Source organism: Aegilops tauschii, chromosome 2 (assembly GCF_002575655.3).
Source record: "Aegilops tauschii subsp. strangulata cultivar AL8/78 chromosome 2, Aet v6.0, whole genome shotgun sequence".
In the NCBI taxonomy this organism is placed as follows: domain Eukaryota; kingdom Viridiplantae; phylum Streptophyta; class Magnoliopsida; order Poales; family Poaceae; genus Aegilops; species Aegilops tauschii.
In genome coordinates this window covers 395,085,570-395,157,658 of record NC_053036.3, presented here as the reverse complement: position 1 = coordinate 395,157,658, position 72,089 = coordinate 395,085,570, and the positions used below count along the sequence as shown (strand labels likewise).

General features: G+C 46.1%; 3 protein-coding genes across 3 annotated transcripts; 2 read left to right on the top strand and 1 right to left on the bottom strand.

The window, feature by feature from the left end:
- Positions 1-40,252: 40,252 nt before the first annotated feature.
- Positions 40,253-41,435, top strand: LOC109750742 (septin and tuftelin-interacting protein 1 homolog 1-like). The gene has a single exon (XM_020309691.3). The coding sequence runs from the start codon at positions 40,323-40,325 to the stop codon at positions 41,433-41,435; it is 1,113 nt and encodes a 370-aa protein (XP_020165280.3). The 5' UTR covers positions 40,253-40,322.
- Positions 41,436-42,516: 1,081 nt separating this feature from the next.
- Positions 42,517-44,385, bottom strand: LOC109750744 (probable pectinesterase/pectinesterase inhibitor 51). The gene is made up of 2 exons (XM_020309693.4): positions 42,744-44,385; positions 42,517-42,647 (listed from the first exon to the last, which is right to left on the bottom strand). The coding sequence occupies exon 1, from the start codon at positions 44,330-44,332 to the stop codon at positions 42,947-42,949; it is 1,386 nt and encodes a 461-aa protein (XP_020165282.1). The 5' UTR covers positions 44,333-44,385; the 3' UTR covers positions 42,517-42,647; positions 42,744-42,946.
- Positions 44,386-44,516: 131 nt separating this feature from the next.
- On the top strand, positions 44,517-48,267 carry LOC109750729 (uncharacterized). Its single transcript, XM_020309679.4, has 5 exons — positions 44,517-44,926; positions 46,631-46,716; positions 46,795-46,970; positions 47,420-47,528; positions 47,666-48,267. The coding sequence occupies exons 1-5, from the start codon at positions 44,611-44,613 to the stop codon at positions 47,972-47,974; spliced, it is 996 nt and encodes a 331-aa protein (XP_020165268.1). The 5' UTR covers positions 44,517-44,610; the 3' UTR covers positions 47,975-48,267.
- The last annotated feature ends 23,822 nt before the right edge of the window (positions 48,268-72,089 follow it).

The window sequence follows — 72,089 nt, the reverse complement described above, 5'->3', positions numbered from 1 at the left end:
CTTCTATACGACTCATGCTCGACCTTTCGGTCTTCCGTGTTCCGAGGCCATGTCTGTACATGCTAGGCTCGTCAAGTCAACCTAAGTGTATTGCGTGTGTAAATCTGGCTTACACCCGTTGTATTCGAACGTTAGAATCTATCACACCCAATCATCACGTGGTGCTTCGAAACAACGAACCTTCGCAACGGTGCACAGTTAGGGGGAACAATTTCTTGAAATTATTGCGAGGGATCATCTTATTTAAGCTACCGTCGTTCTAAGCAAATAAGATGTAAAACATGATAAACATCACATGCAATCAAATAGTGACATGATATGGCCAATATCATTTTGCTCCTTTGATCTCCATCTCCGGGGCGCCATGATCATCTTCGTCACCGGCATGACACCATGATCTCCATCATCATGATCTCCATCATCGTGTCTTCATGAAGTTGTCACGCCAACGATTACTTCTACTTCTATGGCTAACGTGTTTAGCAATAAAGTAAAGTAATTTACATGGCGTTATTCAATGACACGCAGGTCATACAAAAAATAAAGACAACTCCTATGGCTCCTGCCGGTTGTCATACTCATCGACATGCAAGTCATGATTCCTATTACAAGAACATGATCAATCTCATACATCACATATATTTCATTCATCACATCCTTTTGGCCATTTCACATCACAAGGCATATGCTGCAAAAACAAGTTAGACGTCCTCTAATTGTTGTTGCATGTTTTTACGTGGCTTCTATAGGTTTCTAGCAAGAACGTTTCTTACCTACGTAAAACCACAACGTGATATGCCAATTTCTATTTACCCTTCATAAGGACCCTTTTCAGCGTATTCGTTCCGACTAAAGTGGGACAGACAGACACCCGCTAGCCACCTTATGCAACTAGTGCATGTCAGTCGGTGGAACCTGTCTCACGTAAGCGTACGTGTAAGGTCGGTCCGGGCCGCTTCATCCCACAATGCCGCCGAAACAAGATAAGACTAGTAGTGGCAAGAAAAATTGACAACATCTACGCCCACAACAAGTTTGTGTTCTACTCGTGCATAGAAACTACGCATAGGCCTGGCTCATGATGCCACTGTTGGGGATCGTAGCAGAAATTTAAAATTTTCTACGCATCACCAAGATCAATCTATGGAGTCATCTAGCAACGAGGGAGAGGAGTGCATCTACATACCCTTGTAGATCGCGAGCGGAAGCGTTCAAGTGAACGGGGTTGATGGAGTCGTACTCGTCGTGATCCAAATCACCGATGACCGAGCGCCGAACGGACGGCACCTCCGCGTTCAACACACGTACGGAGTAGCAACGTCTCCTCCTTCTTGATCCAGCAAGGGGAAAGGAGAGGTTGATGGAGATCCAGCAGCACGACGGCGTGGTGGTGGAAGTAGCGGGATTCCGACAGGGCTTCGCCAAGCGCTACGGGAGGAGGGAGATGTGTCACGGGAGGGAGAGGGAGGCGCCAGGGGCTATGGTGCGGCTGCCCTCCCTCCCCCCCCACTATATATAGGGCCCCTGGGGGGGCGCCGGCCTTGGGAGATGCAATCTCCAAGGGGGGCGGCGGCCAAGGGGGGTGGCTCCCCCCCAAGCCAAGTGGGACGCCCCCACCCCTAGGGTTTCCAACCCTAGGCGCAGGGGGAGGCCCAAGGGGGGTGCACCAGCCCACTAGGGGCTGGTTCCCCTCCCACTTCAGCCCATGGGGCCCTCCGGGATAGGTGGCCCCACTCGGTGGACCCCCGGGACCCTTCCGGTGGTCCCGGTACAATACCGGTGGCCCCCGAAACTTTCCCGGTGGCCGAAACTGGACTTCCTATATACAATTCTTTACCTCCGGAACTCCTCGTGACGTCCGGGATCTCATCCGGGACTCCGAACAACTTTCGGGTTACCGCATACTAATATCTCTACAACCCTAGCGTGACCGAACCTTAAGTGTGTAGACCCTACGGGTTCGGGAGACATGCAGAGATGACTGAGACGACTCTCCGGTCAATAACCAACAGCGGGATCTGGATACCCATGTTGGCTCCCACACGTTCCACGATGATCTCATCGGATGAACCACGATGTCGAGGATTCAATCAATCCCGTATACAATTCCCTTTGTCAATCGATACGTTACTTGCCCGAGATTCGATCGTCGGTATCCCAATACCTTGTTCAATCTCGTTACCGGCAAGTCACTTTACTCGTACCGTAATGCATGATCCCGTGACCAAACACTTGGTCACATTGAGCTCATTATGATGATGCATTACCGAGTGGGCCCAGAGATACCTCTCCGTCATACAGAGTGACAAATCCCAGTCTCGATCCGTGTCAACCCAACAGACACTTTCAGAAATACCTGTAGTGTACCTTTATAGTCACCCAGTTACGTTGTGACGTTTGGTACACCCAAAGCACTCCTACGGCATCCGGGAGTTACACGATCTCATGGTCTAAGGAAATGATACTTGACATTGGAAAAGCTCTAGCAAACGAACTACACGATCTTTGTGCTATGCTTAGGATTGGGTCTTGCCCATCACATCATTATCCTAATGATGTGATCCCGTTATCAATGACATCCAATGTCCATAGTCAGGAAACTATGACCATCTGTTGATCAACGAGCTAGTCAACTAGAGGCTCACTGGGGACATGTTATGGTCTATGTATTCACACATGTATTATGATTTCCGGATAACACAATTATAGCATGAACAATAGACAATTATCATGGACAATGAAATATAATAATAACCATTTTATTATTGCTTCTAGGGCGTATTTCCAACAACATGATGAACATGTTAGGTAGCATTCCACATCAAAACTTCTGTTTTTATAATTGACCTACACGAGGATGAGAAGGAGTTAAGCTTGGGGATGCTTGATACATCTCCAACGTATCTATCATTTTTTATTGTTCCATACTATTATAGTATCAATCTTGGATTCTATATGCAACTATATGCTATTTTATATCATTTTATGAGACTAACCTATTAACCCTGTGCCAAATGACAGTTGCTGTTTTTTTTACCTGTTTTTGGTTTTCCAGGAAGTCAGTACCAAACGGAGTCCAAACACTACGAAACTTTTCGATGATTTTTTTCTAGACATAAGAGATCCTAGAAGCTTCAGGAGGAGACCAAAAGGAAAACAAGGAGACGGCAAGCCAACAGGGCGCCCTGATTCCTTGTGGGCCCCTCGTGGCTCCATCTGACCTAATTCCACTTCTGTAAATTCTCAAATATTGGGAAACCAACCAGGAGCCACCCGGAACACTTTTTCCACCAGTGCAAGTCTCTGTTCTTTTGTAATCCCTTCTGGAGGCATTTTTCGGTACTCTGCCGGGGGCAAAATAGATCACGGAGAGCTTCTACATCAACCTTACTGCCCTTCCAATGATGCGTGAGTAGTTCGCGACGGACCTGTGGGTCCATAGATAGTAGTTAGATGGTTTCTTCTCTCTCTTTGATCTTCAATACCATATTCTCCTCGATCTTCTTGGAGTTCTATCCGATGTAATTCTCTTTTGCGGTGTGTTTGTTGGAATTTGATGAATTATGGGTTTATGATCTGAATATTTATGAATATTAATGGAGTCTTTTCTAGAATTTATTATGCATGATTATTATAGATTTTATTTCTCTCTGATCTATCCGTTTGGTTTGGACAACTAGATTGATTTGTCTTGCAATGGGAGAGATCCTTTGCAATAGGTTCAATCTTGCGGTGCTCAATATCCCAGTGACAGAAAGGGACAAGACATGTATGTATATTGTTGCCATTAAGGGTAGAATGACGGGGTTTATTCGTATTGATTGGATTTACTTTGTCTACATCATGTCATCTCGCTTAAGGCATTACTCTGTTTTTTTAACTTAATACCCTAGATGCATGCTTGATACGTCTCCAACGTATCTATAATTTATGAAGTATTCATGCTATTATATTATCCATCTTAGATGTTTTATATGCATTTATATGATATTTTATATGTTTTTTGGGACTAACCTATTAACCTAGAGCCCAGTGCCAGTTTATGTTTTTTCATTGTTTTTGAGTATCGTGGAAAAGGAATACCAAACGGAGTCCAATTGACGTGCCAATTTTTGATGATTTTTTATGGACCAAAAGAAGCCCCCGGAGTAAAAAGAGTTGGGCCAGAAGAGTCCCGAGCTGTCCACGAGGGTAGGGGCGCGCCCACCCCCCTGGGCGTGGGCCCCTATCTCGTGGACGACTTGGAGACCCCCCTGACGTGAAACCGATGCCAAAAAATCCTATAAAGACAGAAACCCCCAGAAAATAACCTAGACCGGAAGTTCCGCCGCCGCAAGCCTCTGTAGCCACGAGAAATCAATCTAGGCCCTCTCTGGCACCCTGCCGGAGGGGGCCATCATCACCGGAGGCCATGCAGGAGGATCCCGGAGGGGCCATCATCGCCATGAAGGCCAAGGACCAGAGGGAGAACCTCTCCCCATCTAGGGGGGAGGCCATGGAGGAGGAAGCACAAGGGGGAGAACCTCTCCTCCTCTCTCTCGGTGGCGCCGGAGTGCCATCGGGAGGGGAATCATCGCCGCGGTGATCGTCTTCATCAACATCACCATCATCATCACCATCCTCATCTCTTTTACGCGGTCCACTCTCCCGCACCCCGCTGTAATCCCTACTTGAACATGGTGCTTTATGCCACATATTATGATCCAATGATGTGTTGCCATCCTATGATGTTTTGAGTAGATATCCTTTGTCTTTGGGTTGATTGATGATCTAGAGTGGTACGAGTTGTATGTTTTATTTTGGTGTTATCCTATTGTGCCCTCCATGTCGCGCAAGTGTGAGGGATTCCCGCTGTAGGGTGTTGCAATACGTTCATGATTCGCTTATAGTGGGTTGCTTGAGTGACAGAAGCATAAACCCGAGTAAGGGGGTTGTGGCGTTTGGGATAAAGGGGACTTGATGCTTTAATGCTATGGTTGGGTTTTACCTTAATGATCTTTAGTAGTTGCGGATGCTTGCTAGAGTTCCAATCATAAGTGCATATGATCCAAGAAGAGAAAGTATGTTAGCTTATGCCTCTCCCTCATATGAAATTGCAATGACGACCACCGGTCTTATTAACAATTGCCTAGGACAATTCCGCATACCGATCCATCATTATTCCACACTCGCTATTTATAATATTTAGTAATATATTCTAACTTTATGATAACATCATCTACTTTTATATTTTAGCTCTCCGGTATCATGCAAAGTTATCCTCTTCATGCCCACAACGTAGTTTTTTTCTCGTTTCTAGTTGGAAGCAAACGTTCAGTGTACGTAGAGTCGTATCAGTGGCAGATAGGACTTGAGAGAATATTGATCTTACCTTTAGCTCCTTGTGGGTTCGATACTCCATACTTATCACTTCCACCTTTGGGAATTGCTACGATGATTCCCTGCACTTGGGGATTATCAATGCTGGATAGCGGCCGATGGGTGGAGTAATTGTTGGAAATATGCCCTAGAGGCAATAATAAAGTGGTTATTATTATATTTCCTTGTTCATGATAATTGTCTATTGTTCATGCTATAATTGTATTAACCGGAAACCGTAATACATGTGTGAATACATAGATCGTAATATGTCCCTAGTAATCCTCTAGTTGACTAGCTCGTTGATCAATAGATGGTCATGGTTTCCTGACCATGGACATTGGATGTCGTTGATAACGGGATCACATCATTAGGAGAATGTTGTGATGGACAAGAACCAATCCTAAGCATAGCACAAGATCGTGTAGTTCGTTTGCTAGAACTTTTCTAATGTCAAGTATCATTTCCTTAAAATGAGATTGTGCAACTCCCGGATACCGTAGGAGTACTTTGGATGCATCAAACGTCACAACATAATTGGGTGACTATAAAGGTGCACTACAGGTATCTCTGAAAGTGTCTGTTGGGTTGGCATGAATCGAGACTTGAATTTGTCACTCTGTATGACAGAGAGGTATCTCTGGGCCCACTCGGTAATGCATCATCATAATGAGCTCAATGTGACTAAGGAGTTAGCCACAGGATCATGCATTGCGGAACAAGTAAAGAGACTTGCCGGTAACGAGATTGAACGAGGTATGGGGATACCGACGATCGAATCTCGAGCAAGTAACATACCGATGGACAAAGAGAATTGTATACGGGATTGATTGAATCCCCGACATCGTGGTTCATCCGATGAGATCATCGTGGAACATGCAGGAGCCAACATGGGTATCCAGATCCTGCTGTTGGTTATTGGCTGCAGAGATGTCTCGGTCATGTCTGCATGGTTCCCGAACCAATAGGGTCTACACACTTAAGGTTCGGTGACGCTAGAGTTGTTATGGGAAATAGTATGTGGTTACCAAAGGTTGTTCAGAGTCCCGGATGAGATCGCGGATGTTACGAGGAGTTCCGGAATGGTCCGGGGGTGAAGATTTATATATGGGAAGTCTAGTTTCAGTCGTCGGAATGGTTTCAGGGGTTATCAATATTGTACCGGGACCACCAAAAGTTGTCCGGGGGTCCACCGGGTGGGGCCACCTGCCCCGGTGGGCCAAGTGGGCTGAACAAGGGTGGAAACCAGCCCCCTAGTGGGCTGGTGCGCCCCCCAAGGGCCCAAGGCTCCTAGGGTTGAAAACCCTAGGGGGTGGGGACGCCTCCCACCAAACTTGGGGGGCAAGTTCCCCCCTTGGCCGCCGCCCCCCTCTAGATGCATCTAGGGGGGCACCCCCCTCTCCCTTCACCCTATAAATAGAGGGGTGGTGGGAGGGCAGCCGTACCCCTTCCCTGGCGCAGCCCTCCCCCTCTCCAACGCCTCTCCCTCCTCCGTAGTGCATGGCGAAGCCCTGCCGGAGAACCACGAGCTCCACCACCACCACGTTGTCGTGCTGGCGGAGTTCTCCCTCAACTTCTCCTCTCCCCTTGCTGGATCAAGAAGGAGGAGACGTCCCCGGGCTGTACGTGTGTTGAACGCAGAGGCGTCGTCCGTTCAACGCTTGATCGGATCTTTCGCGATTTGAATCGCCGCGAGTATGACTCCATCAACCGCGTTCTTGTAACGCTTTCGCTTAGTGATCTTCAAGGGTATGAAGATGCACTCCCTCTCTCTCTCGTTGCTAGCATCTCCTAGATTGATCTTGGTGACACGTAGGAAAATTTTGAATTATTACTACGTTCCCCAACAGTGGCATCATGAGCTAGGTCTATGTGTAGATTCTATGCACGAGTAGAACACAAAGTAGTTGTGGGCGATGATTTGTTAAATTTGCTTACCTTTACTAGTCTTATCTTGATTCAGCGGCATTTTGGGATGAAGCGGCCTGGACGGACCTTACACGTACGCTTACGTGAGACTGGTTCCACCGACTAACATGCACTTGATGCATAAGGTGGCTAGCGGGTGTCTGTCTCTCCCACTTTAGTCGGATCGGATTCGATGAAAAGGGTCCTTATGAAGGGTAAATAGCAATTGGCATATCACCGTTGTGGCTTTTGCATAGGCAAGAAACGTTCTTGCTAGAAACCCATAGCAGCCACGTAAAACATGCAACAACAATTAGAGGACGTCTAACTTGTTTTTGCAGGGTATGCTATGTGATGTGATATGGCCAAAAGGATGTGATGTGACATGGCCAAAAGGATGTGATGTATGAGATTGATCATGTTCTTGTACTAGGAATCACGACTTGCATGTCGATGAGTATGACCACCGGTAGGAGCCATAGGAGTTGTCTTAATTTATTGTATGACCTGCGTGTCAATGAAAACGCCATGTAATTACTTTACTTTATTGCTAACCGTTAGCCATAGTAGTAGAAGTAATAGTTGGCGAGACAACTTCATGAAGACACGATGATGGAGATCATGGTGTCATGCCGGTGACGATGGTTATCATGCCGCGCCGCAAAGATGGAGATCAAAGGCGCAAGATGATATTGGCCATATCATGTCACTTTATGATTTGCATGTGATGTTTGTCATGTTTACATCTTATTTGCTTAGAATGACGGTAGCATAAATAAGATGATCACTCACTAAAATTTCAAGAAAAGTGTTCCCCCTAATTGTGCACCATTGCGAAGGTTCGTTGTTTCGAAGCACCACGTGATGATCGGGTGTGATAGATTCTAACGTTCACATACAATGGGTGTAAGCCAGATTTACACATGTGAAACACCTAGGTTGACTTGACGATCCTAGCATGTACAGACATGGCCTCGGAACATGAGAGACCGAAAGGTCGAACATGAGTCATATAGTAGATGCGATCAACATGGAGATGTTCACCGTTGATGACTAGTCTGTCTCACGTGATGATCGGACACGGCCTAGTCGATTTGGATCATGTATCACTTAGATGATTAGAGGGATGTCTATCTGAGTGGGAGTTCATTAAATAATTTGATTAGATGAACTTAATTATCATGAACTTAGTCTAAAATATATTTACAATATGTCTTGTAGATCAAATGGCCCACGCTAATGTTGCCCTCAACTTTAACGCATTCCTAGAGAAAACCAAGCTGAAAGATGATGGTAGCAACTATAAGGACTGGGTCCGAAACTTGAGGATCATCCTCATAGCTGCCAAGAAAGCATATGTCCTTGAAGCACCGCTAGGTGACGCACCCATTTTCCCAGCAACTCAAGACGTTATGAACGCCTGGCAGTCGCGTAGTGATGATTACTCCCTGGTTCAGTGCGGCATGCTTTACAGCTTAGAACCGGGGCTCCAAAAGCGTTTTGAGCAGCACAGAGCATATGAGATGTTCTAGGAGCTAAAAATGGTTTTCCAAGCTCATGCCCGGGTCGAGAGATATGAAGTCTCTAACAAGTTCTACAGTTGTAAGATGGAGGAAAACAGTTCTGTCAGCGAGCATATACTCAAAATGTCTGGGTTGCACAACCGTTTGTCTCAGCTGGGAGTTAATCTTCCAGATGACTCGGTCATTGACAGGATCCTCCAGTCGCTCCCACCTAGCTACAAGAGCTTTGTGATGAACTACAATATGCAAGGGATGGAGAAGTCCATTCCTGAGTATATTCAATGTTGAAATCAACGGAGGTGGAAATCAAAAAGGAACATCAAGTGTTGATGGTGAATAAGACCACTAGTTTCAAGAAAGGCAAGGGTAAAAAGAACTTCAAGAAGGACGGCAAGGGAGTTGCCGCGCCCGGTAAATCAGTTGCCGGGAAGAAGCCAAAGAATGGACCCAAGCCTGAGACTCGGTGCTTTTATTGCAAGGGAAATGGTCACTGGAAGCGGAACTGCCCCAAGTACTTAGCGGATAAGAAGGACGACAATGCCAAAGGTATATGTGATATAGATGTTATTGATGTGTACCTTACCAGCGCTCGTAGTAGCTCCTGGGTATTTGATACCGGTGCGGTTGCTCATATTTGTAACTCAAAACAGGAGCTGCGGAATAAGTGAAGACTGGCGAAGGACGAGGTGACGATGCGCGTCGGGAATGGTTCCAAGGTCGATGTGATCGCCGTCGGCACGCTACCTCTACATTTGCCTACGGGATTAGTTTTAAACCTCAATAATTGTTATTTAGTGCCAGCTTTGAGCATGAACATTGTATCTGGATCTCGTTTAATGCGAGATGGCTACTCATTTAAATCCAAGAATAATGGTTGTTCTATTTACATGAGAGATATGTTTTATGGTCATGCCCCGCTGGTCAATGGTTTATTTTTATTGAATCTCAAACATGATGTTACACATATTCATAGTGTGAATGCCAAAAGATGTAAGGTTGATAATGATAGTCCCACATACTTGTGGCACTGCCGTCTTGGTCACATTGGTGTCAAACGCATGAAGAAGCTCCATGCAGATGGACCTTTGGAGTCTTTTGATTATGAATCATTTGACACATGCGAACCATGCCTCATGGGAAAAATGACCAAGACTCTGTTCTTCCGAACAATGGAGCGAGCAACCAACTTATTGGAAATCATACATACTAATGTGTGCGGTCCAATGAGCATTGAGGATCGCGGTGGCTATCGTTATGTTCTCACCCTCACTGATGACTTAAGTAGATATGGATATGTCTACTTAATGAAACACAAGTCTGAGACCTTTGAAAAGTTCAAGGAATTTCAGAGTGAGGTTGAGAATCAACATGACAGGAAAATAAAGTTCTTACGATCAGATCGTGGAGGGGAATATTTGAGTCACGAGTTTGGCACGCACTTAAGGAAATGTGGAATTGTTTCACAGCTCACGCCGCCTGGAACACCACAGCGTAATGGTGTGTCCGAACGTCGTAATCGCACTCTATTGGATATGGTGCGATCTATGATGTCTCTTACCAATCTACTGCTATCATTTTGGGGTTATGCTTTAGAGACTGCCGCATTCACTTTAAATAGGGCTCCGTCGAAATCCGTTGAGACGACACCATATGAATTATGGTTTGGGAAGAAACCTAAGCTGTCGTTTCTAAAAGTTTGGGGATGTGATGCTAATGTCAAGAAACTTCAACCTGAAAAGCTCGAACCCAAGTCAGAAAAATGCGTCTTCATAGGATACCCTAAGGAAACTATTGGGTATACCTTCTACCTCAGATCCGAAGGCAAGATGTTTGTTTCCAAGAATGGATCCTTTCTAGAGAAAGAGTTTCTCTCGAAAGAAGTAAGTGGGAGGAAATATCTTTTGCAATCAGCCCCAAATCCTTGATTTGGCCAGGAAACCATCCTGATTGAATGTTTGAGTACTCGGAGTCTCTCGTAAGTATGGAAAGAAAGTTTCTGATTCTAGGGAAAGCTAGGATTTCACTTTTCTCTCAGCCATCGAGTTGGTGATCTACGTTTCACACGGCGCACGATTCCATGGATAGTTCCATCTGAGATCGTAACTTCTAATAAACGTGATTGACCCAATTCTGGATCATCTTCTGGAATCGTCTTTCTACGGATATGAAGGATAGAAATATGCTATTTGCTGCTATTCCATCTATTTGTGCATCAAGTCCGAAGAAGATCCGAAGGATCTCAATCGATGCTCGCCATCAAAAGATATGGGTCTAGCTGCTGCCCTAGCCGGAAAGAATGGGAGAGTGAGCCTTCAAACTTAGCAAACTGAAACATCTGAGTAGCTAAAGGAAGGAAAATCAACCGAGACCCCGTTAGTAGTGGCGAGCGAGAGCGGGACAGTTCGACTTTCAACGATTAGGGAGGGGAATGAAACACTTGTCTTTCACAATCAATTCTTAGAACTTGACAAGGTACTGCCTCTCGAACCGGAGAGTAGCGCTGCTCAGGAAGATGTTTCTGTGGTGCCTGCACCGACTAGAGAAGAAGTTAATGATGATGATCATGAAACTTCGGATCAAGTTACTACTGAACTTCATAGGTCCACAAGGACACGTTCCGCACCAGAGGGTACGGCAACCCTGTCCTGGAAATCATGTTGTTAGACAACGGTGAACCTTCAAACTATGAAGAAGTGATGGCGGGCCCGAATTCCAACAAATGGCTGGAAGCCATGAAATCCGAGATAGGATCATGCATGAAAACAAAGTATGGACTTTGACAGACTTGCCCGATGATCGGCAAGCCATAGAGAATAAATGGATCTTTAAGAAGAAGACTGAGTGGATGGTAATGTGACCATCTATAAGGCTCGGCTCGCTAAGGGTTATCGACAAGTTCAAGGGGTTGACTATGATACGTCTCCATCGTATCTACTTTTCCAAACACTTTTGCCCTTGTTTTGGACTCTAACTTGCATGATTTGAATGGAACTAACCCGAACTGACGCTGTTTTCAGCAGAATTGCCAAGGTGTTATTTTTGTGCAGAAATAAAAGTTCTCGGGATGACCTAAAACTTCACGGAGAATATTTTGGAATAAATAAAAAATACTAGCGAAAGAATCAAGACCAGGGGGCCCACACCCTGTCCACAAGGGTGGGGGCGCGCCTACCCCCCTGAGCGCGCCCCTGTCTCGTGGGCCCCCTGAGCCTCCACCGACCTCAACTCCAACTCCATATATTCATGTTCGGGGAGAAAAAAATCAGAGAGAAGGATTCATCGCGTTTTACAATACGGAGCCGCCGCCAAGACCTAAACTCTCTCGGGAGGGCTGATCTGGAGTCCGTTCGGGGCTCCGAAGAGGGGAATCCGTCGATGTCGTCATCATCAACCTTCCTCCATCACCAATTTCATGATGCTCACCGCCGTGCGTGAGTAATTCCATCGTAGGCTTGCTGGACGGTGATGGGTTGGATGAGATTTATCATGTAATCGAGTTAGTTTTGTTAGGGTTTGATCCCTAGTATCCACTATGTTCTGAGATTGATGTTGCTATGACTTTGCTATGCTTAATGCTTGTCACTAGGGCCCGAGTGCCATGAATTCAGATCTGAACCTATTATGTTTTCATGAATATATGTGAGTTCTTGATCCTATCTTGCAAGTCATTAGTCACCTACTATGTGTTATGATCCGGTAACCCCGAAGTGACAATAATCGGGACCACTCCCGGTGATGACCGTAGTTTGAGGAGTTCGTGTATTCACTAAGTGTTAATGCTTTGGTCCGGTACTCTTTTAAAAGGAGGCCTTAATATCCCTTAGTTTCCAATAGGACCCCGCTGCCACGGGAGGGTAGGACAAAAGATGTTATGCAAGTTCTTTTCCATAAGCACATATGAATATATTCGGAATACATGCCTACGTTACATTGATGAACTGGAGCTAGTTCTGTGTCATGCTATGTTATAATTGTTGCATGAGGAATCGCATCCGACATAATTATCCATCACTGATCCAATGCCTACGAGCTTTTCACATATTGATCTTTGCTTAGTTACTTTTCCGTTGCCACTATTACAATTACCACAAAACTGCTACTGTTAATTTTGCCACTGTTACCGCTACTTCCATACTACTTTGCTACTAAATACTTTGCTGTAGATATTAAGTTATCCAGGTGTGGTTGAATTGACAACTCAGCTACTAATACTTGAGAATATTCTTTGGCTCCCCTTGTGTCGAATCAATAAATTTGGGTTGAATACTCTACCCTCGAAAACTGTTGCGATCCCCTATACTTGTGGGTTATCAAGACTATTTTCTGGTGCTGTTGCCGGGGAGCATAGCTCTATTCTTTGAGTCACTTGTGATTTATATCTGCTGATCAGTATGAGGAACTTGAAAGACGATAAAACCAAAATTTATCCCTCAACTACGAGGGGAGGTAAGGAACTGCCATCTAGCTCTGCACTTGATTCTCCTTCTGTTTTGAGTAAACTTGCGACACCTAAACCTGCTTCTTCTATTAATTCTGATTTGTCGCATGTTATTGATGATGCCACTTCTGCTATGCATGATACTTATGATGAAACTACTTCTATGCTTGATAATACTGTGCCACTAGGTGAATTTCTTGATGAACAACTTGCTAGGGCTAGAGGGAATGAAATTATTGAAACTGATAATATTGATGAAAGTGATGATGAAGATTCTCCCCCTAGATATGAATTGCCTGTTGTGCCTGAGGGTTATGTTATGGATGAAGAAACTGCTAGAGATTTTCTTGCTTGCAATGATAGATATGATCTTAAGAAACTGTTAGCTAAGCTGAAAGAAAAGTCTTTGAATGCTAGAATGAAATATGACCCTGCTTTTGCTACTTCACCTATCTGTATTTCCGATAAGGATTATGATTTCTCTGTAGATCCTAAGATAATTACTTTGGTTGAATCTGATCCTTTTCATGGTTATGAATCTGAAACTGTTGTGGCACATCTTACTAAATTAAATGATATAGCCACCCTATTCACTCAAGAGGAAAAAATTCGTTACTACTATATCCTTAAATTATTTCCGTTCTCATTAAAGGGTGATGCTAAAACATGGTTTAATTCTCTTGATCCTGGTTGTGTGCGTAGTCCCCAGGATATGATTTATTACTTCTCTGCTAAATATTTCCCCGCTCATAAGAAAGAGGCTGCTTTAAGGGAAATATATAATTTTGTGCAAATTGAAGAAGAGAGTCTCCCACAAGCTTGGGGGAGGCTTCTCCAATTACTTAATGCTTTGCCTTGATCATCCTCTCAAGAAAAATGAAATACTTGATATCTTTTATAATGGACTAACCGATGCTTCCAAACACCACCTGGATAGTTGTGATGGTTGTGTTTTCAGGGAAAGAACTGTTGATCAAGCTGAATTGCTATTGAATAATATGTTGAGTAATGAAAATGATTGGACACTTCCTGAACCAACTCCTAAGCCAACTCCAAAGAAAAGGGGTATTCTATTTCTCAGTCCTGAAGATATGCAAGAGGTAAAGAAATCTATGAAAGAAAAGGGTATTAAAGCTGAAGATGTTAAGAATTTACCACCTATTGAAGAAATACATGGTCTTGGTAACCCGACACAGGTAGTAAAGGTAAATTCTCTCTATAGATATGATAAAGCTGAACTCCCATCTACTAAGTTTGCTAGCCAATGCTTGGATGAGTTTGATGACTTTATGGTTAAACAAGAAAACTTCAATGCTTATGTTGGTAGACAATTGAAATGTAATGCTTATATGATTGAACACTTGAGTGATTATATGTCTAGAGTTAAAGGTGACTTAAACTCATTAGTAAACATGCTTCTATGGTTACCACTCAAGTAGAACAAGTGCTTAAAGCTCAAAATAATTTGCTCAATGAATTAAATAACAAGAAAAATGATAATGCTGTTAGAGTTATGACTAGAGGGGGTAAAATGACTCAGGAACCTTTGTATCCTGAGGGCCACCCTAAGAGAATTGAGCAAGATTCTCAGAGAACTAATCTTGATGCACCTAGTCCTTCTAAGAGGAAGAACAAGAAAAATGATAGGACTTTGCATGCTTCTAGTGAACCTGTTGTTGACACACCTGAAAATCCCAATGATATTTCTATTTCTATGCTGAAACACAATCTGGTAATGAACATGAACCTCGTGATAATATTAATGATGATGCTCGGCCTAGCAATAACAATGATGTAGAAATTGAACCTGCTGTTGATCTTGATAACCCGCAATCAAAGAATCAACGTTATGATAAGAGAGACTTCATTGCTAGGAAGCACGGTAAAGAAAGAGAACCATGGGTTCAGAAACCCATGCCACTTCCTCCTAAACCATCCAAGAAAAAGGATGATGAGGATTTTGAGCACTTTGCTGAAATGATTAGACCTATCTTTTTGCGTATGCGTTTGACTGATATGCTTAAAATGAATCCTTATGCTAAGTATACGAAAGATATTGTTACTAATAAAAGAAAGATACCGGAAGCTGAAATTTCCACCATGCTTGCTAATTATACTTTTAAAGGTGGAATACCTAAGAAACTTGGAGATCCAGGAGTACCAACTATACCATGCTCCATTAAAAGAAACTATGTTAAAACTGCTTTATGTGATCTTGGAGCCGGTGTTAGTGTTATGCCTCTCTCTTTATATCGTAGACTTGATTTGAATAAGTTGACACCTACTGAAATATCTTTGCAAATGGCCGATAAATCAACCGCTATACCTGTCGGTATTTGTGAGGATGTGCCTGTTGTGGTTGCAAACGTTACTATCTTAACGGACTTTGTTATTCTTGATATTCCCGAGGACGATAGTATGTCGATTATCCTTGGTAGACCCTTTTTGAATACTGCAGGGGCTGTTATTGATTGCAACAAAGGCAATGTCACTTTTCATGTTAATGGCAATGAGCTCACGGTACACTTTCCGAGGAAACAACCTCAAGTCCACAGTATCAATTCTATTGGAAAAATCCCAACGATTACTATTGGAGGTTTTGAATTTCCTCTTCCTACTGTCAAAAAGAAATATGATATTCTTATTGTTGGGGACATGCATATCCCCATTGAGGTAACCTAGTGCTATTCGAAAATTCTCCGGTTTCATGCAATTCGGAATGAGTTTGTTAACAACACTTGATCAACCTTGTGAGTGGATTCCTTTTGATGAGCATGAGATGGATGAAGTTAGAAAGCACAACTCTCTGTACTCTCCGTTTACTTTCTGTTATTTAGATTAAATAAAGCAAAAATAGTATTTTCTATCTATTTTCTGAATTATCCTGGCAAAAAAGTACCCCGAAAATAAAAGTTCTCCAAATGCCCTAAAATTGAAATATGATTTTTTGTAGAGTATTTAAGAATATCTGGCACTAAGAACACATCAGGGGGAGCCACCACCTGGCCACGAGGGTCCAGGGCGCGCCCCCTGCCTCGTGGGCCCCACGTGGCCCCCCTCCATGTATTCCTGCACCCACATACTTCGTCTTCCTCCAGAAAAAATCACCACACAGCTCAAACTCGTGTTCTAGCTCGTTTTGCTGCGATTTTCGATCTCCTTGCTCAAAGCTCCACTCACAAAACTGCTTTGGGGGATTGTTCTTCGGTATGTGACTCCTCCAATGGTCCAATTAGTTTTTGTTCTAGTGTTTTATTCATTGCAAATTTTTACTGCTTAGGTGACCCTGTTCTTGAGCTTGCATGTCAAATTTATTTGGTCCCAAGTAGTTATAATGCATGATATAGTCTCTAGGCACTTGTGGGAGTAGTTGTTATCAATTTTCTTGAGTTTGGTTCACTTTTATTTTGAGTTACTAAAAGTTTCAGAATTTTTTTGGAAAAGAAAATGATGAAGAAAAATTGTTGAGAGGCTCTTCGAGCCGAAGCTCGAAGGATAAGCAAAGTGAGGAGGATAAGAAGCCCAAATATAATCTCCCTCGCACTGCGGAGGTTCGGCCGTGTGAATGGCCTTGTGATGAGTTCTTGAAGGCAGCCGGGATTCATGATGATTTTTATTATTTGGCTGAGAATGCAGGCCTCGCCGACTTCCTCTGCGACCAGCGTGAACAGTATCTCCTACTCACTAATATTTTTGTGCAAAATTTTCATTTCCATGCTAGGAGATCACCACCTTCAGTGGAGTTTCATTTATATGATGAATTTAAGGAGATGACCTTGTATGATTTTTGTCGGGTATGCAAGATACCCTTTGAGGGCAGCATAGAGGAACCACACCGTAATGATGTGGAAGGGTTTATTGATATGATTGATGTAGGGGAAACGAGGAAAGTTCCCGATGCAAGAATCACTAGCATACATTTTCCTGTTCTACGTTACTTTTCAATATTTGCTAGTAGATGCTTAATTGGTCGTGGAAACAGTGGAAACCATAGTGCCCCTGATATTGTTATTTTGCGCCATGCCTTGTTTCGTGATACTACCTTCAGTTTAGGCGCTATTGTTGCTAAACGGTTAAATCTGAACCGTACAAAGGGTCCCATCTTTGGAGGCATCTTTTCTTCGAGCCTTGCTGCACGCTTTAACATACCTATTAGGCATTATGAGAAAGAGGAAAAGTTGCTGCCTCCTATTTTTCTAGATTATAAGAGTATGGTAGCACATTATTTTATTGTTAAAGATAAGAAGAAGATGCTTAAGTATAAATTGATATTTGATAAAAATTATTGTGAGATTATTACCTTGCCTGCGCCCTCTTTGTTTAACATATTTTCAGGCACGTACCTCACCTTGCCGGAGGCCATTTATGCATATTGGAGCCTGACACAAGTTCCAGAGCCCGAGCCGGAGCCACCACTTGATCCTTACCGTCAGTCTATTTATCAGTGGGACCGGAAGAGCTCACCAACCAGTGGCACCCCGAGGATCCTCCTCAGTACACTGGAGAGGACCCCTTTGATCCATGGGCATAGACCAACTTAGGCCAAAAGCCTAAGCTTGGGGGAGTATGTATTTCCCACCGACATTACATTCATGTTCACACACTCATTCTAGTTGTCGGTGCTCATACTTTTTCATTGTACTATCCATGTTAGTTTATTTTATTTTCTAAGTTTCTTCTTGTGTGTTTGAATAACCTTGAGAAAAACCAAAAAAATTAGTTGTAGCTTTTAGCTAGTTTACTTTCCATGCTTGTAGTAGTAATAATTAAAAGAAAACCCAAAAAGATTTCTTGTTCTTCTTGTACTTGTTGGGAGCTTTCCCGTGTAAATAGTTTTATTTCCTTTCTTTTCTTTGGGGGTCGAGAGGACAAGACCATAATGAAAATGTTGAAGTGGCTCTTATATTCATTATTGTTGATTTAACCAGGAACCCACATTACCTTGTCTTCTCCCTTGAATTAAATGCTTGCAGGTTCCAGCTTAGTCCAATGCACGTGCACCATTATTATTATCCACACCGTTCGGTCGTGCAAGTGAAAGGCAATAATGACGATATATGATGGACTGATTGAGATGAGAGAAGCTGGTATGAACTCGACCTCTCTTGTTTTTGTAAATATGATTAGTTCATTGTTCCCGATTCAGCCTATTGTGAATGAAACATGTTTGCAATGACAATTAGAGATTATAGTTGCTTATGCCATGCTTAATTAGCTAAGAGTTTATAATGGTTTACCTTGCGTGCCAACATGCTATTAAAATGGTTGTGATGTGGTATGATAGGGTGGTATCCTCCTTTGAACGATTTGAGTGGCTTGACTTGGCACATGTTGACACATGTAGTTGAAACAAAATCAACATAGCCTCCACGATATTTATGTTCATGGTGAATTATATCCTACTCATGCTTGCACTCAGTGTTGATTAATTTTAATGCATGTTCATGACTGTTGTCGCTCTCTAGTTGGTCGCTTCCCAGTCTTTTTCTAGCCTTCACTTGTACTAAGCGGGAATACTGCTTGGGCATCCACTTCCATAAACCCCAAAGTTATTCCACATGAGTCCACCATACCTTCCTATATGCGGTATCTACCTGCCGTTCCAAGTAAATTTGTATGTGCCAAACTCTAAACCTTCAAATGAGATTCCATTTTGTATGCTCAAATAGCTCATGTATCAACTAGGGCTGTCTATATCTTCCATGCTAGGCGGGTTATTCTCAAGAGGAGTGGACTCCGCTCCTCACTCATGAGAAAATGGCTGGTCACCGGGATGCCCAGTCCCATGCTCAAACCAAATCAAAATAATTGCAAACAAAACTCCCCCAGGACTGTTGTTAGTTGGAGGCACCCGTTGTTTTGGGCAAGCCATGGATTGATGCTTGTTGGTGGTGGGGGAGTATAAACTTTACCATTCTGCTTGGGAACCGCCTATAATGTGTGTAGCATGGAAGATATCGAGATCTCTCGGTTGTTATGTTGACAATGAAAGTATGCTACTCAAAATATTATTTATCTCTATTTCAAAACCGAGCTCTGGCACCTCTACAAATCCTTGCTTCCCTTTGCGAAGGGCCTATCTATTTACTTTTATGTTGAGTCATCCTCCTCCTATTAAAAAGCACCAGTTGGAGAGCACCGCTGTCATTTGCATCCATTACTATTAATTTACATCGAGTATGACTATGACTGGATCTCTTTTACCATGAATTACAATGTTTAGTCAGTCCTTGATCTTCAGAGGTGCTCTGCATTTATGTTTTGCGGTCTTAGAAAGGGCTAGCGAGATACCATCTTGTTATATCATATTATGATTGTTTTGAGAAAGTGTTGTCATCTGAGATTTATTATTATTGCTCGCTAGTTGATTATGCCATTGATATGAGTAAACATGAGACCTAAGTGTTATTCTGAATATGGTTAGTTCATAATCTTTGCTGAAAACTTGAATGCTGCTTTACATATTTACAACAACAAGAGCAAACAGAGTTTGTAAAAGTTTTCCTTTATCATTTCAGTTTATCAACTGAATTGCTTGAGGACAAGCAAAGGTTTAAGCTTGGGGGAGTTGATACGTCTCCATCGTATCTACTTTTCCAAAAACTTTTGCCCTTGTTTTGGACTCTAACTTGCATGATTTGAATGGAACTAAGCCGGACTGACGCTGTTTTCAGGAGAATTGCCATGGTGTTATTTTTGTGCAGAAATAAAAGTTCTCGGAATGACCTGAAACTTCACGGAGAATATTTTTGGAATAAATAAAAAATACCGGCGAAAGAATCAAGACCAGGGGGCCCACACCCTGTCCACGAGGGTGGGGGCGCGCCTACCCCCCTGGGCACGCCCCTTGTCTCATGGGCCCCCTGAGCCTCCACCGACCTCAACTCCAACTCCATATATTCACGTTCGGGGAGAAAAAAAAATCAAAGAGAAGGATTCATCGCGTTTTACGATACGGAGCCGCCGCCAAGCCCTAAACTCTCTCGGGAGGGCTGATCTGGAGTCTGTTCGGGGCTCCGGAGAGGGGAATCCGTCGCCGTCATCATCATCAACCTTCCTCCATCACCAATTTCATGATGCTCACCACCATGCGTGAGTAATTCCATCGTAGGCTTGCTGGACGGTGATGGGTTGGATGAGATTTATCATGTAATCGAGTTAGTTTTGTTAGGGTTTGATCCCTAGTATCCACCATGTTCTGAGATTGATGTTGCTACTACTTTGCTATGCTTAATGCTTGTCACTAGGGCCCGAGTGCCATGAATTCAGATCTGAACCTATTATGTTTTAATGAATATATGTGAGTTCTTGATCCTATCTTGCAAGTCATTAGTCACCTACTATGTGTTATGATCTGGTAACCCCAAAGTGACAATAATCGGGACCACTCCCGGTGATGACCGTAGTTTGAGGAGTTCGTGTATTCACTAAGTGTTAATGCTTTGGTCCGGTACTCTATTAAAAGGAGGCCTTAATATCCCTTAGTTTCCAATAGGACCCCACTGCCACGTGAGGGTAGGACAAAAGATGCCATGCAAGTTCTTTTCCATAAGCACGTATGACTATATTCGGAATACATGCCTACGTTACATTGATGAACTGGAGCTAGTTCTGTGTCACCCTATGTTATAATTGTTGCATGAGGAATCGCATCCGACATAATTATCCATCACTGATCCAATGCCTACGAGCTTTTCACATATTGATCTTTGCTTAGTTACTTTTCCGTTGCCACTGTTACAATTACCACAAAACTGCTACTGTTACTTTTGCCACTGTTACCGTTACTTCCATACTACTTTGCTACGAAATACTTTGCTACAGATATTAAGTTATCCAGGTGGTTGAATTGACAACTCAGCTGCTAATACTTGAGAATATTCTTTGGCTCCCCTTATGTCGAATCAATAAATTTGGGTTGAATACTCTACCCTCGAAAACTGTTGTGATCCCCTATACTTGTGAGTTATCAGACTACGATGAGACCTTCTCACCCGTAGCGAAGCTAAAGTCCGTCCGAATCATGTTAGCAATTGCCGCAGTCTACGATTATGAGATATGGCAAATGGATGTCAAAACGGCATTCCTTAATGGTTTCCTTAAGGAAGAATTGTATATGATGCAGCCGGAAGGTTTTGTCGATCCTAAGAATGATGACAAGGTATGCAAGCTCCAGCGCTCCATTTATGGGCTGGTGCAAGCATCTCGGAGTTGGAATATTCGCTTTGATGAAATGATCAAAGCATTTGGGTTTATGCAGACTTAAGGAGAAGCCTGTGTTTACAAGAAAGTGAGTGGGAGCTCTGTAGCATTTCTCATATTATATGTGGATGACATACTATTGATGGGAAATGATATAGAACTTTTGGAAAGCATAAAGGCCTACTTGAATAAGTGTTTTTCAATGAAGGACCTTGGAGAAGCTGCTTACATATTAGGCATCAAGATCTACAGAGATAGATCGAGACGCCTCATTGGTCTTTCGCAAAGCACATACCTTGACAAGATATTGAAGAAGTTCAATATGGATCAGTCCAAGAAGGGGTTCTTGCCTATATTGCAAGGTGTGAAATTGAGCACAGCTCAATGCCCGACCTCGGCAGAAGATAGAGAAAAGATGAGTGCCATCCCCTATGCCTCAGCCATAGGGTCTATTATGTATTCCATGCTGTGTACCAGACCTGATGTGAACCTTGCTGTAAGTTTGGTAGGGAGGTACCAAAGTAATCCCGGTATGGAACACTGGATAGCGGTCAAGAATATCCTGAAGTACCTGAGAAGGACTAAGGATATGTTTCTCGTTTATGGAGGTGACGAAGAGCTCGTCGTAAAGGGTTACGTCGATGCTAGCTTCGACACAGATCTGGATGACTCCAAGTCACAAACCAGATACATGTATATTTTGAATGGAGGGGCAGTCAGCTGGTGCAGTTGCAAGCAAAGCGTCGTGGCGGGATCTACATGTGAAGCGGAGTACATAGCTGCCTCGGAGGCAGCACAGGAAGCAGTCTGGATGATAGAGTTCATCACCGACCTAGGAGTCATTCCCAATGCATCGGGCCCGATGACTCTCTTCTGTAACAACACTGGAGCTATTTCCCTTGCCAAGGAGCCCAGATTTCACAAGAAGACCAGGCATATTAAGCGTCGCTTCAACTCCATTCGTGAATATATTCAAGATGGAGACATAGATATTTGTAAAGTGCATACGGATCTGAATGTCGCAAATCTGTTGACTAAACCTCTTCCACGAGCAAAACATGATCAACACCAGAATTCTATGGGTGTTCGATTCATCACAATGTAACTAGATTATTGACTCTAGTGCAAGTGGGAGACTGTTGGAAATATGCCTTAAAGGCAATAATAAAGTGGTTATTATTATATTTCCTTGTTCATGATAATTGTCTATTGTTCATGCTATAATTGTATTAACCGGAAACCGTAATACATGTGTGAATACATAGATCATAATATGTCCCTAGTAAGCCTCTAGTTGACTAGCTCGTTGATCAATAGATGGTCATGGTTTCCTGACCATGGACATTGGATGTCGTTGATAACGGGATCACATCATTAGGAGAATGTTGTGATGGACAAGAACCAATCCTAAGCATAGCACAAGATCGTGTAGTTCGTTTGCTAGAGCTTTTCTAATGTCAAGTATCATTTCCTTAGACAATGAGATTGTGCAAATCCCGGATACCGTAGGAGTACTTTGGGTGCATCAAATGTCACAACGTAACTGGGTGACTATAAAGGTGCACTACAGGTATCTCCGAAAGTGGATGTTGGGTTGACACGAATCGAGACTGGAATTTGTCACTCCGTATGACAGAGAGGTATCTCTGGGCCCACTCGGTAATGCATCATCATAATGAGCTCAATGTGACTAAGGAGTTAGCCACAGGATCATCCGTTGCGGAACGAGTAAAGAGACTTGCCGGTAATGAGATTGAACGAGGTATGGGGATACCGACGATCGAATCTCGAGCAAGTAACATACTGATGGACAAAGGGAATTGTATACGGGATTGATTGAATCCCCGACATCGTGGTTCATCCGATGAGATCATCATGGAACATGTGGGAGCCAACATGGGTATCCAGATCCCGCTGTTGGTTATTGGCCGGAGAGATGTCTCGGTCATGTCTGCATGGTTCCCGAACCCGTAGTGTCGTGGTTTTGTCACGGCAGATGTCCTAGAGAAAGGACTTAGTCGTGGAGCCATCACTACGGGTTAGATTAAAGGGGTTAAAGCGGACAAGGGACGCAAGAGAGTTTTATACTAGTTCGGCCCCTTACGATGAAGGTAAAAGCCTACGTCTAGTTGTGATGGAATTGATGGGGTTTCGATGACCAGGGAGCGAATACGCTTTGCCTGGGTCTCAAGTTGTTGTATGTTGTCCTTGAACCGCCGCCGGGTCGTCCCCTTATATACATGGGTTGACGCCCGTCGGTTTACAGTCTCCGAGTCCGGCTCATAATCGTGTCCGGCTCGGTCTCTGCTACTTCTATCTTACAACACAAGTTTACATATCAATGCCGGTTTGTGTCTACAGGCCTTAAACCGGCTTTGGGCACTGGGCCTTTATGAAGCGTCACCGTCTGTCTTCATGGGCTTCAGATACAGATGAACTACTTATGAGGTTAACCCGGCCTCTCCTGGCCGGTTTACGCCTAGTGGTAATATCCCCAACATTAGGCCCCAGATTGATTTGAACTGGTTCATGTCAATCCTCAATACTTAAGAAAATTTCTTCTTCAACATCTTCACACAATCTTGTAAACCGCCATGACATCATCTTCTAGGATCTTGGTAAACCGCCGTGACGTCACCTGTCATTAACGAGCCTCCGACAATCGACGCGACAGCATCGCCTCATATCCAAAAACTCGGCACGTCGATTTTCGCGTCTGTCGTTTATCTCCCTTATAAATAGGGCCAGGGGGTCTTTCCATTTTCCCCCTCATGCCTCTTCACTTCATCGTCATCCTCGCGACGCTCGACCCTTCGACCTCGGCCGCCGCCGTCAACCTTCGACTGCTACACCAACCCTGGCCGCTGCATCGACCTGAACGTACCACAGCTCCTCCGCGCGCCGCCGCTGCTCAACAGCCTCCGTAAGTCTCCCCTTTCTCTTACCATAGATCTGCACTTAGGGTTTCTGTCGTTCATCAGTGTTCGTCGCCGCCCTTCTTTTCCCTTATTTATATCCATGGATTAGATCCAAAAACCACATAGGTCTCGTGCGGTAGTAGTTTAAACCACATAGATCTCGCGCTTTAGCAGTTTCAGCACCTGTTTGATATCCAACTCATCTCATCTTGGTGAACCTTCAGTACACTGGAATTTAGGTCAGAATATATTTTGTTTTTCCTACGCGCGGTAGATCTGAAGTTACCATAGCAAGATGTGAAACTTGTTTCTTCCTTCTCTTACACCCTTTGAATACCAGATTGGCCGGTTTAACCTCACAGAAAAAATGATGACCCGGTAGATACCATTAGTCCCCTGTTGAACCGCCAATGCATTACACTGTTCCATTGCCAGACTCCGGTTTACGAATAACCAAATCTGGTTTACCAATATGCTAGTATCCTCATACCGCTGTATAGTTGTCCACTGTAAATCTTAAACCGGTAATACTCATGTTTCAGATTTTCCTTGTCATGGCCAAGCAAGTCTATGAGTGCAATTGGGCTCCCTCTCGAGTAACCGAGGAACAGTTAAGCAACCTTGTTAAAATGGGCGCTTTAGCCAAGAAAGATGTCATCCACTGGAGGGTCCCTGGCCCAGAAAATCCTCCTACACCCAAGGACGGAGAAGTAGTCGTTTTTGCTGATCATCTCGGACGAGGTTTTAGCCCTCCCGGTTCAAAAAAATTCCGGGATGTACTGGCTAGTTTTCAACTGCACCCTCAAGACATTGGTCCTAACTCTGTAACCAACATCTGCCACTTCCAAGTCTTTTGTGAAGTTTATCTGCAAGAGGAACCTTCAGTCGAACTGTTTCGGGATTTCTTTCACCTAAACCATCGCACAGAGTTCTCAGATGGACCCAATACGGAACTGGGCGGAATGGCGGTTCAGAAAAGGAAGGAAGTCACCTTCCCTCATCCCAAACTCCACAGTCATCCCAAAGAGTGGAACCAGACTTGGTTTTACTGCATGGATACATCTCCATCTAATGAGAATCCTTTGCCGGGTTACCGCCCTAAACGTCTTAGCAACACACATCCTTTTCCTCAGAGGTTGATAGCAAGAGAACGGGCCAACTATGCTCCCCAATTATCAAAGCTTAGAGCCTTCATGGCAAACGGTTTGACAGGAGTTGATCTTGCTCGTTGCTGGATAAGCTGGAGCATTCTGCCCTTAAGCCGGCGCCCCGGTTTGATGTGTGAGTACACAGGTAGTTTGAAGGATGCTCAGCAGCGCATTGACATTCAGCTTACAGACGAAGAAGTCACTGAGGCTGTAAAGAAAATACTGAACGAACCGGAGGCCGTCTGTGCCCAAACCGGACTACTCCCTTTCTGCACCTTCAACAAACCACCAGCTGTAAGAATCATACAATCCTTTGTATCTGAATTTGCTTCTGTCCAAATATTCTCTGAAAGTGTGATTATTTTCTGACAGGGTGATGATCCGTTCTGGAACAAGAAACCATCACAAGACAAATTGGCAAAGCCACAAGACAAACCGGTCAAGCCAGTTCGTCCAAAGACCAAGGTTGTTAAGAAACCTGCCAAGAGAAGGACCACTGCATCCTCCGATCTACCAGCTGATGACGATGTGTGTAATCCGGAACCAGAGGTAGAACTTGACTCTCTTGGTTCATTTTTCGTAAATCTCATTGACAATGATTATTATCAGGACGACGCTGAAGGCAGTCACGCGAGGACGTAGAGGTAACTATTCTTTCCTCCGATTCAGATCCTCTGCCAACATCAAAAATCCGTCAAGCAAACCAGAAAGTAAAATTTTCTCACCCCCTTGCTTACTTGGACCCAAACTTTCTTTTGAAGACGCAGCAGCACGAAGCTCGCCGTACAACCCAGCACAGCGGCCAGGTAGTTACCTCCGCCGGTTTACCGAACAGTCCGGTTCGGAAACGCCGATCAGAGGTCTCTTATCCCATTGATACTTCATGCCCAAAAGCAGGTTGTTTTCGCCAGCCTCTTAACCCGTCTGATTCAAATTATCAGGGTACTTCTCACTCATCCTCTGGCGAGTCCTCGGCCACACAGCTTCCACCCCTCAAAACAGTTCCTGGGTGAGTTATGCACACGTCTTTATTCTTGATATGTTATCTTTTCATACTGTACTGATCCTTATGTTTATCTTTTCGCAGCGCCAAGCCAAGACCCAGCAAGAAAGCTCGGTTGAACAAACCGGCTGATGATAATGTAGCTGCTGAACCGGAAACAACTCCAGATCTGGAAGAAACCGACGCCGACGCCATGCTTCACGATCCGCCGCTTCAAGACCATGATTTCCTTGCTGAACAAGTGCAAGTTGATACTACAAGTCATGCAGACCGGCCAGCCAGCCCTGTCCGAACTGGTGACAAACCTGTCAGTCCAGCTAAGCACACTGATAAACCGCCAACTCCGGCGAAAGCTGCTGATGAACAAGATGATGACGTTATGATTACTGGCACTGGCCACACCACTCCTGGCAATCCTGTAGCTTTGTCAAAGCATACAGCCAAGGATGATCTCTCTGCTATCGGCAAAGGCAAATGGAATGCCGATTTATCAAGCTCCGCCCACCTCAATGTTCAAGATATTCACTCTGGCTTCTTGAACCGTCTGTATACCAGTCGTGACTATGAAGCTAGTTTGGTAAACTTGATGAAGGAGCGATATGAGGTAACTACTGTTTTTCTCCTTTGTCCAATTGCAGTTTATCGACTCCTAGTAGCCCCCAAGTGACGGTTTATGATACCAATCTAAACCGAGACTTTTGTCATAACTTAACTTTGCATATTTAGCCTCCAGGGACCGGATTACCTTGTTAAGATGAACCGGTTCCTTAAAATTTGCCATACTGCTCTTTCGCTGGTATAGTCCCCAAGGGCCGGTTTAACTTTATAAAGATGAACCGGGACTGTAGAAGAATTCCCATATCAACAGTTTTTTGAGCAAGCACACATTAGCCCCCAAGTGCCAAGCTTAATACTTGTATTGTGCTTGGGACTTGTAAAAATTTCTAAGTAAAAGCAAATATGCATTAGCCCCCAAGTACTAAGGGCATAACTTGTTATGTGCTTGGTACTTCAAATATGTATTGTCAACTCATTATGTATCTGTCTCTTTATAGGCTGAACTGAGCAAGAAGGAAAGCCAAACCGCTGACCTGCAAGAGAACATCAAGTCCCAACAGGCCGAAACTTCCAAAGCAAAAGATGAGCTGTCAAGCGCCTTAGCCGCTATGGAAAAGCTAAAGGAAAGCTTTGCCAAGGAGCGGGCGAATTGGAACACAGAGAGATCCGCTTTGCAGAAAAGAGCTGAAGATGCAGAAGCAGCTCTAAAACCGGTGGTAGACGAGCTGACTGGGGTAAAGCGGAAAGTACATGCGATGACCGCTGCTGTGTTTGGTAAGCATCTTGTCCTTAATACTGTCAACATATTTTCCCATGTGTTGTCGGTTTACTGACGTTTGCAATGATGCAGGAACTCGCATTAGTCATCTGGGCTCTGATGTTCAGAAGAAGCTGAAGGCTGCCTATACGCTGATAGAACAACTATATACCAGCACTCAACGAATTATCTGCACCGCTTCTCACAATAAGCCGCCCCCGACATTAATCAAAGATACCTTAGACAGGCTATCTATACTGCCTGCCCGGGTAGAAGAGCTAAAGAGGTCTGCTGCAAGGGCTGGCGCTCTGACCGCGCTAACCCGGGCAAAAGCATGGGTGCCTGATCTTGACCCGACAGACGTGGCTAAAGGCTACCCAAGCTTGAAAGAAGACGGATCAGAATTTTGCACTGAAGATCTCCGCGCCATAAACCGGGAAGTACGTCCACTGGCTTGTCAACTTGCTGAAGAAGCTGATCTTTCACATTATCAGGCGAGTTATGATATCAATAACAAGCGGGTTGCTGCACCAGCTCCTGAGGCTCAAAACCTGATCCCTCCAATCCGTAAGCACACTTATGCCCCTGATATTGAACCGTCCACCCTTATAAGTGATGAAGCTGTGTTTCAAGCTTTAACTGGGATCGACTGGACAACTGTTGACTTCCAACCGCTGGGGTAGAGATGAAGAAGTTGAACCGGTGCAAGATGACCCACAGCCGTCAGGTCAAGCTGATAAGCAATCATAATCCGGGGGCCGGTTTAGTCTGCCACGCTGCAATGCTTATTGATAAACAATTATCCGTTGGGCACTAAAACGCCTTGTAATAGGCTAGTTAAAATACTTGGTCTGTTATGCCTTCGTGCATATTTATCTGCAACTGATGTGTGTTAATCCGCCATGCTTAAGATATGATGTTCATAATCCATAGCTATTTATTCAAGTTGTTCCTGCAGAGAAGAAGCTTAAAGCGCCCTGGCGGTTTACCACCGGGCGGGTCATGATACCCAACTATATATATGACCAAGGTTGTAAAACATAACCAAATATGGAAATATATGATACCTGTGACCTTTAGGCATAGTGTTGGCTGACCAACCTTGTAATGAGGGTAATAACCCTAATCCGGAGTAAAAGTATCTCCTGTTATATAATGCCGGTTTACAATAAACCCATTCCGGTTTGTGATATAAACACCGGTTTATTCCATACTGGTGACTATGAGTCAAAACCAGACCGGACTGATAGTCTCCGGATTATAGCTTGGTCATGTACTGACAACTTGTAGTTGACAGCCTAACCGGGTTGATAAACACTGGTTTGAAAACATCACAAATCTTAGCAAAAGAAAAAGAAACTTAGCAAAAGGCAAATAAAACCGTTGTAGTCGAGGCTTTTCACGGGCTGCCAGGCCCCAAATTTGATCAAGAGGTGTTGCTATGGTTCGGGTTCGACCAAGCCCCCAAGTGATGCTGTGGCATTACGCCGATCAAGAGGCGTTGCTATGGTTCGGGTTCGACCAAGCCCCCAAGTGATGTTGTGGCTTTACGCCGATCAAGAGGCGTAGCTATGGTTCGGGTTCGACCAAGATCCCAAGTGATGCTGTGGCATTACGCCGATCAAGAGGCGTGGCTATGGTTCGGATACGACCAAGCCCCCAAGTGATGCTGTGGCATTGCGCCAATCAAGAGGCGTGGCTATGGTTTGGATACGACTAAGCCCCCAAGTGATGTTGTGGCATTGCGCCGATCAAGAGGTGTAGCTATGGTTCGGATACGACCAAGCCCCCAAGTGATCTGATATCAAGCTTTGAAAAGCTGAATCAAGGGGTAAACCGGATGCCGCTTTCTAAGCTCCATGTAACCACACATGATGTAAGAAAACAACAGATACCCCGCTTTAGCTGAGGTTCCGGTTTATTATATTGATCATAATATATACAATGTCATAATATGTACATAAGCAGAGCCTGTAGCTCAAGTATAGTAGGGCCGAAGATGAGCAATATTCCACGGCCGGTTGGTCTCCTCCTCCGATTTACGTGAGTCTTTGCGTTCTCGAACATCGATTAGGTAGTATGACCCGTTGTGCAGATTCTTGCTGACCATAAAAGGTCCTTCCCAAGGGGGGGATAGCTTGTGCATATCTGTCTGATCCTGGATGAGTCGAAGCACCAAATCTCCTTCCTGAAAGGTTCTGGTTCTAACCCGGCGGCTATGATAACGACGCAGATCTTGCTGATAAAACACCGAACGGGCTGCCGCCATGTCACGCTCCTCATCTAACAGGTCAAGAGCTTCCTGCCGTGCCTTCTCGTTGTCAGCTTCAACGTATGCCGCTACACGGGGCGAGTCATGACGGATGTCACTAGGAAGAACCGCTTTCGCTCCATAAACCATGAAGAATGGTGTGTATCCTGTCGATCTGTTGGGTGTGGTATTGATGCTCCATAACACTGAAGGTAGCTCCTCAACCCAACAACCCGGCGTCCGTTGCAAAGAAACCATAAGCCGGGGTTTGATGCCTCGCAAGATCTCTTGATTGGCCCTCTCCGCTTGACCATTGGACTGGGGGTGAGCCACTGATGATACATCAAGCCGGATGTGCTCGCGTTGACAGAACTCCTTCATGGGACCCTTTGACAGATTGGTACCATTGTTTGTTATAATGCTGTGTGGAAAGCCAAACCGGAAAATCACCTTTTTGATGAATTGAACCGCCGTGGCCGCGTCACACTTACTAACTGGCTCTGCCTCTACCCATTTTGTGAACTTATCAACCGCCACCAAAAGGTGGGTCTTCTTGTCCTTGGACCTCTTGAAAGGCCCAACCATATCCAACCCCCAGGTTGCAAACGGCCAGGTGATTGAAATCATCCTCAATTCTTGAGCTGGTACATGAGCCCGCCTTGAGAATTTCTGACAACCATCACATCTTTTGACCAAGTCCTCGGCATCAGCATGAGCTGTCAACCAATAGAAACCATGACGAAACGCCTTGGCCACCAACGATTTTGAACCGGCGTGGTGACCACGATCCCCTTCGTGGATCTCACGCAAAATTTCATGGCCTTCCTCAGGAGACACACAGCGTTGAGACGCCCGTGTCACACTGCAATGATGTAACTCTCCATTGATAACAGTCATGGACTTGGACCGCCGGGTTATCTGCCTGGCCAGTTTCATCTTCTGTAACTCGCCCCGGTTTATATACGCCAAATATGGAACCGTCCAATCCGGGATAACATGAAGAGCCGCCACCAATTGGGCCTCCGGATCAGGAACAGCCAAATCCTCTTCACCAGGGAGCTTGACGGACGGATTATGCAAAACATCCAAGAAGACATTAGGTGGAACCGGTTTACGTTGGGAACCCAGGCGACTTAAAGCGTCCACCGCTTCATTCCTTCGCCGGTCCACATGATCAACCTGATAACCTTTAAAGTGACCTGCAACAATATCCACCTCACGACGATATGCTGCCATGAGTGGGTCCTTGGAATCCCAAGTGCCGGACACTTGTTGAGCCACCAGATCCGAGTCACCGAAGCACTTAACTCGGCTTAAGTTCATCTCCTTAGCCATCCGAAGACCATGGAGTAAGCCTCATATTCAGCTGCATTGTTAGTGCACGGGAACATTAAACGGAGAACATAACAAAACTTATCACCTCGTGGGGAAGTTAATATGACTCCAGCCCCCGAGCCCTCCAATTGCCTGGACCCATCAAAATGAATAGTCCAATAAGTATGATCCGGCTTCTCTTCTGGCGCTTGCAACTCTGTCCAATCATTGATGAAGTCCACAAGTGCCTGAGATTTGATCGCCGTTCGGGGCATGTATTTCAACCCGTGAGGCCCGAGCTCAATAGCCCACTTAGCAATCCGGCCGGTTGCTTCCCTGTTCTGGATTATATCTCCCAAAGGAGCAGAGCTGACCACCGTGATGGGATGACCTTGAAAATACTGCTTCAATTCCGGCTTGCCATGAAAACCCCATACACCAATTTTTGCCAATGCGGGTACCTCTGCTTGGACTCAGTAAGTACCTCACTGATATAGTAAATCGGCCGCTGAACCAGATATTCCTTTCCTGCCTCTTTGCGCTCTACCACAATAGCCACACTAACAGCCCGAGCGTTAGCTGCCACATATAGCAACAACGGTTCTTTATCAACCGGAGCAGCGAGAATCGGCGGATTAGCTAGCTGCCGCTTTAAGTCCTCAAATGCTTCATTAGCGGCGTCACTCCAGACGAAGTTATCCATTTTCTTCAGCATCTGATACAAAGGGATGGCCTTCTCACCAAGGCGACTGACAAACCGGCTCAATGCGGCAATCCGGCCTGCCAGGCGTTGAACATCATTGATACACTTTGGTTTAGCCAAGGAGGTGATGGCCTTGATCTTTTCCGGATTAGCTTCAATGCCCCTGATAGACACCAAAAAGCCCAGGAGCTTCCCTGCAGGCACACCAAAGACACATTTGGCCGGATTAAGCATCATTTTATAAACCCGCAGGTTATCAAAGGTTTCCTTCAAGTCATCAATCAATCTCTCCTTCCTTGATTTTACCACAATATCATCCACATAGGCATGAACATTGCGGCCGATCTGTTTATGAAGACAATTCTGCACACACCGTTGATAAGTCACCTGTGCACTCTTGAGCCCAGAGGGATAGCAGAAGGATCCAAAGGGAGTTATGAAGGTTGTCTTCTCCTGGTCCTTAACTGCCATTTTGATCTGATGATAACCAGAATATGCATCCAAAAAACTTAAATGCTCACAACCCGTCGTAGCGTCAATAATTTGATCAATACGGGGGAGGGCAAAAGGATCTGCTGGACAAGCTTTGTTGAGATCTGTGTAGTCCACACACATACGCCAAGTGCCATTCTTCTTGAGGACCAGCACCGGATTAGCCAACCACTCAGGATGGAATACTTCAACGATAAATCCAGCCGCCAAGAGCCTGGCTACTTCTTCTCCAATAGCTTTGCGTCTTTCCTCATTGAACCGGTGGAGAAACTGCTTGACCAGTTTATATTTAGGATCAACATTGAGAGTGTGCTCAGCGAGTTCTCTCGGTACACCAGGCATGTCAAAAGGCTTCCATGCAAAGATGTCCCGATTCTCACGGATGAACTGGATGAGCGCGCTTTCCTATTTTGGATCCAAGTTAGCGCTGATGCTAAACTGCTTGGACGAATCACCAGGTACGAAGTCAACAAGTTTAGTCTCATCAGCCGATTTAAACTTCAGGGCCGGATCATGCTCCGTAGTTGGTTTCTTCAACGAAGTCATATCTACTGGATCAACATTGTCCTTGTAAAACTTCAACTCTTCTGTTGCACAAACCGACTCAACATAAGCCGCATCACCTTCTTCACACTCCAGAGCAATCTTGCGGCTCCCATGCACGGTTATAGTTCCCTTGTGACCCGGCATCTTGAGCTGCAGATAGACATAACATGGCCGTGCCATAAACTTAGCATAAGCTGGCCATCCAAATAGGGCATGATATGGGCTGATGATTTTCACCACTTCAAAGGTCAAGGTTTCTGATCTTGAGTCATGCTCATCTCCAAAAGCCACCTCCAAAGCTATCTTACCAACAGGATATGCCGACTTACCAGGCACCACACCATGGAACACCGTATTGGACGGTTTAAGATTTTTATCTGTAACCCCATGCGATGGAAAGTTTCATAATAAAGGATATTGATGCTACTCCCTCCATCCATGAGTACCTTAGTGAACTTATAGCTTCCCACCTGAGGTGCCACCACCAGAGCCAGATGACCCGGATTATCAACCCGGGGTGGATGATCTTCTCTACTCCACACAATCGGCTGCTCGGACAAGCGCAAATAATGGGGCACGGCCGGTTCAACGGCATTCACTATCCTTTTATGAAGCTTCTGATCGCGCTTGTCCAAGCTAGTGGTGAAGACATGATACTGTCCGCTATTCAACTGCTTTGGGTTGCTCTGGTAACCTGACTGCTGCTGCTGCTGATTGCCCTGATGATTATATCCACTTTGATTACCCTGATTACTTTGATTGTTATGTCCACCCTGATTGCCATGGAATCCTGAACCGGAATTTCCTTCGCCTGAACCGCCTCCTGATCCATGATCATACCGGAAAGAGTCAGAATTTTTGAACTCTTGCATGATGTAACAATCTTTCCAGAGGTGTGTGGATGGTTCCTCCTTCGTCCCATGCTTTGGACAGGGCTGGTTTAACAGATACGACAAACGGTCCGGGTTAGGATTTGGCATTCCATTGCGCCGGGGCGGTTTACCCTTACGCCGTTGGCCCTTGTCATGTGTATTAGTGTTAGCCACAAAGTCTAAACCGTGGTTCGCTTTACGCTTGCCGCCGTTTCCATGACCCCCGGGTTGTGGTGCTACCCCTTGGCGTTGCCGCTCTTCTTTCCCTTCCCTGTCTTATCATCGTCAGACTCGGGATCCTTGGTACTATCAGAGTCGGCATACTTCACTAGTGCAGCCATGAGGGTTCCCATGTCATTACAATGACGTTTAAGCCGTCCCAACTTCAACTTCAATGGTTCAAACCGGCAATTGCCTTCCAATGTTAAAACTGCGGTGTCAGCGTTGATGCGGTCTGATGAATGCAAAATCTCCGAAACCCGGCGCACCCAATGGGTCGTTGACTCTCCTTCCTCCTGGACACAGGCAGCTAGGTCCATAGTTGACATGGGCTGCTTGCATGTATCCTTGAAATTCTTAATAAACCGGGCTCTCAACTCGGCCCATGACCTGATAGAATTAGCCGGTAAGCTCTTTAGCCAAGTGCGGGTCGTTCCTTCTAGCATCATGGTGAAGTACTTCGCACATGCCGCATCATCCACGTCCAGCATCTCCATGGCCATCTCATAGCTTTCGACCCATGTTTCAGGGGATAAATCGGCGGTGTAATTCGGCACCTTGCGCGGGCCCTTGAAATCTTTGGGCAGGCACACATTGCGCAACGCCGGGACAAGACATGGCACTCCCAAGGAACTAGAGGTAACTCCTGGTTCCACCGATGTGGTTGGACGAACCGGAGTAAGCTGATGGGCCTCATGCTGCGCCGCTAACTCGGCCTCTCTGCGTGCCCGAGCCCGGTCCACCACCTCCTGAGCATCACCGGCACCACCCGCCGGGTTATGGCCACGGGGCGGATCACGGTTCCGCGCATTGCTTGATACTGCCGGTTCATCCATACGCCTGCTGTAACTCCGGCTTGGACGGGGAGTGGAATGAATCCGATCACGACTATATGAATAAGCCTCCTGTTGAACCAAGGCTGTCTGAAGAAGCTCCTTAACCCGACGCGTCTCGACCGCTGCTGGAGAATCACCTTCGATCGGGATGGCCGACAGCCGTGAAGCGGCAGCGACAATGTTGTCCATTGGGTTAGAATAATGACCCTGTGGCGTGGGGACATGAGGTACCACAACGTTGTTCTGACGAGGCGGATCCACCAAACGTGGCTGAACCGGCGCCCCTGCTCCGGGTGCCTCTGCCCGGTTTACCACCGGCGGATTACTGGTCCCTGCTCCTGGGGTGTTAAAGAGATTTCTAGCGTCATAAACCGGCGGCAGGCGAGATCGGTGCCTCCGCTTCAGGACTTCATTCGACGCACTCTGATCCAGCATAATCCGGTAAGCTTGTGCATCCAAAGCGGCACGCTCCGCGGCTATCCTGGTATCCTCAGCTGCTAAGTCGGCTTTTTCCTGGGTGATCTGATCTTTCACTTTCGTGATTTCCGCATTGTGTGTATCCTGATCCGCCGGGTTAACCTCCGCCATCAGCGTTGCCAACATATCAAACAAATCAGATAGAACCTGAGTCGGCGGTCACACAGGGCCTCCTGCCCCTGCCGCTGCCGCCGCTGCTGATCCGGAAATCATCGCCGCTGCGGTCGAAGAGTGGAGCGCTGGTTGCATGCCGGCCATGAAGATCGCCACCCGGCTTGGCAGATCAGAGGGGTCCGGAATACTGTCGCCATAGGAACAGCCCCCAATCCGGCCATCTTGTAACTGATATAACGACTCGGTCTCTCCAGTCGATGACTCGTCGCCGGAATAAACGACGGTCTCACCACCAGATTCCGATCTATCCTCAGATTCCCCTCCATGGATAACTCCTATGAAGGCACGCTTCATGACAGGCTTGACCCGGGCAGATCTCGCACGCTAAGCCATTTCGACGAGGTCGGTGCAGATGTCCGGCTTAGGGCCCGGTTCGCCGATCTTGCCAATGAAAACGTGTACGCTACCAAAGGGGACCCGGTACCCGTACTCGATTGAGCCGGCCTCGGGGCCCCAGCCTGCATCGTCGATGTAGAGCTTGCCGCGACGACTCTTGGTCATCCGGCCCACAGCGTAACCCTTGAGTCCTTCGAAGTTGCCCTCCAAGAACTTGAAACCATCATGCGATAGCCCCACGGTGGGCGCCAACTGTCGTGGTTTTGTCACGGCAGATGTCCTAGAGAAAGGACTTAGTCGTGGAGCCATCGCTGCGGGTTAGCTTAAAGGGGTTAAAGCGGAAGAGGGACGCAAGAGAGTTTTATACTAGTTCGGCCCCTTACGATGAAGGTAAAAGCCTACGTCTAGTTGTGATGGAATTGATGGGGTTTCGATGACCAGGGAGCGAATACGCTTTGCCTGGGTCTCGAGTTGTTGTCTGTTGTCCTTGAACCGCCGCCGGGTCGTCCCCTTATATACATGGGTTGACGCCCGTCGGTTTACAGTCTCCGAGGCCGGCTCATAATCGTGTCCGGCTCGGTCTCTACTACTTCTATCTTACAACACAAGTTTACATATCAATGCCGGTTTGTGTCTACAGGCCTTAAACCGGCTTTGGGCCCTGGGCCTTTATGAAGCGTCACCGTCTGTCTTCATGGGCTTCAGATATAGATGAACTACTTATGAGGTTAACCCGGCCTCTCCTGGCCGGTTTACGCCTAGTGGTAATATCCCCAACACGTAGGGTCTACACACTTAAGGTTCGGTGATGCTAGAGTTGTTATGGGAAATAGTATGTGGTTACCGAAGGTTGTTTGGAGTCCCGGATGAGATCCCGGACGTCATGAGGAGTTCCGGAATGGTCCGGAAATGAAGATTTATATATGGGAAGTCCAGTTTCAGTCGCCGGAATGGTTTCAGGGGTTATCGGTATTGTACTGGGACCACCGAAAGGTGTCCGGGGGTCCACCGGGTGGGGCCACCTGCCCCGGTGGGCTAAGTGGGCTGAACAAGGGTGGGAACCAGCCCCCTAGTGGGCTGGTGCAGCCCCCAAGGGCCCAAGGCGCCTAGGGTTGAAAACCCTATGGGGTGGGGGCGCCTCCCACCAAACTCGGGGGGCAAGTTCCCCCCTTGGCCGCCCCCCCCCTCTAGATGCATCTAGGGGGGTCGGCCCCCTCTCCCTTCACCCTATAAATAGAGGGGGTGGGAGGGTAGCTGCACCCCTTCCCCGGCGCAGCCCTCCCCCTCTCCAACACCTCTTCCTCCTCCATAGTGCTTGGCGGAGCCCTGCCGAAGAACCACGAGCTCCACCACCACCACGCCGTCGTACTGCCGGAGTTCTCCCTCAACTTGTCCTCTCCCCTTGCTGGATCAAGAAGGAGGAAGACGTCCCCGGGCTGTACGTGTATTGAACGCGGAGGCGCCGTCCGTTCGGCGCTTGATCGGATCTTTCGCAATTTGAATCGCCGCGAGTACGACTCCATCAACCGCGTTCTTGTAACGCTTCTGCTTAGCGATCTTCAAGGGTATGAAGATGCACTCCCTCTCTCTCTCTCGTTGCTAGCATCTCCTAGATTGATCTTGGTGACACGTAGGAAAATTTTGAATTATTACTACGTTCCCCAATAGTAATAGTAGTAGATGCTGGCAGGAGTCGGTCTACTTGTCTCGGACGTGATGCCTATATACATGATCATTGCCTTAAATAGCATCATAACTATCAATTTCCCAACAACAATTTGTCTACCCACCGTATGCTTTGTGTTCGAGAGAGAAGCCTCTAGTGAAAACTATGGCCCCAGGGTCTACTTTTATTATATATAAATTTCAAAAATACCTTCCTACAATTTTATTGCCGTTATTTTATTTTGTGGTTTATTTTATCTATCTATCACTATTAGAATTAATCCTTGCAATTGACCGCCAAGGGGATTGACAACCCTCTTGTTTGCGTTGGGTGCTAGTATTTGCTTTTGTGTGTGTAGGTGGTGCTAATGAGATTTTGTGTGGTTCTCCTACTGGGTTGATAACCTTGGTTCTTAACTGAGGGAAATACTTATCTCTATTGTACTGCATCATCCTTTCCTCTTCGAGAAAATCCCAACGCAGCTCACAAGTAGCAGGCACTGGATCAAGATGTTAGGCCCAAAAAAAATAAAAGTACGTGGAAGTAGTAAACTAATGGGATGAAACCATAAAAGAAATATCAATACGTTGGAGACGTATCAGGTTTGTGTCTTGCTCAGAGATGCGAGGCGGTGGCAGCTCTTTCTAGATGGAATAAGGTCCTCCCCGCCTAGCCCCCGTTCCGATGGTGTTTCTAGTATCATCGGAGGGCGTGTAGAGGTTTTTCTCCAGCGGATCTCGTGGGATCTGGTCTTTGTTCGTCCGTGTTCGTGTATCTACAGGTTGGGTCCTTCCGATCTATGCTTCTCTTCATCTGCGGCGGTTGCTGTTCTGGTGCGTTGGGCCTATGGGGCCTTAGCACGGCGACTTCCCAACTGTCTACTACGTACAACAAGCTTTGACCAGCTCTGTTAACAGAGGGACAATGACGGCGGCACGCGTTCGGCTCGCTCCAGTGCTTGTAGTCGTCTCTAGGTGGTCTACGGACATGGATGCATTTTTTTACTTCTCGTGTTCTTTGTACTGCCTTGGCAGTTGATTAGTAGATCGAAAGTTTTCTCAAAAAAAATAGTAATGTGCATGTGCGTTGTCACGGACGTCAAATATATTACAATAAGAAGGCCACACTTGACAAATCTTGATGCAAAACAAATGGACAAAATAAAATTATATTTTGATTATAAAGTATAGATTTTGTGATTTCTTAAACTGGTCAAATAAGTATGTGCCAAATATATTGATTGATATTTATTTGCTTTTGAATCATGAAATTATGGGCTGCCCTACGCGTCGGCCGGTGGATTAGTTAAACACATCCGCCGCCTGGTTGGCCGTTGGATGGACGCGCTGCTGGCCGTCCAATGTACCACCCACGTTCTCCACCTCCCTTCTGCAACAAGTGCGGTGTTGCAGAAACAAGGGCCGTGCTACGCGTCCGCCGGTTGAAGTTCAGGAAAGATGGACCACCTCCCACGCCGTTAGATCTCCCCATGTGAGCGTCACGAATTGCAACAAGCTAGTTGTTACGCTCATCCCTCTGCAACAACGACTTTATTGCAAACCGCTCTGAAGCGTTATCGTGTGACTTCACGAATTGCAACAAGTTGGTTGTTGCCGAAACAGAGACTTTGTGCGGAGACGTGATGTAACTTTTGCAACTGCGGTGATGTCGCAGAAAAAATTGTCTCCACTTTTATGCAACAAAGGTAATGTTGCAGAAGTTTTTTTGCCTTCACATTCATGCAATGTAGGTGATGTTGCGGGAGCAAGTTTTGCAACATTACTGATGTTGCGGAATTTATTTGCAATGAATAGGGTTGGCCCAGGTAGTAGGGCCCAGGCACGTGCACCAAGTGTTCATGCGAGTCGCGCGGCCTCACGATCCAGTGGACCAATGCGTCGCGATCTGATGGCCGCGCGAGGACGGATGTAGCGAGAAAGATCGGCCAGTTGACTGAAAGCTTTTTCCTAAAATTATTGCTATTTATTGGGTTAACAAAGATGTCTGACGTACTAGATTTTACCATAGAAAAACAATCTATTTATGGACCATATATTGATCTCGTTTATTGGTTTAGGTTGGTTTGATTAAAATGAAAAACCGAGAAAATCGCTTGAGGATGGCAGGAAGGATGAAGAATTGGGGAAAAAAATTGAAGTAAGATGAAATTAATAATTAAAGTACATATTTACTTTTGAGTTGTACTACTATATATGAACCGGCGAGTCCAACACATACGAGGGTTCCTTTGGAAATAATCGTTGCGTACATGGTGCTACGTGATTCTAATTCCTTCACAAGAAAGAACTACTTTCTCCCTAAAAAAAATACTTTCCCCACGACGGGAGGCCATAGAGAATCGGTTTCACTAGTCAGAGTTCGGCTCGGACCGCTTTCAAGAAACAGAAAAGAAAAGAAAAGAAAAGAAAAGAAAAAAGGAAATCGGCTCAGACCTGGAGTCCAGGACTAGTCTCGTCTGACAGTCCGACTCGGACTTTGGGTTGCAACAGGGCTACTATATATTGACGCGCATCGGCGTATGGCCAAACACCATATCTCGCACCTGGTTTCCCGGGGGGGGGCTGCACCAGGCGTTTCTTTCCCCTTTTGCTGCGTAGTCTGCATGGCGATGCTAGAGTCCAACATCGACTTCTCTACGCTGCTCGACACGAGCGACTCCGGCGAAGACAAGCCGCTCAATCCATCAGTTATGTCCGGCAGCTTCGTGTTCCTCCCCAATCGGGCGGTGGCGAACATGATGCGGCGATGGAATTACCGGGAAGGCTCGGGCCTCGGCGCGCAGGGGCAAGGGATCGTCGCGCCTATACAGGCCGTCGTGCGGGTGCGGCGGCGTCCAAAGGCCGGCCTCGGCTACCGTGAGAAACCATACGACAATGGTCTCCATGTGCCGCCGGAGCCGCCCGTGGAGGAGGAGTGCCGTGAGTGGGAGAATATTGCACGGGCTATGCGGCTTGAGACGGAGTGCTGCGAGACGATCCTCGCGCTCCTACAAGACATGAGGCTTCAAGGGGACGACAGCGTGGAGACGATGGATGCGCTGAAGGCCATGGCCGAGTCCAAGAAGGGGCTCCATGGGAAGCGCATGCTGGGGACGTGGAAAGCCAGGCTGCCTTCTTCCGCCGCGCGCTACATAATCGAGCAGGTGATCACGCCGAGGATGGTCGTCGACGTGCGAGAGTGGAAGCCGTCATGGGATCCGGACTGTCACGACTGGCTACGCCCGTTGATTCCTCTCATCGGCCACTTACCCGAGAGCCTCTACGGTACCGTGGAGAGCAAGATCAGGAACGGTGACTACGAAGTCGTCTCGCCATGGAAGGAGTACCTTAGCCCGGTGCAATGGGACACCTTCAGCAAGCTTCACATCCTGCCAATGCTAACACGGTTAGTACGGGACATGAGGATCACGCCGCCGAAGCAAACCGACCCTTCCTTCCGGATGGTGATGTTGTGGGCACCTCTCCTGCGCGTTCAAGACGTGGTGTCGATCCTAGAAGCTGAACAGTTCTTTGACAAATGGGAAGGCGCGCTGCGACACTGGCTGCAAGCCGCGAAGCCCTCGTTGGGGGAGGCCACCGCATGGTGCACCGGCTGGAAGACGCTCTTCACGCCAGAGTTGCTCGCCGATGAAACTGTGCTCGCGCATCTTGATGCTGGCCTTGATATGGTCGATCCTGCAATGCAAGACCTCGACAGTCTTTTTAGCAAATTGTAGTCCGCATCTACTGCAATTTGTCTTGTATGGCAATTTCTGTTGTAAAGATGTAGTCACTTGTTATCTTCCAAAATAATCTCATGGAACATATCTACGATCTCAAATAGCTATAAGTTTCATCAGAGACATTGTAGATTAAGAAATGTTCCTTTTCTTGGGAGTCCCAAGGAATATATTTTCAGGCGAGTCCCGAGGAATTAATTGGAATAACTTGTTTGTTTAATTTGCAGGAGACATAATCACGGAACAGATGTGTATCGTAGTGTATTGTAGTGTGCCGGAGTGATAATGACAGGAAAATGTTACTATCATCCTGCAGAAAATAAGTTATACCGGCATGCATGGAAAAATGTAACGATAGAAACATATCATCCAGACAACCACTTCATTATGTTGAGAACACTTGAACAATTTTCTTTTCTGGGTACGCGGTCGTTTACTAACAGTCCCAGATTTTGGAACAGATCTGCGACAAAATGCAGTGATGGCGCATGAAAATATCATAGTCGATTCTTCAGTAGTAGCATACAGATCAAGCTGTCGACAAATCATAAAGAAGCAACAACAATTTTAAGCCATCTTAATCTCCGCAAAAAGCACAAACGCGTCCAGAGTGAGTATGAGGTGTGATTCTTTTCTTTTTTTTCATCTTGCATATCAGTCACTGGAGCTCATTTTTACTTTGCAATGTGTACATAAGCTGCTGGAGGGAGGTAGATTGCAGTTGCAATAGGTGTACCATACTGAGCTGTTTATGATGATAATGGAGCATTTGGCAGGTCAATATCAAGTCGAGTTGGCTGTGAAAAAAAAATACTGGCTTATTTTAGAAAGGTTCCGCCTTGTTCATACCTCAACTGAACATTGTATATGGCAGATCAGTTATCCTTGTCACATGTACGTCTCACTTTATCACTTTTGCTTGTAAACGCTCTTAGATTAGTTTACAGAGGGAGTAGCTTGGAACATGAGAGATGCGTGCATGTTTGTATGTCTGATACCAATCCAACAAATTAGTCAGTGACTGACATAAACTGACAACCAAACAATGACAAGCAAAAAATAGATAGCAGAAAGATGCTTCCATCACACATAGTCAGGTTGGATTGGAATGCATAATTGCAAATCTACCATCATACCATGATGTGCTTTACATATGTACAATATCGACCTGAATACCACACGACTACAATAGACAAGTTCCTTGATATTCTGCAGCAAAACCAATTTTCAGTAGTCACTCCAGAAAACACATAATGTATTTACAAAAATGTAGCTGAATATACAAAGCAAAAACTGAAGGAAAACCTGTGAGTAAAAAGGAACAGCAGAAACCAGATCACTTCGGGTTATGTACCAACTACCAAGTCAATACAGTTAGTTACTTGACTCCAGATCCTGTGAGCGTGGCTTACTTGCAATTCAGAAGCATCAAGGGTTGGATACTTTTGCATTTAGCTGTTGAAGCTCCACCAAGAATCGCTAATCTGAACATTAACTTTGCACTATATTTAGTACACAATCCATTCATGTCCTTGAATAAAGTTCTCTACTGAGTAGAATGTGACATGCTGTTCTGGTGTCTGACTGCTCCACCCGACCCTTGATGTCTGATTTGCACCAGGGCCTCGACTATCAAACTCCCCATAATACAATGTCTTGAGTGCAAAATCCCCTCGCCAAGGAAGCCAACCCTCCGGCCTGACAACCTTGCCTAAATAACAGCTGACAAATAGTGTCCTTGCATACTCCTTCCATGGACGCCCCAAGTAGAGCCGGTACGACTGTGGCTTTGCCTGGAACAACACAACGAAATCTTTGCTGCCATCCACTGTGCAATTTTGAAACACAAACCCTGTGGTCTGCCCTGGATCAATCCTCCCATTTGCTGCCACCACATTGCGCGCGCTCTTCCCAGACCCCTCTGCCCGCGGCACCGTCTCAATCACGCATTCCTCAAACATAGCCGCGGCATTCCCAAACACAAAATCCACAGTTCCAGTAATATGGCATCGGCGATACAATTGCCGCATTGTGCGAGCATACAAGGTGTCCTGATGCCCTCGGAACTCCACATTCTCCAGCACCGACCGGTCGCTGTCTGACCGGAACGCAACCGCCTGGTGAGCTCCTGCCCCAGCAGTATTCTCAAATGTGATGTCCCTCGCCCGGAAGCCATCGCCAACGACAGCCACCGTCGCGGTGTCATAAGTGCCAAGACCTTCGATCCCGACGCTCCGTGAGGCAGTGATCACGGTAGCCCCCATTCCCTCACCCACCAGCAAAATGTTGGTCTTCTCGAACGGAACTACGACGTTTTCCTTGTATATACCTGCAGAGACGGTGATGAGGAAGTGCCCGGCAGTGTAATTCGGCGCCGCATTGACGGCGTCTTGCACGTTGGAGAAGTCGCACGCTGGATTGGACTTGCAGACGGTGGCGGCCGCACGGATCCTCGCCGGAAAGGCTGCGAGTGTGGAGTAGAAGGAGGCGGGTTTGGGGTCTGCGGTTAGCGTCTGCGGGGTGAGGGAGTTGAGGAAGCGGGAGGTGAGCGGGTGGGAGGGGAAGGCGGGGAGCGACAGGAGGTGGGAGCAGTCGTACTGGCACTGGAGCGAGGCGGAGGCGAGGTGGAGCGCCGCGGGCAGGTCGCCGGACTCCAGCGCGGAGAGCGCGGCGCGGAGGCGGTGGAGCGAGAGGGAGAGGTGGTCGGCGCACGGGTGCGCGTAGGAGGCGGGGGACGGGTGCGCGGCTATGGCCGCGCGGAGGAGGAAGGCGGGGGCCGCGGGTCCCCCCGGCGACGCGGTGGGCAGGAGGACGAGCAGCGCGAGGAGCGCGAGGGCGGCCGCCGCCGCGGCGACGGGGAGGAGGCGGCGGCGGCGGGGGTGGGCCCGCGGCATTTGGGAAAGAGAGAGAGAGAGAGAGATCCCGATGCCCCACTAGATTGCGTTCGTCTTTGTTTTCAGTATACTCCAAGGTTGTGTTTTCTAAGGAAGCGGGGTCGTGTGATTCCATGTTTTCCCCGTTCGAAGGCGTATTCCTGGGAAGGCGATTTTGGGACGGCGTACCTTTTAACCAACCGATAACTCTGATAAGCAACCACCACTTCGCTCCGGTGGTGCTCTGCCGCTCTCGTTCTCTCTGTTTCAATCCTTGTGCGTGCGTGCTGGGTTAAAAGATGGATTTGCTCTCTGGGAGAGTGGTTCACGGGTGCTCGCCGTCCTGGAGAGGCGTCAAATCGCTGAGATTCCCTCCCCTGCTTGGTTCTTGGGCCGCCGGCAGCAGCGCGTTTCCTGGATGCTCCTGCGCGCTAGCTGTTTGTAGAAATGGGTCAGCGGTGGTGCCCTTTGCCAAGAAGAAGAGGAAGGGGTACAGCGTGGAGCCGCCTGATGGAGAGGAGACGAAAGATGGTGCTTCTGATGAGATAGAGGGTATGGTCGAGGATGTTGATGGCGAGGAGGAGGGGGGCGACGAGGAGGATGCTGGCGATGACGGTAACGCTTTTCTGTATTCTGGTGATGTTTCATTGCTTTCTTTTCCTCCATCGCCGGTGGAAGGATGGAGGAATTCTGTATTTTCGCTCCATTTCTTCCATCACTGCACATACTATGAAGCATTTGGGGATCCAAATATTCATATACTTGTAGCCTCTGCTGAATGCAGGTTATAAGGTACTATAACATGCACCGTCAGAAAATTGCAGTAGATTGTATGTGCGTGGGAGTACAGCAGTGTGTATCTTCTGCAATTTGCACTTGTCACTCTAATTCAGGCCAGTTGGAACAATATTTGTGAACAGATGGCATTCATCACTTGCGCAGCCAATTTATTAATTGAACTTCATACTAGTTTAGTTGGGTGCTTCAAATACACTTCATGAGTGCAGTGCAGTGATGTTTGATGTGAGGTCAGCTCCCAATTATGGAATAAGATCCCCAATCCCTCGGTTGGATACTTTTATCATTTGAACTAGAAGATATTTTTCAGTTTGGGCTGTAAGCAAATTAGAGATAAGATATGTGATTTGTTACTTGATTGGTTTTTTTGGCCTCTATATAAAGAGAACCCTCCACAAAAAGTTAATCAAGCAAGAATTAGAAAATTAATCCTTCTATCTGGCGCATGGGGCTAGAACCCTTCCCTTATCTCGCCTAAAACCCACAGTTGATGTCCTACTCGTCTAAAAACACGAGTGCAGTGCTAAACCTGGGTTGCGCAATTGTTCCCATTTATGTAAGTTGAATCTATGCAGGATATGTTCAATCTTTGAACAAAAAGATTCACTCCTATGTATTATTGTATTCTCCTCAGCTATTAGTACAACAACAACAACAACAACAACAACAACGCCTTTAGTCCCAAACAAGTTGAGGTAGGCTAGAGGTGAAACCCATAAGATCTCGCAACCAACTCATGGCTCTGGCACATGGATAGCAAGCTTCCACGCACCCCTGTCCATAGCTAGCTCTTAGGTGATACTCCAATCCTTCATGTCTCTCTTAACGGACTCCTCCCATGTCAAATTCGGTCTACCCCGCCCTCTCTTGACATTCTCCGCACGCTTTAGCCGTCCGCTATGCACTGGAGCTTCTGGAGGCCTGCGCTGAATATGCCCAAACCATCTCAGACGATGTTGGACAAGCTTCTCTTCAATTGGTGCTACCCCAACTCTATCTCGTATATCATCATTCCGGACTCGATCCTTCCTCGTGTGGCCACACATCCATCTCAACATACGCATCTCCGCCACAGCTAACTGTTGAACATGTCGCCTTTTAGTCGGCCAACACTCAGCGCCATACAACATTGCGGGTCGAACCGCCGTCCTGTAGAACTTGCCTTTTAGCTTTTGTGGCACTCTCTTGTCACAGAGAATGCCAGAAGCTTGGCGCCACTTCATCCATCCGGCTTTGATTCGATGGTTCACATCTTCATCAATACCCCCATCCTCCTGCAGCATTGACCCCAAATACCGAAAGGTTTCTGGGGTACCACCTGGCCATCAAGGCTAACCTCCTCCTCCTAACACCTAGTAGTACTGAAACCGCACATCATGTACTCAGTTTTAGTTCTACTAAGCCTAAACCCTTTCGATTCCAAGGTTTGCAGTTGTATTAACATTTTTTATCCACCGAGTAACCAAATAATGTGTTATATACTGGTATCAATAAAGCAATTATGTCCCCGAAACCTTGCAGATATAGTGGATGACGATGACAGCGACAATGATGATGACTATGATTTCGAAGATGAATTTGAGAGTGATGATGAACAAGACCTTTATGTAAGGTTTCTTTTTTCCATTGAAACTAAAACTTACGCCATTAACCATTGACCACGGATGTGCATTGATATATTGGAGGTTGGAGATGGAGGTGCTGGTGGTGGAGTATCACTTGCTGGTACATGGTGGGGCAAGGAAGCTTTGGCATTGGCCGAGGAGGTTTCAGCATCATTCGATGGCGACTTGAAAATTTATGCTTTCAAGGCAACTGCAAATTTAGAAATCAGAGTTCGCATTGAGAAGATGTCCACTAGGTATATATCAATATTAGTACAGGCATATGCTGAACTTCCAGAATTTGTCTTGTTTATGTGAGTTTGTTGAAGCCTCGAGTGATTGGGATTAGTGGATGATAAAGTGATTATTAATAGGTTTTAACCGTCTGTTTCAAGGGTGAGTAACTTTAAATATTCCAATATTCAGGGAATATAAAGGCAGGCACACAACTGATACTCGTAGCTGACATAATTTTCATGTTAATTATCTTTTTCATTAGAAGGCCATTGACATTCTTGGGAAATAAAAACATAAACATGGATTAAGATTATATCTCCCTCGCAAAAAATATATGGTACTTACATTTGAAAGCATAGAACATAGTATGTATTAGTTGCTGATATCATTAGTGCCAAAGTTGTCTTTTTGTAGCCTTCTTCTATTTTTCGTCATTTGTCTTGATTTCTCATTAAGCACTTGTTACTAGGTATGGTTCTCCAACTATTGATGACATTGAAGCGTACACAATTGCGTACCGTGCAAAGTTGGATGATGCAGAGTCAGCAGGCAGGATACCAAAGAACGTATCCTTGGAGGTACTCTCCCTCTATAACCATATCAAGAACTAGCTAAAGCCTTATCTGGATACTCTGGCACAAACTGATAGCATCAATAAAAAAAATCTCTATGTGATGCTTAGCACTAAGGCATACTTCCACTAATCACTTTGAAGGTGTCATCCCCTGGTGTGGAGAGAGTCATCCGTGTCCCGGACGACCTTGAACGCTTCAAAGAACGGTCGATGTATGTCAGATACGTTATGACAAGCGAGGATGCAGCCACGGCCCAGGAAGGCGACGGTGTGTTCAGGCTCATTTCGTACGACGTGGACCTGTGTGAGTGCACCTGGGGCATAGCCGATGTTAAGATAAACCGGCAGCAGACCGGCAAGGGCAGGCCTCTGAGCAAGAAGCAGAGAGAATGGCGTCTGCAGACGCCGTTCGAGTCGCTGAAGTTGGTCAGGGTGTACTCTGAATGTTGAGCAGCTTCTTTGACTAAATCATTGTTTCCATCCGAGGTAACTTTTACAGAACCTCGTCCAATTTTGCTGAACTACCACTGATAGTCCAGTGTACGTGCAGTAGCTAGATTGTTGCACCATTTGTTCATATCCAGTGGTGAGATGAGTTCTTTTCTCTTCTACTTAACAGATAACACCTGAACTGTCCCTGTCCTGAAGTTTTGCCCTCTTGTTTGCCTCTTACATAGTTATATGGCAGCATTCCCTGCATGTATTTACTTGATTGATCCATTAATTGTTTCATTTGGCCCTGATATACAATCCACTTGTCGAATTAGTAATCTCTTGTCAACGAGAATGGATTACGTGTTCGACCGAATGTGCTGCTGAGTAGGAAAGTTGATCCAGTACAGCCACTAGACCAGCTAGTATAAATAAGCAGTGACTTTATAAACATGACCAGAGGAATGTTGATCAAGCGCATGCATGTCATACATAAGCATCTCTGATGCAATTGGTTATTGTTGTGCCGCTCGTGTGTATGCTTGCGTGCTAGTTGGACATTTGGACAAACCAACTAAGGTGAGAATTTGAGATAGAAGGATATCATATCCTCCGTAAAAGTAGCTCAAAATTGTGCATTTGCTTCATGTCCCATTACAGATTTGGTGTTTCGCATATTGAACCTATGATTGTATGAAAAAAAAATTGTGCAACTTCTTTTGAGGGAAAAAGATTGTGCAACTTCAGGTCAACTAATTTGAGATAGAAAGATATCCTATCCTCTGTAAAAGCAACTAAAAAATGTCCCATCTTAACTGTTACAGATTTGCTATTTCACATTTCAGATTGTGCAACTTGTTTCTTTTTTTGTGGGAAAAAGATTGTGCAATTTCAGGTCAACAAATTTGACACTATATGCCAAGTTGCACACCTTAAAAACCTAAAATTGCAGATAATGTAGCAAATACACAAAATATCCAGCTGGACATCCAGACAAAACAACCTCATTGTTACACAGTACGTCTAGCTTTGAATAAGTTTCAGCTTGTAGATATGTTCCACTGTCTTTTGTATTTGGTAGAAACTGAGTGATGGGAGCTCAGCCAATCAACTAGGCATATATATGTGCGTCAACTTTGTATTCAATGATATGTTCCGTATTGAACTATTGATCCATTTTGTTTGCAGACCTTCCTGACGATTAAAGAAGTTAGCATACATACAGTATTTGTTATGATGTCGAACAAGATGATAATTAAATCTCAAGTGAATGTCCCAACAAAAATAGTTAATGTGGCAGATCTTCGATCTAATATCTAACCGGCGACCCCTCAAAAAGAAACCGGCGACCCCTCAAAAAAAGTATCTAACCGGCGAAGTGCAAGCTCATGACCGGCGAGTTGCTTCTACGGTTGCGCCACACAGACTGCACATGCCATTAGACCAAGCAAGCACGAATACACGCGATTCCACACTGTGAGTTGCTTGTACTTACGCAACAGAAGCTAGCCATATCCAACTGGTGAAGTAGTAACCTACAGGTGCATGCTGCCTCAAGAAAAAGCTAATTAACAGTTGCTTGTGCTGCCAACAAAGAACAAACTACACACGGAGATATTGGACCAAGCAGGGACAATCGTGTGATTTCACACTTCACAATCATGCATGGATTGAGCATACTGCATGCACTGCTCTTGCTACTTCTTGATCGTATGTATATCTAGCCCGCCACCCCCAGCCCGCAGTATGTAGTCTCAGTGAGATAAACATTGATATGCAGACTGCAGAGCCACCACCAAGCTAGCAAAAATGTCTCCACCACCATATTCAAGGTACGGTCCGCACTCACCACCACCTCCTACGCCGCCGCCGCCATCGCCGAATCCCCCTTACCAGTCACCGCCACCTCCTACACCGTACCCCACTTATCTGTCACCACCACCTCCTACGCTGCCGCCGCCGCCGCCGTCGCCGTATCCCCCTTATCTGCCACCACCTTCTTACCCACCATCGACTCGTCCCGCTCTGCCGCCAACCCCATATCCCGATGCACTAACACCTTATTATGGTCCACTTCCGCCACCGACGTCGTCTCCTGACCCGGATGTCCCAGTCCCAGCGTCGCCTTATTATGATCCAACTCCGCCGCCGACGCCGTACACCGGCATCCCAGATGTCCCAACGCCTAACTATTATGATACTTCCGGCTCCAACACCGTCTATACGCCGTCCCCACCGCCGGCGGGGGGAGGACGACACGTCCTCGTGATAGTGCTGGTCCCGATCGCCGGACTGGTCCTCCTTGGGCTGCTGGCGGGGCTCTTCCTGCTCGCGCGGCGGAGGCGGATGAGGAGGGAGGAGCCGGCCGAGTGCCCGGAGGAGGAGGAGGATGTTCCTGAGTACGTGAGCGTGCAGGAGCAGGCTGTGGTGGTCGACGAGGTCGTCGTCAGGCACACACACGAACGAGACGATGGCAAGTGCTAGACATCATGGCCCGGCCTGACGTCCTGACCTTCAGGCTATCAGCCTATCACGTACTGTACCTGCTCGTGTGTGTTGCCATGCTTAGTGAGTAGTGACTCTGTTAGTGTGGTGTGTGATTAGTTGGATTATTTGGTTTCACGGCAAAAACGGTTATGGTAATAAGTGTTTACAGCCGGTGCGCTGGCTGAAAATTGCGCCGGACGCACCCGCGTCTCGTGGGGCCCCGCACCGCTTTGCTGCTTTCCCTTATCTTCTTCCTTCGATCTAGAGCGTTCTGGCCACAATTCCCCACCGCGGCTACCCACCACTCCTTCTCCTTCCTCCACCTCCCCTCCCCATCGGTGCTGCCCACCTCTCCCTCTCCTTCCTCCGCCTCCCTCACCATCGGCGCTCCCCACCTCTCCCCCTCCTTCCACCTCAAGCCGCCAGAGCTGCCACAAGCGGGCGGGGCTGCGACGACCATCCAAAGGCGACTGCCGCGAAGCTTCAGCACCGGTGCTACGACGGGGCATCGACTGGTGTTGTGGACGGGAGAAGCCTTCGGCGCCGTGGACAGGAGAGCCCACCGGTGGTTCGACTTCAACGACGCCCATTGCTGGAACCGGCTCATGGCGGTGCTGGAACCAGCACTAATTTTTGCTACCATCGGCACTTTGGTTTGCTAGCACCGACGTCATTTTTTGCATTTTGCTACAACCGGTGTTTTGATTTGCTGGAACCAGCTTTAATTTTTGCTACAACTGTCGCATTCGCTTTTTGCTGGAAGAACGCCCAAATTTGCTACTTCTACAAATGGTGTTTTAATTTGCTGCAACCAGTTTCAATTTTTGCTACCATCGGTGTCTTTGATTTTGCTAGAACATCCTTCCACAAAGGCCCCATTTTTGCATTTTTGTTTCCATTGTTTTTGGTTTTGTTGGAACTAACACAAAGATTTGCTACTACCGTTGTTGGCTCCGAGCCATGGTTTTCTGCTGCTGAGGTTTTTTTGCTGGAACCGACATTTTTTGTTGCAACCGCCTTCGCGTTTTGCTACGACCAGCGGAGCTTTTTGCTACATCCATGCATGGCTCCAGAGTCGGCGAGAAACACAGGAGACGACGACGACGGTGAGGGGCGGCGAGGGGCGGCGACCGGCGGCAAGGGCGGGGACCAGCGAGACGCGAGCGCCTGCCGCAGGCCGCGGCGGCGGCGCTGCCTTCCCACGAGGAAGGAGGAACCGAGATCGAAAGCAAAGCACGATGCAACTTTTTTTTTCTGTTATGAGACCCAGATCGAACGTGTCAAATATGCTGAATCGGACGATCGCGCGATGACCGGCCCAACTGTTCGGCCGGTGCGCCGGCGCCTATCAGCGCCGGCGCCCCTGGATCGGCGAGGAAATCCTTGCTCATTAGGGAGAGCCAATTTGGCTCGCTCTCGATGGCAAAATCACATGGCGCTAAAATAATCCACGTGGAACTTTAATTACGGAGACTTATGGCAGGAGTTAATGCATTGCGGAGTGTATGGCACGAGTAGTTTTGTACTGGAACATACGCCTTTATTTTTATACTCCAGCAAAAGCAAATAACCAAACGGGCACCCAAGGCAAGGCTGGCAAAGCTGAGTTGAGCTAGCTGGGCTAGCTTAGCTATAGCCTACCCAAGCAATCCAACCAAACGTGCCCGTGCATCACTTTTTGCTTGAAACGTAGTACTAGCATGCGTGGAAAATGCTGGCTTGTTTAAGTGTGTCCATGTAATAATCGTCGTGCTCTTCCATGCATGGTCGTCCTTGTGGTACTGTATTTCGATGCACGCTAAGTATCTGCATTTTTTACTTCACGACATATATATACAGACATGTATTGCGATATATGTATATACGGATGTTTTTCAATATGGCAACAACATTTCTTTTTCTTAACAAAGCTTCGCCCTCTCCCTTTCTTCTTCATGCATGTCCGGCTCTCAAGAGCTAGCCGAACCTCGAGGCGGGGCAACCATCAACATGTAATTAATGATTACCGTTGGACGAGCAGAGGCTGAAGTAGAACCGGTGTCCCCTCCCCTAGGCTTAGAGGCCGGGATCGCTCGGCCGTTCAAGGTCATGGAAGAACAACCATTTGGGGGAAGTAGGCGGGCTGTTTAACGACGTTAGAGAGGACACATGGGCATATGCCAGTGGTAGGATGTGGCGTTGGGGGTGGATCTTGTTGCCGGGAGTAGATAGCAATTAAGGGATAGTTCGACAGCTAGGGAGCGGTCTCGTCGAGCTATTGGGATGAGGGGGTAAAGGTGTAGGCCTTATTCGGTTTGAAGGATTTTTGTAAAAAAAACATAGGAACAAAGATTCCGGAGAAAAAAAATTATATATGCATTCGGTTTGTAGGAAATGCATACATGAATTTCGTAGGAATACTACTCATTTTCTATGTTTTCGGAGAAAACTACACATCCACTCAAAACTCATTCACGCGTAGGAACGAGGCAAATCAATTTCTTAAGATGACAAGTGTCATCCTATCAAATTCCTATACTGCTTCTAATTCCTACGTTTTGATTTTCTCCAAACCGAATGAGCCTTAAGGGCCCATCTCTTGCGTCTTATCGTTGCAATACTAGTGATTTTGGATTGTCATGCAAAACTTTCAGTTGGCCCATACAACTTTCCATGTTGATAGAAAAAACTTCATATTTGTAACATATTCTTTCTGTGATAGCACTAATTTCTATTTTATACAAGTTTTTTTACTTGATAATATTGACTTTGTTTATGTAGAAAAACACTTTCCATTAATTAACCAACTGATACAGCAGAGTCGCTGGCAAGCAAAATTAAAACGAAGTCCGCATGTGCTCCTTCCAAACAGTGGATGACACGTCCTCAAGATAACCAAACTGCGCGAAAGAGTGTGCGACAAAGTTACATACACGGCAACAAAACACAAACTCATGCCTATCAAACTGGAGTGCGCGCTTGCTTCTAGCCTCGCGATACATGGCCCTAGTTTCGCCTGTCAGAATTTTCGAAGTTTAGGGCCTGCATGAGTGAGAGGGAATCAGACTCCAACATGACCCAATTTGCCACCAATCGCAGAAGACATGCCATGGCCTGCACATGCAGTGAATTTCAGACTTTGAGAACATAAACTTTCCATATGGATCGAACAGTCATAATGCACTTGGCGATCACACAAGAGCCTACTGGGCCATGGCCCAAATACTTTCGTACAGGATCGCTCTTGTAAAAAAGGCACGCTCTACGTCAGGTGTTGCTGAAAAAAATGTTGACCAGTTGACCGCTCCCTGTTCACCAGCTGGTCGTTGACCATTGACTTTACTAAAAAAGTACATGAAAATGAAAATTGTTCGCGCATTTGAAAAATTGTTTGTGATTTCATGGATTTGAAAAAAAAATATCACGGGTTTTGAAAACAGAGGTTCATAATTTTAAAACAATTCACAAATTTGGAAAGAGTTCATCGATTTTGAAAAAAAAGTTCACAAAAATTGGAAAAGAGTTCACCTATATTAAAAAAGTTCATCAATTTTGAAAAATATGATTTTCAAAAAATTTCACGAACTTGGGAAAAAGTTCATCAATTTTGGAAAAAAACATAAATTTATTTAAAAAATCACAAATTTCTAAAAAAGTTCATAAATTTTGTAAAAAAACATCACTCTGGAAAAAAATGTTGGGAACGTTGCATGGAAAACAAAAAATTTCTACGCACACGCAAGATCTATCCATCGAGATGCATAACAACGAGAGGGGAGAGTATATCTATGTACCCTCGTAGACCATAAAGCGGAAGCGTTTAACAACGCGGTTGATGTAGTCGAACACCTTCGCGATCCAACCGATCAAGTACCGAACGTACGACACCTCCGCGTTCAGCTCGACGACGTCCTCGCCTTCTTGATCCAGCAAGACGAGCGAAGTAGTAGATGAGTTCTGGCAGCACGACGGCGTGGTGACGGTGATGGTGAACTTGTTCCCGCAGGGCTTCACCATGCACTGCGGAAAACTAGACGGAGGACTAAACTGTGGAGAGGGGCGCTGCACACGGCTAAGAGATTGTCGTCGGTTTGTGCGGCGCCGCTCCTTCTCATATATATAGGTGGGGGGAGGGGAAGCAGCCTTGGGTGGGCCCCAAGGTGGCCGGCCGGCACCCTTGGGCGTCTACCCTTTGGTGCCCCCTTCCTTGTTTGCCTGCGGGGGAAGGCAGGAGGGGTGCCCCCCCCTTTCCTTCCTCTTAAGTGGAGGGAAGGAAAGCGGGGCTAGCCGTCCCCCCTTTCCATCCATAGGGCCGGCGGCCAAGGGAAGGGGTGCACCAGCCACTTGTGGGCTGATGTGTTCCCCCCTCTTGGCCCATAAGGCCCATTAACCTCCCAGGGCTTCCCGGAACCCCTTCGCGTGATTCGATGACTACCCGATACACTCCGAAACCTTTCCGGTAACCAAATAGCATCGTCCTATATATCAATCTTTACCTCCGGATCATTCCGGAGCTCCTCGTCATGTCCGTGATCTCATCCGGGAATCCGAACAACATTCAGTCACCAAATCACATAACTCATATAATACTATATCGTCAACGAACGTTAAGCGTGCGGACCCTACGGGTTCGAGAATGATGTAGACATGGCCGAGACGCCTCTCCGGTCAATATCCAATAGCGGAACCTGGATGCCCATATTGGTTCCTACATATTCTACGAAGATCTTTATCGGTCGAACCTTATGACAACATACGTAATTCCCTTTGTCTGGTGGTATGTTACTTGCCCGAGATTTGATCATCGGTATCTTCATACCTAGTTCAATCTCGTTACCGACAAGTCTTTTTACTCGTTCCGTAATACATCATCTCGTAACTACCTCCTTAGTCATTTTGCTTGCAAGCTTCTTGTGATGTGTATTACCAAGAGGGACCAGAGATACCTCTCCGATACACGGAGTGACAAATCCTAATCTCGATCCATGGCAACTAAACAGACACCTTCGAAGATACCTGTAGAGCATCCTTATGATCACCCATTTACGTTGTGACGTTTGATAGCACACAAGGTATTCCTCCGGTATCCGGGAGTTGCATGATCTCATAGTCGAAAGAATATGTATTTGAGATTAAGAAAGCAATAACAATAAACTGAACGATTATATGCTAAGCTAACGGATGGGTCTTGTCCATCACATCATTCTCCTAATGATGTGATCCCGTTATCAAGTGACAACACATGTCGATGGTTAGGAAACCTTAACCATCTTTGATCAACGAGCTAGTCTAGTAGAGGCTTACTAGGGACACGGTATTTGTTTATGTATCCACATATGTATTTAAGTTTCCGATCATTACAATTCTAGCATGAACAATAAACTTTTATCATGAATAAGGAAATATAGTAATAACAACTTTATTATTGCCTCTAGGGCATATTTCCATAAAAAAATCATCAATTTTACAAAAGAAAATCATCGCTCTTGAAAAAAGGGAAACTCTATAGATCATCCGGCGGGTCACAGCCCCGCATCCGTCACCTTGTGTGTGTTGGGGAACGTAATATTTCAAAAATTTACCTACGATCACGCAAGATCTATCTAGGAGATGCATAGCAACGAGCGGGGAGAGTGTGTCCACGTACCCTCGTAGACCGAAAGCGGAAGCGTTTGACAACGCGGTTGATGTAGTCGAACTTCTTCTGGTTCCGACTGATCAAGCACCGAATGTACGACACCTCCGAGTTCTGCACACGTTCAGCACGATGATGTCCCTCGACCTCTTGATCTAGTTGAGGACGAGGGAGAGTTCCGTCAGCACGATGGCGTGGCGACGGTGATGATGAAGTTACCGGTGCAGGGCTTCGCCTAAGCACTACGACGATATGACTGAGGTGGTAAACTGTGGAGGGGGGCACCGCACACGGCTAAGAGATTATCTGTTGTGTTATTGGGGTGCCCCCTGGCCACGTATATAAAGGAGGGGGGAGAGAGGAGGCCGGCCAGGTTGGGCGCGCCAGGGGGAGTCCTACTTGGACTCCTAGTCCAAGTAGGATCCCCCCTTTTCCTTTCTTCCACCGGACGGAAAGGGAAGGGAGAGAGGGGGGAAGGAAAGAGGGGGGCCGACCCCCTCCCCTAGTCCAATTCGGTTTGGGCAAGGGGGGGAAGGGCTCCCCTCTGATGTGGCCCTTTCTCCTCTCCTCCAATAAGGCCCAATAGGCCCAATACTTCTCCCGGGGGGTTCCGGTAACCTCCCGGTACTCCGGAAAAATGCCCGAACCACTCGGAGCCATTCCGATGTCCAAATGCAACCTTCCAATATATGTATCTTTACCTCTCGACCATTTCGAGACTCCTCGTCATGTCCGTGATCTCATTCGGGACTCCGAAGAAACTTCGGTCATCAAATCACATAACTCATAATACAAATCGTCATCGAACGTCAAGCGTGCGGACCCTACGGGTTCGAGAACTATGTAGACATGACCAAGACATATCTTCGGTCAATAACCAATAGCGGAACCTGGATGCTCATATTGGTTCCTACATATTCTACAAAGATCTTTATCGGTCAAACCGCATAACAACATATGTTGTTACCTTTGTCATCAGTATGTTACTTGCCCGAGATTCGATCGTCGGTATCATCATACCTAGTTCAATCTCGTTACCGTCAAGTCTCTTTACTCGTTCCGTAATGCATCATCCCGCGACTAACTCATTAGTCACATTGCTTGCAAGGCTTATAGTGATGTGCATTACCGAGAGGGCCCAGAGATACTTCTCCGATATACGGAGTGACAAATCCTAATGTTGATCTATGCCAACCCAACAAACACCTTCGGAGATACCTGTAGAGCCTCTTTATAATCACCCAGTTACGTTGTGACGTTTGATAGCACACAAGGTGTTCCTCTGGTATTCGGGAGTTGCATAATCTCATTCAGAGGAACATGTATAAGTCATGAAGAAAGCAATAGCAATAAAACTAAACGATCATTATGCTAAGCTAATGGATGGGTCTTGTCCATCACATCATTCTCTAATGATGTGATCCCGTTCATCAAATGACAACACATGTCCATGGCTAGGAAACTTAACCATCTTTGATTAACGAGCTAGTCAAGTAGAGGCATACTAGGGACACTCTGTTTTGTCTATGTATTCACACATGTACGAAGTTTCCGGTTAATACAATTCTAGCATGAATAATAAACATTTAGCATGATATAGGGAAATATAAATAACAACTTTATTATTGCCTCTAGGTCATATTTCCTTCAGTCCGCATGTCACGTGCCCCATGGCCACCACCACTAGTTTTTGCAACAGACCCGTTGTTGCAATCTCTCTCATTGCAACAACGGCTCTGTTGCAGGATCTGGATCTTGAGAGAAGTCACCGCTCGTGCTCCTCCCGAGCTCACGTCGAGTCATGTCTCCCCGCGCTGCTCCGACTGCCCCCAGCTCCCGTCGAGTCGCCGCATCCCCGGGCAGCTCCGACTGCCCCTAGCTCCTGTTAAGTCGCGCTCCTCCCCGTGACATAACCTGGTTTACTAGAGTCAATAATCTAGTTCACATCGCTATGTGATTAACACCCAAAGAGTGATCATGTTTTGCTTTGTGAGAGAAGTTTAGTCAATGGGTCTGGCACATTCAGAGCCGTATGTATTTTGCAAATTTTCTATGTCTACAATGCTCTGCACGGAGCTACTCTAGCTAATCGCTCCCACTTTTAATATGTATCCAGAATTCCAGATTGAGACTTAAGAGTCATCCGGATCAGTGTCAAAGCTTGTATCGACGTAACCCTTTACGATGAAATTTTGTCACCTCCATAACTGAGAAACATCTCCCTATTCCACTAAGGATAATTTTGACCGATGTCCAGTGATCCACTCCTGGATCACTATTGTACCCTCTTGCCAAACTCATGGTAAAGTAACAATAGGTCTGGTACACAACATAGCATACTTTATAGAACCTATGAGGCATAGGGAATGACTTTTCATTCTCTTTCTATTTTCTGCCGTGGTCGGGTTTTGAGTCTGTACTCAACTTCACACTTGCAACACAGGCAAGATCTCCTTCTTTGACTGTTCCATTTTGAACTACTTCAAAATCTTATCAAGGTATGTACTCATCGAAAATCTTATCAAGCGTCTTGATCTATCTTTATAGATCTTGATGCCCAATATGTAAGCAGCTTCACCGAGGTATTTCTTTGAAAAACTCCTTTCAAACACTCCTTTATGTTTTCCAGAAAATTCTACATCATTTCTGATCAACAATATGTCATTCACATATACTTATCAGAAAGGTTGTAGTGCTCCCACTCACTTTCTTGTAAATACAGGCTTCACCAAAAGTCTGTATAAAACCATATGCTTTGATCACCTTACCAAAGTGTATATTCCAACTCCGAGATGCTTGCCCCAGTCCATAGATGGATAGCTGGAGCTTGCACACTTTGTTAGCACCTTTAGGATTGACAAAACCTTCTTGTTACATCATATACAACTCTTCTTTAAGAAATCCATTGAGGAATGTAGTTTTGACATCCATTTTCCAGATTTCATAAATTGTGGCAGTTACTAACATGATTCGGACAAACTTAAGCATCGCTACGAGTGAGAAAGTCTCATCGTAGTCAACACCTTGAACTTGTCGGAAAAAAATTGCGACAATTCGAGCTTTGTAGATAGTAACACTACTATCAGCATCCGTATTCCCCTTGAAGATCCATTTATTCTCAATGGCTTGCCGACCATCGAGCAAGTCAACCAAAGTCCACACTTTGTTCTTCATACATGGATCCCATCTCAGATTTCATGCCCTCAAGCCATTTTGCGGAATCTGGGCTCATCATCGCTTCCCCATAGTTCGTAGGTTCGTCATGGTCAAGTAACATGACCTCCAGAATGGGATTACCGTACCATTCTGGTGCGGATCGTACTCTGGTTGACCTACGAGGTTCAGTAGCAACTTGATCTGAAGTTTCATGATCACCATCATTATCTTCCTCACTAATTGGTGTAGGAATCACTGGAACTGATTTCTGTGATGAACTACTTTCTAATAAGGGAGAAGGTACAATTACCTCATCAAGTTCTACTTTCCTCCCACTCACTTCTTTCGAGAGAAACTCCTCTAGAAAGGATCCATTCTTAGCAACGAATATCTTGCCTTCGGATCTGTGATAGAAGGTGTACCCAACAGTCTCCTTTGGGTATCCTATGAAGACACATTTCTCCAATTTGGGTTCGAGCTTATCAGGTTGAAGATTTTTCACATAAGCATCGCAGCCCCAAACTTTAAGAAACGAAAGCTTAGGTTTCTTGCCAAACCATAGTTCATACGGTGTCGTCTCAACGGATTTAGATGGTGCCCTATTTAACGTGAATGCAGCTGTCTCTAATGCATAACCCCAAAACGATAGTGGTAAATCGGTAAGAGACATCATAGATCGCACCATATCTAATAAAGTACGGTTACGATGTTCAGAAACACCATTACGTTATGGTGTTCCAGGTGGCGTGAGTTGTGAAACTATTCCACATTGTTCTAAATGAAGGGCAAGCTCGTAACTCAAATATTCGCCTCTACGATTAGATCGTAGAAACTTTATTTTCTTGTTACGATGATTCTCCACTTCACTCTGAAATTCTTTAAACTTTGCAAATGTTTCAGACTTGTGTTTCAGTAAGTAGATATACTCATATCTGCTCAAATCATCTGTGAAGGTCAGAAAACAACGATACCCGCCGCGAGCCTCAACACTCATCGGACTGCATACATCAGTATGTATTATTTCCAATAAGTCAGTGGCTCGCTCCATTGTTCCGGAGAACAAAGTCTTAGTCATCTTGCCCATGAGGCATGGTTCGCAAGCATCAAGTTATTCCAAAAGCCCATCGGCATGGAGTTTCTTCATGCGCTTTACACCAATATGACCTAAACGGCAGTGCCACTAGTATGTTGCACTATCATTATCAACTCTGCATCTTTTGGCATCAATATTATGAATATGTGTATCACTACGATCGAGATTCAACAAACCATTCACCTTGGGTGTATGACCACAGAAGGTTTTATTCATGTAAACAGAATAACAATTATTCTTTGACTTAAATGAATAACTGTATTGCAATAAACATGATCTAATCATATTATGCTCAACGCAAACACCAAATAGCATTTATTTTAGGTTCAACACCAATCCCGAAGGTAAAGGGAGTGTGCTATAGTGATCTTATCAACCTTGGAATCACTTCCAACACACATCGTCACCTCGCCCTCAACTAGTCTCTATTCATTTTGTAACTCCTGTTTCAAGTTATTAATCATAGCAACTGAACCAGTATCAAATACCCAGGGGCTACTATGAACACTAGTAAAGTACACATCAATAACATCTATATCATATATACTTTTGTTCACTTTGCCATCCTTCTTATCCGCCAAATACTTGTGGCAGTTCGGCTTCCAGTGACCAGTCCTTTTGCAGTAGAAGCACTCGGTTTCAGGCTTTGGTCTAGCTTTGGGCTTCTTCCCGGGAGTGACAACTTGCTACTAACATCTTTCAACTTATTTTTCTCTAGGAACATATCAAAAAATAAACGGGGAACTACATCGCGAGCTATTGATCTACAACATAGATATGCAAATACTATCAGGACTAAGTTCATGATAAACTAAAGTTCAATTAATCATATTACTTAAGAACTCCCACTTAGATAGACATCCGTCTAGTCATCTAAATGATCACGTGATCCATATCAACTAAACCATGTCCGATCATCACGTGAGATGGAGTAGCTTTCAATGGTGAACATCACTATCTTGATCATATCTACTATATGATTCATGTTCGACCTTTCGGTCTCAGGGTTCCGAGGCCATATCTTCATATGCTAGTATCGTAAAGTTTAACCCGAGTATTCTACATGTGCAAAACTAGCTTGCACCCATTGTATGTGAACGTAGATCTTATCACACCCGATCATCACGTGGTGTCTCAGCACGAAGAACTGTTGCAACGGTGCATACTCAGGGAGAACTCTTATGCCTTGAAATTTTAGTAAGGGATCATCTCATAATGCTACCGTCGTGTTGGGGAATGCGGTAATTTCAAAAATTTCCTAAGATCATGCAAGATCTATCTAGGTGATGCATAGAAACGAGCCGGGAAGAGTGTGTCCACGTACCCTCGTAGACCGAAAGCGGAAGCGTTATATCAACGCGGTTGATGTAGTCGTACGTCTTCATGATCCGACCGATCTTAGTACCGAACGTACGACACCTCCGTGTTCAGCACACGTTCAGCTCGATGACATCCCTCGTAATCTTGATCCATCTGAGGTCAAGGGAGAGTTCCATCAGCAAGACAGCGTGGTGATGGTGATGATGAAGTTACCGGCACAGGGCTTCTCCTAAGAACTACGATGATATGACCGAGGTGTGTTTCTGTGGACGGGGGCACCGCACACGGCTAAGATAAACATTTGTGTGCCTTTGGGGTGCCCCCTCCCACGTATATAAAGGGGGGAGGGAGGAGGAGGCCGGCCAAGGAGGAGCGCGCACCAAGGGGGGGCAATCCTAATCCAAGTAGGTTTGCCCCCCTTTCCTATTCCTACTAGGAGAAGGAGGAAAGAGGAGGAGGGGAGAAGGAAAGAGGGGGTCGGCCCACCAAACCCTAAACCAATTCAGTTTGGGCCTAGGGGGGCACGCCCCACACCTTGCTTGCTGCCCTCTTTCTCCACTAGGGCCCAATAAGGCCCATAGACTCCCCGGGGGGGTTCCGGTAACCTCCCGGTACTCCGAAAAATACTCGATACACTTCGGAACCCTTCCGGTGTCCGAATATAACCTTCCAATATATCAATCTTTAGGCAACTAAGGATAACTTTGACCGCTGTCCTATGATCCACTCCTGGATCACTATCGTACCCCCTTGCCAAACTCATGGCAAGGTACACAACAGGTTTGTTACACAAGATGGCATACTTTATAGAACCTATGGTTGAGGCATAGGGAATGACTTTCATTCTCTCTCTATCTTCTGTCGTGGTCGGGTTTTGAGTCTTACTCAACTTCACACCTTGCAACACAGGCAGAACTCTTTCTTTGACTGTTCCATTTTGCACTACTTCAAAACTTGTCAAGGTATGTACTCATTGAAAAAACTTATCAAGCGTTTTGATCTATCTCTATAGATCTTGATGCTCAATGTGTAAGCAGCTTCACCGACGTCTTTCTTTGAAAAACTCCTTTCAAACACTCCTTTATGCTTTCCAGAAAATTCTACATCATTTCTGATCGACAATATGTCATTCACATATACTTATCAGAAAGGCTGTAGTGCTCCCACTCACTTTCTTGTAAATACAGGCTTCACCGCAAGTCTGTATAAAACTATATGCTTTGATCAACTTATGAAAGCGTTTATTCCAACTCCGAGATGCTTGCACCAGTCCATAGATGGATCGCTGGAGCTTGCACACTTTGTTAGAACCTTTAGGATCAAGAAAACTTTCTGGTTGCATCATATACAACTCTTCTTCAATAAATCCATTAAGGAATGCAGTTTTGATATTCATTTGCCAGATTTCATAAAATGCGGCAATTGCTAACATGATTCGGACAGACTTTTAAGCATCGATACAAGTGAGAAAATCTCATTGTAGTCAACACCTTGAACTTGTCGAAAACATTTTTGCGACAATTCGAGCTTTGTAGATAGTAACACTACTATCAGCGTCTGTCTTCCTCTTGAAGATCCATTTTATTCTCTATGGCATGCCGATCATCGGGCAAGTCAACCAAAGTCCATACTTTGTTCTCATACATGGATCCTATCTCATATTTCATGGCCTCAAGCCATTTCGCAGAATCTGGGCTCATCATCGCTTCCTCATAGTTCGTAGGTTCGTCATGGCCAAGTAACATGACCTCCAGAATAGGATTACCGTACCACTCTGGTGCGGAACTTACTCTGGTTGACCTACGAGGTTCGGTAGTAACTTGATCTGAAGTTTCATGATCATCATCATTAACTTCCTCACTACTTCCAAATTCGGGAGAAGGTACAATTACCTTATCAAGTTCTACTTTCCGCCCACTCACTTCTTTCGAGAGAAACTCCTTCTCTAGAAAGGATCCATTCTTAGCAACGAATATCTTGCCTTCGGATCTGTGATAGAAGGTGTACCCAACAGTTTCCTTTGGGTATCCTATGAAGACACATTTCTCCGATTTGAGTTCGAGCTTATCAGGTTGAAACTTTTTCACATAAGCATCGCCGCCCCAAACTTTAAGAAACGACAGCTTAGGTTTCTTGCCAAACCACAGTTCATATTGTTGGGAATCGTAGCATAATTTAAAATTTTCCTACGTTCACCAAGATGCATCTATGGAGTCTACTAGCAACGAGGGGAAGGGAGTGCATCTACATACCCTTGTAGATCGCGAGCGGAAGCGTTCCAATGAACGTGGATGACGGAGTCGTACTCGCCGTGATCCAAATCACCGATGACCGAGTGCCGAACGGACGGCACCTCCGCGTTCAACACACGTACGGTGCAGCGACGTCTCCTCCTTCTTGATCCAGCAAGGGGGAAGGAGAGGTTGATGGAGATCCAGCAGCACGACGGCGTGGTGGTGGATGTAGCGGGTCTCCGCAGGGCTCCGCCGAGCTTCTGCGAGAGAGAGAGAGAGGTGTTGCAGGGGAGGAGGGAGGCGCCCAAGGCTGTTGTGTGCTGCCCTCCCCCCCTTTATATAGGCCCCCTGGGGGGGCGCCGGCCCTGGAGATCAGATCCAAGGGGGGGCGGCGGCCAAGTGGGGGGAAGGGGTGCCTTGCCCCCCAAGGCAAGGGGGAACTCCCCCTAGGGTTCCCAACCCTAGGCGCATGGGGGGAGGCCCAAGGGGGGGGGCGCCCCAGCCCACTAGGGGCTGGTTCCCTTCCACTTTCAGCCCACGGGGTCCTCCGGGACAGGTGGCCCCACCCGGTGGACCCCCGGGACCCTTCCGGTGGTCCCGGTACAATACCGATAACCCCCGAAACTTTCCCAGTGGCCGAAACTGGACTTCCTATATATAATTCTTCACCTCCGGACCATTCCGGAACCTCTCGTGACGTCCGGGATCTCATCCGGGACTCCGAACAACTTTCGGGTTTCCGCATACATATATCTCTACAACCCTAGCGTCACCGGACCTTAAGTGTGTAGACCCTACGGGTTCGGGAGACATGCAGACATGACCGAGACCCCTCTCCGTTCAATAACCAACAGCGGGATCTGGATACCCATGTTGGCTCCCACATGTTCCACGATGATCTCATCGGATGAACCACGGTGTCGAGGATTCAATCAATCCCGTATACAATTCCCTTTGTCAATCGGTATGTTACTTGCCCGAGATTCGATCGTCGGTATCCCAATACCTTGTTCAATCTCGTTACCGGCAAGTCTCTTTACTCGTACCGCAATGCATGATCCCGTGACTAACGCCTTAGTCACTTTGAGCTCATTATGATGATGCATTACCGAGTGGGCCCAGAGATACCTCTCCGTCATACGGAGTGACAAATCTCAGTCTCGATCCGTGCCAACCCAACAGACACTTTCGGAGATACCCGTAGTGCACCTTTATAGTCACCCAGTTACGTTGTGACGTTTGGCACACCCAAAGCACTCCTACGGTATCCGGGAGTTGCACGATGTCATGGTCTAAGGAAAAGATACTTGACATTGGAAAAGCTCTAGCAATCGAAACTACACGATCTTTTATGCTATGCTTAGGATTGGGTCTTGTCCATCACATCATTCTCCTAATGATGTGATCCCGTTATCAATGACATCCAATGTCCATAGTCAGGAAACCGTGATTATCTGTTGATCAACGAGCTAGTCAACTAGAGGCTTACTAGGGACACTTTGTGGTCTATGTATTCACACATGTATTACGATTTCCGGACAATACAATTATAGCATGAATAATAGACAATTACCATGAACAAAGAAATATAATAATAACCATTTATTATTGCCTCTAGGGCATATTTCCAACAGTCTCCCACTTGCACTAGAGTCAATAATCTAGTTACATTGTGATGAATCGAACACCCATTGCGTCCTGGTGTTGATCATGTTTTGCCCTAGGGAGAGGTTTAGTCAACGGATCTGCTACATTCAGGTCCGTGTGTACTTTACAAATATCTATGTCTCCATTTTGAACACTTTCACGAATGGAGTTGAAGCGACGCTTGATATGCCTGGTCTTCCTGTGAAACCTGGGCTCCTTCGCAAGGGTAATAGCTCCAGTGTTGTCGCAGAAGAGAGTCATCGGGCCCGACGCATTGGGAATCACCCCTAGGTCGGTAATGAACTCCTTTATCCAGACTGCTTCCTGTGCTACCTCCGAGGCTGCCATGTACTCCGCTTCACATGTAGATCCCGCCACGACGCTTTGCTTGCAACTGCACCAGCTTACTGCTCGTCTATTCAATATATACACGTATCCGGTCTGTGACTTCGAGTCATCCAGATCTGTGTCGAAGCTAGCGTCGACGTAACCCTTTACGACGAGCTCTTCGTCACCTCCATAAATGAGAAACATATCCTTAGTCCTCTTCAGGTACTTAGGATATTCTTGACCGCTGTCCAGTGTTCCTTGCCGGGATTACTTTGGTACCTTCCTACCAAACTTATGGCAAGGTTTACATCAGGTCTGGTACACAGCATGGCATACATAATAGACCCTATGGCCGAGGCATAGGGGATGACACTCATCTCTTCTATATCTTGTGTCGTGGTCGGGCATTGAGCCGTGCTCAATTGCACACCTTGCAATACAGGCAAGAACCCCTTCTTGGACTGATCCATATTGAACTTCTTCAATATCTTGTCAAGGTATGTACTCTGTGAAAGACCAATGAGGCGTCTTGATCTATCCCTATAGATCTTGATGCCTAATATATAAGCAGCTTCTCCAAGGTCCTTCATTGAAAAACACTTATTCAAATAGGCCTTTATACTTTCCAAGAATTCTATATCATTTCCCATCAATAATATGTCATCCACATATAATATGAGAAATGCTACAGAGCTCCCACTCACTTTCTTGTAAACACAGGCTTCTCCATAAGTCTGTGTAAACCCAAACGCTTTGATCATCTCATCAAAGCGAATGTTCCAACTCCGAGATGCTTGCACCAGCCCATAAATTGAGCGTTGGAGCTTGAATACTTTGTTAGCATTCTTAGGATCGACAAAACCTTCCGGCTGCATCATATACAACTCTTCCTTAAGGAAGCCGTTAAGGAATGCTGTTTTGACGTCCATCTGCCATATCTCATAATCATAGTATGCGGCAATTGCTAACATGATTCGGACGGACTTCAGCTTCGCTACGGGTGAGAAAGTCTCATCGTAGTCAACCCCTTGAACTTGTTGATAACCCTTAGCGACAAGTCGAGCTTTGTAGATGGTCACATTACCATCTGCGTCCGTCTTCTTCTTAAAGATCCATTTGTTTTCTATGGCTCGCCGCTCATCGGGCAAGTCAGTCAAAGTCCATACTTTGTTTTCATACATGGATTCTATCTCGGATTTCATGGCTTCTAGCCATTTGTTGGAATCCGGGCCCGCCATCGCTTCTTCATAGTTCGAAGGTTCACCGTTGTCTAACAACATGATTTCCAGGACAGGGTTGCCGTACCACTCTGGTGCGGAACGTGTCCTTGTGGACCTACGAAGTTCAGTAACTTGATCCGAAGCTTCATGATCATCATCATTAACTTCCTCCCCAGTCGGTGTAGGCACCATAGGAACACTTTCCCGCGCTACGCTACTTTCCGGTTCGGAAGGGGTGACCATCACCTCATCAAGTTCCACTTTCCTCCCACTCAATTCTTTTGAGAGAAACTCCTTCTCCAGAAAGGACCCGTTCTTGGCAACGAAGATCTTGCCTTCGGATCTGAGGTAGAAGGTATACCCAATAGTTTCCTTAGGGTATCCTATGAAGACGCATTTTTCGATTTGGGTTCGAGCTTTTCAGGTTGAAGTTTCTTGACATAAGCATCGCATCCCCAAACTTTTAGAAACGACAGCTTAGGTTTCTTCCCAAACCATAATTCATACGGTGTCGTCTCAACGGATTTCGACGGAGCCCTATTTAAAGTGAACGCGGCAGTCTCTAAAGCATAACCCCAAAATGAGAGCGGTAAATCGGTAAGAGACATCATAGATCGCATCATATCCAATAGAGTGCGATTACGACGTTCGGACACACCATTTCTCTGAGGTGTTCCAGGCAGCGTGAGTTGTGAAACTATTCCACATTTCCTTAAGTGTGTACCAAATTCGTGACTTAAATATTCTCCACCACGATCTGATCGTAAGAATTTTATTTTTCTGTCACGTTGATTCTCGACTTCACTCTGAAATTCCTTGAACTTTTCAAAGGTTTCAGACTTGTGTTTCATTAGGTAGACATACCCATATCTACTTAAATCATCAGTGAGAGTGAGAACATAACGATATCCTCCGCAAGCCTCAACACTCATTGGACCACACACATCGGTATGTATGATTTCCAATAAGTTGGTTGCTCGCTCCATTGTTCCGGAGAACGGAGTCTTGGTCATCTTACCCATGAGGCATGGTTCGCACGTGTCAAATGATTCGTAATCAAGAGACTCCAAAAGTCCATCTGCATGGAGCTTCTTCATGCGCTTGACACCAATGTGACCAAGGCGGCAGTGCCACAAGTATGTGGGACTATCGTTATCAACTTTACATCTTTTGGTATTCACACTATGAACATGTGTAACATCACGTTCGAGATTCATCAAAAATAAACCATTGACCAGCGGGGCATGACCATAAAACATACCTCTCAAATAAATAGAACAACCATTATTCTCGGATTTAAATGAGTAGCCATCTCGAATTAAACGAGATCCAGATACAATGTTCATGCTCAAAGCTGGCACTAAATAACAATTATTGAGGTTTAAAACTAATCCCGTAGGGAGATGCAGAGGTAGCGTGCCGATGGCGATCACATCGACCTTGGAACCATTCCCGACGCGCATCGTCACCTCGTCCTTCGCCATCTCCGTTTATTCCGTAGTTCCTGTTTTGAGTTACAAATATGAGCAACCGCACCGGTATCAAATACCCAGGAGCTACTACGAGTACTGGTAAGGTACACATCAATTACTAGTATATCACATATACCTTGGGTGTTGCCGGCCTTCTTCTTGTCCGCTAAGTATTTGGGGCAGTTCCGCTTCCAGTGACCACTTCCCTTGCAATAAAAGCACTCAGTCTCGGGCTTGGGTCCATTCTTTGACTTCTTCCCGGTAACTGGCTTACCGGGCGTGGCAACTCCCTTGCCGTCCTTCTTGAAGTTCTTCTTACCCTTGCCCTTCTTGAACTTAGTGGTTTTATTCACCATCAACACTTGATGTTCTTTTCTGATCTCTACCTCAGCTGATTTCAGCATTGAATATACCTCGGGAATGGTCTTTTCCATCCCCTGCATATTGTAGTTCATCACAAAGCTCTTGTAGCTTGGTGGAAGCGACTGGAGGATTCTGTCAATGACCGCGTCATCCGGGAGATTAACTCCCAGCTGAGACAAGCGGTTGTGAAACCCAGACATTCTGAGTATGTGCTCACTAACAGAACTGTTCTCCTCCATTTTATAGCTGAAGAACTTGTCGAAGACATCATATCTCTCGACCCGGGCATGAGCTTGAAAAACCAGTTTCAGCTCCTCGAACATCTCATATGCTCCATGTTTCTCAAAACGCTTTTGGAGACCCGGTTCTAAGCTGTAAAGCATGCCGCACTGAACGAGGGAGTAATCATCAGCACGCTGCTGCCAAGCGTTCATAACGTCTTGGTTCTCAGGGATTGGTGCTTCACCTAGCGGTGCTTCTAAGACATAATCTTTCTTGGCTGCTATGAGGATGATCCTCAAGTTCCGGACCCAGTCCGTATAGTTGCTGCCATCATCTTTCAGCTTGGTTTTCTCTAGGAACGCGTTGAAATTGAGGACAACGTGGGCCATTTGATCTACAATACATAGTGTAAAGATTTAGACTAAGTTCATGATAATTAAGTTCATATAATCAAATTATTTAATGAACTCCCACTCAGATAGACATCCCTCTAGTCATCTAAGTGAAACATGATCCGAATTCGACTAGGCCGTGTCCGATCATCACGTGAGACGGACTAGTCAAGATCGGTGAACATCTCCATGTTGATCGTATCTTCTATACGACTCATGCTCGACCTTTCGGTCCTCCGTGTTCCGAGGCCATGTCTGTACATGCTAGGCTCGTCAAGTGAACCTAAGTGTATTGCGTGTGTTCCGAGGCCATGTCTGTACATGCTAGGCTCGTCAACACCCGTTGTATTCGAACGTTAGAATCTATCACACCCGATCATCACGTGGTGCTTCGAAACAACGAACCTTCGCAACGGTGCACAGTTAGGGTGAACACTTTCTTGAAATTATTATAAGGGATCATCCTACTTGCTACCGTCGTTCTAAGCAAATAAGATGCAAAAACATGATAAACATCACATGCAATCAAATAGTGACATGATATGGCCAATATCATCATGCTCCTTTGATCTCCATCTTCGGGGCACCATGATCATCTTTGTCACCGGCATGACACCATGATCTCCATCATCATGATCTCCATCATTGTGTCTTCATGAAGTCGTCACGCCAACGATTACTTCTACTTCTATGGCTAACGCGTTTGCAATAAAGTAAAGTAATTTACATGGCGTTTATTTAATGACACGCAGGTCATACAAAATAATAAAGACAACTCCTATGGCTCCTGCCGGTTGTCATACTCATCGACATGCAAGTCGTGATTCCTATTACAAGAATATGATCAATCTCATACATCACATATATCATTCATCACATCTTCTGGCCATATCACATCACATAGCACTTGCTGCAAAAACAAGTTAGACGTCCTCTAATTGTTGTTGCAAGTTTTTACATGGTTTGTAGGTTTCTAGCAAGAACGTTTCTTACCTACGTATGACCACAACGTGATTTGCCAATTTCTATTTACCCTTCATAAGGACCCTTTTCATCGAATCCGTTCCGACTAAAGTAGGAGAGACAGACACCCGCTAGCCACCTTATGCAACTTGTGCATGTCAGTCGGTGGAACTAGTCTCACGTAAGCGTACGTGTAAGGTCGGTCCGGGCCGCTTCATCCTACAATGCCGCCAAAACAAGAAACGACTAGTAGCGGCAAGAAGAATTGGCAAACTCAACGCCCACAACTGCTTTGTGTTCTACTCGTGCATAGTAACTACGCATAGGCCTGGCTCTGATACCACTGTTGGGAATCGTAGCATAATTTAAAATTTTCCTACGTTCACCAAGATGCATCTATGGAGTCTACTAGCAACGAGGGGAAGGGAGTGCATCTACATACCCTTGTAGATCGCGAGCGGAAGCGTTCCAATGAACGTGGATGACGGAGTCGTACTCGCCGTGATCCAAATCACCGATGACCGAGTGCCGAACGGACGGCACCTCCGCGTTCAACACACGTACGGTGCAGCGACGTCTCCTCCTTCTTGATCCAGCAAGGGGGAAGGAGAGGTTGATGGAGATCCAGCAGCACGACGGCGTGGTGGTGGATGTAGCGGGTCTCCGCAGGGCTACGCCGAGCTTCTGCGAGAGAGAGAGAGGTGTTGCAGGGGAGGAGGGAGGCGCCCAAGGCTGTTGTGTGCTGCCCTCCCCCCCTTTATATAGGCCCCCTGGGGGGGGCGCCGGCCCTGGAGATCAGATCCAAGGGGGGGGGGGCGGCGGCCAAGTGGGGGGAAGGGGTGCCTTGCCCCCCAAGGCAAGGGGGAACTCCCCCCCTAGGGTTCCCAACCCTAGGCGCATGGGGGGAGGCCCAAGGGGGGGTGCCCCAGCCCACTAGGGGCTGGTTCCCTTCCACTTTCAGCCCATGGGGCCCTCCGGGACAGGTGGCCCCACCCGGTGGACCGCCGGGACCCTTCCGGTGGTCCCGGTACAATACCGATAACCCCCGAAACTTTCCCGGTGGCCGAAACTGGACTTCCTATATATAATTCTTCACCTCCGGACCATTCCGGAACCTCTCGTGACGTCCGGGATCTCATCCGGGACTCCGAACAACTTTCGGGTTTCCGCATACATATATCTCTACAACCCTAGCGTCACCGGACCTTAAGTGTGTAGACCCTACGGGTTCGGGAGACATGCAGACATGACCGAGACCCCTCTCCGTTCAATAACCAACAGCGGGATCTGGATACCCATGTTGGCTCCCACATGTTCCACGATGATCTCATCGGATGAACCACGGTGTCGAGGATTCAATCAATCCCGTATACAATTCCCTTTGTCAATCGGTATGTTACTTGCCCGAGATTCGATCGTCGGTATCCCAATACCTTGTTCAATCTCGTTACCGGCAAGTCTCTTTACTCGTACCGCAATGCATGATCCCGTGACTAACGCCTTAGTCACTTTGAGCTCATTATGATGATGCATTACCGAGTGGGCCCAGAGATACCTCTCCGTCATACGGAGTGACAAATCCCAGTCTCGATCCGTGCCAACCCAACAGACACTTTCGGA

Bases quoted from the DNA above. Each gene is read 5' to 3' on its own strand.
- LOC109750742 (XM_020309691.3), top strand. From the start codon at position 40,323: ATGGCGATGCTAGAGTCCAACATCGACTTCTCTACGCTGCTCGACACG.
- LOC109750744 (XM_020309693.4), bottom strand. From the start codon at position 44,332: ATGCCGCGGGCCCACCCCCGCCGCCGCCGCCTCCTCCCCGTCGCCGCG.
- LOC109750729 (XM_020309679.4), top strand. From the start codon at position 44,611: ATGGATTTGCTCTCTGGGAGAGTGGTTCACGGGTGCTCGCCGTCCTGG. The intron at 46,971-47,419 runs GTATATATCAAT...ACTTGTTACTAG, and splicing joins ATTGAGAAGATGTCCACTAG to GTATGGTTCTCCAACTATTG. The intron at 47,529-47,665 runs GTACTCTCCCTC...ATCACTTTGAAG, and splicing joins CAAAGAACGTATCCTTGGAG to GTGTCATCCCCTGGTGTGGA.